At 41.8% G+C, this 72089-nt stretch overlaps 1 protein-coding gene across 1 annotated transcript; it reads right to left on the bottom strand.

The window, feature by feature from the left end:
• Positions 1-28409: 28409 nt before the first annotated feature.
• On the bottom strand, positions 28410-56297 carry CDH17 (cadherin 17). Its single transcript, XM_033512343.1, has 18 exons — positions 54701-56297; positions 52021-52090; positions 49225-49323; positions 48428-48565; positions 46647-46785; positions 45180-45338; positions 44297-44496; positions 41825-41956; positions 41078-41228; positions 40147-40362; positions 38911-38987; positions 37476-37667; positions 36042-36286; positions 34158-34288; positions 33018-33254; positions 30985-31101; positions 30762-30878; positions 28410-29986 (listed from the first exon to the last, which is right to left on the bottom strand). Exons 2-18 carry the CDS (start codon positions 52063-52065, stop codon positions 29880-29882), a joined length of 2502 nt encoding a protein of 833 aa, XP_033368234.1. The 5' UTR covers positions 52066-52090; positions 54701-56297; the 3' UTR covers positions 28410-29879.
• Between the last annotated feature and the right edge of the window lie 15792 nt (positions 56298-72089).

Here is a 72089-nt window from a genome sequence, read left to right on the forward strand (position 1 = left end):
TTCATATATAACAAGCCACCGAATCCAGGATCAGAAGCTATAAACCAGAGACAAGTTTTTCCACCCACACACAATTCCTTTGCCCTTTTGCCTGGAACTTTTCCTGATCCTGTTTTCCCTTCTGTTGAACCAGTAGAGCCAGAAAATACCTATGAACTGTCTTTGACCTTGAAAAGTCCCCTTTTACCCTGTTGACCTGGCAGCAGACACAGCACGTCAATGTGTGTTTCTGCTGTCCTGTAGATCCTGCTGCTCGTTTCAGGGGCAATCAAACTGCCTGAGTTTCAGACTCCAGCTAAGCCTCTGGAGAGGAGAGTTGTTTTAAGGAGGAGCAAAAGCCCTTGGTGATCAGTCAAAAGAGAAAGATGAAATTTGCAGAGGGTAATGTGGGATACCAAGGGCAAACTCTGGTGCTCAGTTCCTTTCCAAAGGTGACCATCTCTGTACATATTACCTGTGTGGGAAACCCAGTGTGCAACATATGTGTCAGTCATATGGGTTTTCCCAGGCTGCAAATCCTTCCTCTTCACCTGGCTGGTTCCCACTCGTGGTCTTACCTTGCTGACTCATCTCAAAAGCCTTCTTGCTCCCTAAAATGGACCCATGGATTTATTGCTTAATTTAATCTAAACTGCATTAAATTAGAAACGGGGCTTTGATGTGCAGGTAAGGGCAGAGAAAGCACCAGCTAGACCTCAGCATGCATCTGCAAGGGCTCACGTTGGTTAGTTCAAGTAGTTTGTCTTCACAAGTCATACACAGTTGCAAAATGTCATGATATTGTTGAATGGATACCACGACACCTCATCTGTGTTCATAAACAATTCAAACCCCATACTAAATGGAGGGAATGGCTTACGTCAATAAAATCATTCGGGATCATTTAGGAAGAGAACAGCACTGAAAGCTGCAGGCTATTTTGCTCTCTGCCTAGCCCACAGTAACTCTCAAATAAGAATATTGAACTGAACTAGATTGACTTGTCCTGTACTCTGCTCAGTACACTGCTTTCCTGACTGGCATTTAAATGGAAATATCACTATTCTGCAGTGTGGCATGAAGGCTGAACTCAACCATGTGCCTGCCGACTGCTTATGTTCTAGTCCCTCACCTGGATGATGTGTCAGTGAGTATCAAAATGCAGACACCCCTAGCAGTAATTCCCAAAGACATGGCTCACTGATGATTATCAAGGCCACAGGAAATGATCCATGAATCCCAAGGGATTCATAAGGGCCTCATGTTCAGGGAGGACAGTCCCTGCAGAGCCACGTGGCTGTCTCTCCATTGCATGGTCAACAATCCTCCAGAACTGTCCCCGAAAAACATAATTGAGGATAATGTGTTTCTCTAGTGCACACAGACCCAGCATGGGGGCTGGTCACAAAAAGAGGAGGTAGCTGAGGCCAACTACCACCCCAATCTGAAGCATTACTGTACCTAACTACGTGACTGAGTACCACTCTTTCTTCCAGACACAAGAGATCAGATTTGGTTTTGGATCTGATTCATCCAAAATAGCTGACAAGGGCAGTAAATCCTGGATTTGTTTCTTTCTGATTTATTTCCCATGCTGCTGAGTAATTCCCTTTTATAGAGCTGTGTTGTTGAGATACATCTCACTCTTAATTTCCACTTCCTTTTACTTCTCTGTCTAACTATTTTTCTTGCAGAAGATATAAGTAGAAAAGTGAAGTAGATGGGGACATGGTACACAGGCAGGTTCACTACAAAACCTTCCCCTACTTGTTGTAACCTGTGATAAATGAAAGAAAAGACAGATACAAAGTTGGATTTTACACAGTATTCTCAAATGCTGTTGAACTCCCACTTGTTACAGTTTTGACTGCATTCTTTCTCCTGCTCTTAGTTTAAAAAATTTTCAGTGGGAGTCCTTTACAGTGGATACTTCTGAGCAGTTGGCACTGATTTTGCATCTCTTATATTCCAGTCTCCTATTTATAGGAGTCCTCAAAAAATGTCTGGGCTGATCTAGAAATCTATAATTTTAACATAAATTAGTATCATATTTATATCTCCTCTTCTGTGTTCTTTTCAGGATTTTTTCTCTGAGGTGTGAGTCTTGTCAGCCCCCAACCTATGCAGGCCTGAAGTGAGACATATGGCTAGCTCCAGGGAACCCTCAGCCCTTGCTTTTAAAATTGAAGCTTGGATCATCAGCTTTAAGAGATCTTTCTGCATGTCAGTCTTGTAAGACATTTGCTTTGCTGATCTTGGTTATTGCTTTCAGAGCTGTAACTTGGTTTATCTGTGACTGGCATGACACAAGCCAGCCTGACAGCCTAACATTGCCAGTGGGGCAGGGATTTCAGCTCAGCCACCAGAAAGCAAAGTTCAGCTGCCTGAGGCTGTCTGCAATACGATAATTGCACTACCACATGTTGGGGACTAAAAACCAATAAAAGAATGATGGGGCAATTCAAACCCCAGCATTTGGGAGGGTCTCTGTGTTCAGCCTCTTCCCAAAACCCCAGTCCACTGGCAACCTTTTTTTTCTCACTGTAAATGCCTGAGGCCATTTTACAGTTTACATTTTACATTTTATCATTTAAATGATTCTATAGCTCCAAATAGAATAGTGATATTTTGGGAGCTGAACCCCATGAAAACAACTCATGAAAGTAGCTTTAATCCACATGTTACTTCTTTTTTGTTAGTGCCAACATCATCCTTAATTATTCTGAGCTTTTACTTTTGGTGCCTCTTTAGTTTTTCCCTGTGTTTTGAACACAAATAATCAGATATACATGGTCTATATGAGCACTGGAAGATAATTGTGATAATTTTTGTCCTTTCCTTAAAGAACAAAGTGTTGTGCTAAGCACAGTAAATGATGCCAGTAGCCAAAACTTCATAGAAAATGTGGGATTTGAGAGAAAAAAAGCACAAAAGCTACCAAGCACTGAGACTGAGCCCATGCTTGCCGAGGATGGGTGCCTCCCAGAAATATAAACCCCCATGCCTCCCCACCCAGTCTTTTCAGATGATGTTAGAAAAGGTCTCATAAAACATTCCTGTTTTAGTTAATCATTCCTTCAAGCTCTCCCAGCCAAGCTGAGTTGCACTTCATGAGGTCAGCACACTCCCTGTTCTCACAGCCAACACTCCCTTTTTTTATTAGTATATCGACAGCACAGTTTACTCCAGTAACACAGCAGCATCAGGGCCTCATTTTCCATGGCATGAAACTGTTCCCACTTCACCTGCTAGCAAACACAGCCCTGGTTGTTTTTGAAGTAGACAGACTGTTCCTATCTTGTATGCTTTGACTTTGTCTTGGAAGTTTCTCCTGACAATGTACAGGCCAATTTGTGAGTTATTACCCGGTCCCCCATGGTAGTTTCATGTCTTTCCCACGGTGAAGAAGGTAATTTAGAAAAAAATGTTCTCAAAGCCATCTCTGTTGAGACTGAGTTATTATCTACAGACCTTATTACTGGCTTCTTACATGTGGGTGCTGTAAAGCTAACAGCAAATGGGAGGCATGAGTTTAAAATATGTCAGTATTGTCAGTGTCTCTAACGAGTTCTGAAATATCAGGATGATTTTGAAGGTTTGGGGACTTTCTCAGGCTGTCAGAAACATGCTAATTAAGAAATCCAAAGGAATTGCAAATAAGAGAATCCCCCAAGGTGAGGGGGACAATCCTTCTCTTCCAAGTTGTCCGTGATGGGAAGAAACTAAAAGCAAGAAAGTATGTGAAAGATGAAAAAAACAAATAGGCAGAACAGTTCCACCTTTAACAGGGGAAGACAGGCACAAAATAAAGCTTCAGGCTCTAAGTGGCCCTGGAAATCTTAGGAAATAGGAGAGATTTGATTCTGGTCTCTGCAAGGTAAATAAAACCCTAGATCAGGTAAGGAGGAGCCCTGCTGATAAAAAGGGTCTGTAAATGCATTTCCTTGATGATGTTTTTCTTTTGCAAAGTTGCTTGCAATTGCAATGACTGAAACATCATTCTTAGTTTGTTGATGTACAATAAAAAGTGCTAATTTCTTCTGGTTTTCATCCAGCATCAAAAGCAGTTCCAGAGAAATCAGACACACAATAATATTCCTGGAGATGATGTACCCCAAATGCTATCTTTAGTATTAGTCACAAAGACAGTCACATTTGGGGCTCCCCAGCCTGCAAGATGATTTCCCATAAAGCTGTGTTTGTGAACTGAATAATCAGATGTTTACTGGAGGAGGGAAGAGAAGCCTCCCTCACTGGTTGTCACCATTCCTTCTTCTGCTACTAGGGAAAGGCAGCTGCACAGCAACCAAAAACTTTGCAAAGATGATAAAAGCAGTGTCCAATAAAGGTGATAAAGCTATTGAAAATTAAAAACTAGGATCTGTGGGGAAATATGAAATCAAAGAGATTCCTAATTAGGCAGAAGACTGCCTGAGAGAGACTCAGATATCACTTATCTCCCCCAAAGGAGAAAGATTTTCTGTTTCTATGGGACAAATCATCATGGATTTAAGAGCATGAAAAATATTCAGGTCCTGCAAAAGAGCAAGGAGATGTTACCTTGGAGCAGCCTTGCTTTTATGTCTTTCTTCAAACACAGTAATGTAATTCCAGAAGCCAATAAATATTTGAAGGACAAAGCAAGTACTCTCATGTTTCCAGAAAACATAGAATTAACAAGAACTTCACAGCAACTTTTTTCCTAAACTAAGCAAGTGGTGTTGGGTGTTTTTCACATGCTAGATAATGAATCTTGAAATAAAGGGTAATTCACAGACTGGTTTTCTGAGAAACCAGTGGGAGGATTGTTGGTTGTTTATTTTAAAATTCTTTGTATGGGTTAAATACATCTCCCTCAGTCCAGTTTCTGCCTGGAGGGAATCTGAGAGCAGAATATTCTATTGCAAATTCTTCTGGAACTGTATTTTCAGCATTAGCTGTTTAAGGGAAGAAATTGCAAAAGGGAGGCAAAATTTAGCAATACATTAAATCTGTGGTTACATAATTTTTTAGCTGTCTTTTTATTCCAATATGCAAGACAACACATCAGGAATTCTTGTAGATTGAAAGGGCTTAGGCTGAATCTTATCATTTTAGGCTGAGAGAGTCAGTATGGAAGTCCCCTGGGTATTCCCTAGGTGTGTTAAGTGCAGTTAAATTTACATTAACATTTCTTGAAGTGGAGAAAATAAGAGGTGATCAGTTTTGAGGGGGGAGAACAGCCAGACACAGGCGTGGCTGTGGGAGGAGCTGATCCTGGCATGGCTGGAAAGGAGCTGGGGCTGAAGGGCATTGGGCAGCTGGGCCCTGCCTTGCTGAGGTACTGGGTACATCATCTCCAGGACTGCTATTGTGTGTCAGATTGCTGTGGAACTGCTTTTAATGCTGGATGAAAATCAGAAGGAATTGACACTTTTTACTGTACATCCACAAGTTAAGAATGATGTTTGAGTTGAGATGCTTGCAATTGCAAGCACTGTTGCAAAAGAAAAATACCAATAAAATGCAAAGGACACATTCCTCACACTGCTTCCCTGTGCTGGTGCCTGCTGACCCAGAGTGTTTGGCCTCTGTGCTACCAGCTCCTTTTCTCCCCAGCATCCAGTTTCCTGACCCTGGGAGCAGACCCTAGCCACACCATCTCCTGTGCCTGGTGTCCCCTGGGGGGATTCCCAGGTGCAGAGCATCCACCAGCTGTACAACAGCTCAGCACAACCTTCTCCTGTCCAACCTACAAGTCTAGCCAGAGCCCACATATCAGCCAACAATGCACAGAAAATAGCATGAGCTGGACAGAGAGCTGTGCTAGAAAGTGGTGTTAAATAAATGTCCAAAGCATGCTTGCATGACTGCCCCCTTCAAGCTCCGCTCAAATTGGTTGTGTGTTGACAGTGGCAGGTCACTAGTTTCCATTGAGATTTCATTGTTGATCACTGAATGTACAGACTTGCCACAGGGTAATTTCTTCTCCTTATTTAATCAAATGGAAACTTTCAATCCATTTTTTGTTCACAGAACAGCCATTGCAGTTTATTTAAGTAGGTTAAATATAAGCCAACACCTAAAAACAGCCCAGCAGCATAACTATTCATTCCCTTTTATTTTTTGATAATAATTTTATATAATTGACAATAATTTATATTATCTTTATTTTCCTTGGTCTTGTGACTTCTCAGAAGCATTTCCTATAGTGCCCATTGGCATATGTTTGCTAGTGCACAAAGCTCTCTGATTTATAGGCTTTGACTTGGTGCTGAGGCTTCAAGGGCAGCAGCTCAGCAATTACAGCTCCAGCCCAGGGAGAAAAAAGTGGCACTATCCTCTTCATGTTAAAATCAGGAACAAAGTTCTCAATGGATTTAAAAGGAGCACAATGTGGACAGTTTTATTTTTTCACTAAATATAGACAGCACATTCTGTCCTCCAGATGCACAGAAATAGGGAAGAAGAAGATGTAGTGGGATTCACTTGAACATAGCGTGGTGGAAGAAGGGTGGGGGTGGCTCTTCCAGAGGCACTGGGGAGCTCCCCATGTGGGTCACAGCCACAGTGTGCATCTCATAGGAGCACAGGTCAGGGACACTGTAAGGGCATAATGAATTTATAAAAACTGACTGTCTGGTGCTGTGGATAACACTGGGACACAGGTCCAGCAGAGCTAGGCAGATCTGCACTAGATGTAGCTGGAAGGTTGGAAAAATTCCTCTTTGTGGGAGAAGTTTGGGTTGGGGATTTTGTTGTTTTCTCATTTTCACGTACCCTATAACAGCGATACACATGGAAAATCAAAAGGAGGAAGTGAGGGAGCAGAAGGGATGTCATTTACTAGAGGAGGTCTGGAGAAGATTTCTGTCACTACCTGACATGGCTTGGCTCCTTCAGTTCTGTAAAACAGAAGAGATGGGAGTAAACTCTTTCCAGCTAGTGAACCCTGAGCCATTGCAGAATTAAAAGAAAGTCAAACAGCTCTCAGGAAGATGTGATTGTTTGATAAACAAGAACATTTTATGGTAATCTCTGTATTTACAAACACAAGGATAGGTCAAATGTCTGGTCTTGGAAATTTTTTTTTTCTAGCAGAAATTTCCTTTAAAGCCTAGCAGTTAGAAAATGCTTGCACTAAAAATAACTTATAAAAGGGCTATATCCATCCATGATCTTTCTCCCACAAAATTTAGTACTTTGCAAATATTGCCATTTTTTAGATCAATATAGTTTTGCAAGGTAATCTAAACTCCTTCATATCAAATCATAACACCTGTAAATCTCAAAAACCACTTAACTTTAGGCACATGTGGGAAAGATTTCAAATGTAATGTCTGATGCCGAAAACTCAAAGGCACCAAAACTGATGAAGATGTCAAAGACAACTACTTGAGTAACTTTGGTGACAAGGTCCAAGTGTACATATACAAATGGATATATGTCCCCCATTTATGACATTATCCTTGTATTTAACTAGCAAAATTTAATTAGCAAATTTAAGAAAAATTTACAAAGCCATCACTGAAATATATTGACAGAATTCGATGTTACATTTATAACCTGTGATTATTTTGATATACTTTGCAGATCTAATTATAACTAAGAAGGTAGAATTTAAAAATCTATCCTGATTGCTTGGAAAAAGTATTTACATTTCAGACATCCTGGTTATGAGAGGTTGCATGCTGCTTAGCATTTTTCATTATTTTAGAAAAATGCAGATAGATGAAAAACAGGATCAAAAGGCCAAGAAATACTCCACTAACTACCATGGTCCACATCCCATAGTCTCATTTCACTCAAAATTCTCATTGTCTTCTGTTCTGCAGCAGAAATTTCATAGAACTAGAGGGACATAGGACAATGTAAAAGCCAAGCCACCTCTGTAGTGCTTGTCTGTTTTATTTGCATTATGTGTTTTGGAAAGGTAGTGTTATTGATCTAAAAGACCTTTATAAAAGTTGCCACTGTAACCAGATGTTGAGTCCAGCTCTGAATCTGTAGTCCACAGTAGTCCATGACAATTAAACTGAATATCCTCAAAGAATTAACAGTTTTGTGTAACATATTAGAAAAGTCCACTAATACAGGAAAACCCTGAACAAGACTAGACTTAATTATCTTCTCAGATTTGACACGGCACTTTTTTTGTTTAGAAAAAATCTATTTTGGATTACCCTGCCCTTTCACAATGTTTTCTGCATCCAACTGCTAAGATATTTGTTGTTAGTTCTAATGTTTTGCAATGAGGATTCTGTGTATACTTTTAACAATTTTGTTGTTAATTTGCTATTGAAATAACAAATTACATAATTAAACAACTATATCACAGCTTACAATATGTTAATTTTAATATCTAATGTATGAACAAGTTTAGGAGTTAAGTCTAAGACTTGCTATAGAGCTTCAAAATAAGATTAATGGGATGAGTAAGAAAAATAGTAATTCCAAAATTGCAAATTGCAAGCTTTGATGCAGCTGATGACTCAAGAACATTACCACTCATTTTAATGTTGATGTGTAGGCAAAAATAATTACTGTTCCAAATATAGAAACCTTGGAAAAATATCACCCATTTGAAAAGGGACCTACTATATCAGAAGATTGATATCTATGTTTCCTACCTATGTTTCCATGGTAACATTGGCATTGTCTAGAGACAAGAGTATTCCCTGTTTGAGTAATGTTGCCTGGCGTTAACAATGAGCAGGTAATGTGCCATCACATGCTCTCCTCCTCTCCACACCAGATGTTCAGTCACCATTATTAAAATCATTTAATGATGAAAATAATAAAAATTATAATCAATAAGTTCCTAATGAGCTACTTCTTATAACTGCTGTGATGTTGGTGAGATGCTGATTTTTAGGAAGATAGCAAAGGCAAGCAAGAGGTTGATAGCAACAAGATGCAGTCATCATCCTTTTTAGGCCCATCTGGGTGCTGTGGTACCTCTAGCTTTGCCTGTACTGTAAATTATTTGAAACAAGATTAATTTCTAAGGGTTATAGAATAACTGATTTCCCATCCTCATTTATCCTTTGGTGTCTCTTCCTACAGGTATGCTGGTTTTGATATGGGCAGTGATTTTTAGCTGTAGATGTCTGTATTGTAAAAATGTAGATTCAAGGCGCCACAGCTGAGTTCACTGTTTCTTCTGCACAGTGATCAGAGATCACACAGATCAACATCTTTTGTTCAACACCAGCCTCAGCTGTAAGAGAAGCAATGATATGGCAGATGTGCTATTATTGTCACATTTAGCTAACCATCACTTTCCAAAAATAATCTGAAACTTCGCCATAAACTTTGCTTGGATATGTACAACAGAGAGATACAGTGAGGAGGGCAAGAGAGAAACACACCATTCTTCATCCTACTCGTAATCCTGCACAGCTTTCTCCACTTCCTTGTTACCTAATATAGTAGGGAGAACTCAGCATCTCATGCTGCTCCTGCCTGCTCCCCACAGCCCTCCAGGCTCCTCAGCTCTTACAGCCTGAAAGCATGATGCTTAGGAGGTATAGGTGCATACCTGCTGCTGCCTGTCATTCCTCTCTAGTGAGGCCAAACACTGTAAATGAGATTGGCTGACTGATAAAGTAAGGCACTATGGATTTATGTTAGACACCACAAAAGCTAGTTAATAACATTCAACCAATATGCCATTATATATTGGTAAATGTTTCCTCTATGACCAAGAAGATGTGGCTGACAGAAAACTCCTCAGTTGAAGAAGCCATTGTTTCCTTATTGTCCTTTGTGAAAAGATGAGAATAACACACTAGTTTAATTGGCAAAAGCACAAAATCTGATGGAATGTACTTATCTGTGCCTGTCTTTCCAATAAACTTCTGGCTGTTGTTTTCTTCCACACATTAGGTAGTACGGAGATGACTTCTCCTCCTGTGAGGTTCTTGTCTTCATGGGAGTAATCTCTTTTGCTGCTCTTCACCAAAGTCACAGACAAGGTTTTGTGGGTTTTTTTTTCAAAACCACAGCTAAACATGTGTTTGATGATCTTTAGTGACTTAAGAGAAAGGGTCTCTTCACTAAACACATGGCCAAATTTGCATGGTTGAGCAATGTCAAAATCCAGAGCTTTGGATTCTGACCTGGCTTGGCTGTGCAGTGTCATTTAGAGCAGTGTCCCTGAGCTGCAGGTGAGGAAACACAGAACTGGAGTCTGTAGCTGTGTTTACCTCATCACAAGGGAAAAATAAGGCAACATTACAAACAGACCCTGAATAAGTACATGGAATAAGTACATGTAGGAAAAAACCCCACCAAATCGGAAGAAGGCTCACTATCAAATAACGATCTTATCTATGAAATGAAGCAATAGTCCCACAAGTGGTTGTATGCATCATGACACAGAGTTAACTTGGTGAAGCTCCAAGAGTTTATGTACAAACACATCAATGCATTCCCAAAATGTTAACAAGGATTTTGCTTGCACTTTTCACCTTGGCCACAGCACGTCCCCAGGAGGAAGAGAGCATGGCCATGTGCCAGAGGCACTGGGGAGGCACTGAGAGCAGGCACATGGAAGGGCAGCTGCCCAGAGAGGGGTGCTAGCCTGTGATCCCCAACAGAGAAAAAAGCAGAGTCATTGTAAGAGTGCTTTTGCCACAGGCAGAAGCTTAAGTCCTTTCCACTGGCTTCTCTCTGGGATGAGAGCTCAGCACGACCTGAGCTGGGCAGAGTAAAGGGAAAGTGGTGGGAGAAGCCCCAGGCACAAGGCACGGGGAGTTGTGTATGATTTGCTGTGAGATGAGGCATGACTTGTGCCAAGAGTGCCTGGTGACACATGGGAGTGGAGCAACCCCAGGAAAGAATCCTACAGAGCAGCAAACTTGCCACAGGGCTGTTTAGAGACTTTTTTCATATATATTCATTTTTATAGTTTTGGGCTTTACAAGACTCCATAAACTAGTTCATATTTCAGAGCCATGGTATTGGATTCTGAGATGAAAGATAAAGTCCTTCACTAGCCTGACTACCCTACTGGTCTTTCCTTGGAAGCCCACAGTGGTACAAATTCCTAAAGCGTGAAAAAGGTGATTGCACTGTTTGACTTTTCTAGCTTGCCTTGAGATTGCTCAGGACTTCAACTCAAACAGAATGAAAGGTCTGGTGTCTGGTTATAGGATTCAGAAGGATACACCACTTCCCAAAATTAATATCTTCTGCTGTCTGAGACACAGGAAAGGAGGATCTCTGCTTTCTTCAGCCATGTCATGGTACTAGAGAGCCAGGGGAGCAAACTCCCTTGTTCCTCTACCACCACAGCCTGGTGCAGGGGTAGACATGACTTTCACCAAAAATTGATAAAGCAGTGGCTGAACCATAAAATTTATCTCAACAACCTTGATTGCTCCTTCTGAAATATATCAAATTATCAATCATGTTATGATAAAACACTTAGGCACAGCAGCATCCCCAGGCACATCTCAGGCAGCATTGCAAGAGGCTCTGTGCAAACATGAACTTGGGCATTGCCTAAGGCCATTGTTCTCACTATTATTCTTCCAGCAGCTGCATGTTGAAAACGTGAGCCAAAGAAATTCACAGCTGATACAAGAAGTTCCATGAATAAAAATGCAAACAAAAAGGACAGCAGAAATTGTAGTGTGGCATCCTTAAGGACTCACAAAAGAGAATGAGATTGTTTGATTAATCCCAGCAGCAATTTCCCTTTGGAGCTCCCATGGAGAACATTTTCCACTGTATACACTACACACATGGTTGACAGACACAACTTCAGCCTCATTGCAAATTCTGGGGAAGGTCCTTGATGATTTTGGTGACCCTCAGGTTCCTTGCTCTTTTTGGGGTTGGTATGGATAACTGCATGGATAACATGGATAACTGCACTTGCTTTTCATTTTGGTGTGCTCCCTGGAGATTTTTGTATGGTGAATGCTTAAAGCACAGCAGCATTGAGAGACAGCCATCTCCTGATTTGAGGGCAGCTGCTGAGCTGATGCACATTGCAGTGCAGTGTGGGTGCAATGTTCCCAGGAGAAATCACCAAAAAAAGGCCAGGAAACTTTAAACTTGGCGTTAGACAAACAGAAATGGGCATAATAAACTTTTCAGAGCTATCTCGCTTTTTCAGAAGGATGAAACAGCAAGTCAGTGATGACAGGACAACTAAAAGAGGCCTGTTTCAGTGGAGGTCATCTATGAATTGCTGGCTGGTGCCCAGAAAGTGCTGTGCTGGACACAGCCTATGACGTGATGCTGTCCCCAAACCCAGATCAGAATTACTGCTTTTCTATGGAAATCACATTCTAAATATCAAAAAGAACATGAGGACAAGACAAAATATGAATTAATTTACTCCACTCGAGGCTGGATTTTTGTAATGACATGAGCAGGGTGTTAAAAACCAGAAATGATCTGATGGTGCTCAGCAATGACTCATCTGTTCAGCAGAGATTACAAACAAAAGAGACCTCTGGCTTTGCTGCTGTTGCTGGCCAGTGCCAGGATAAACACTGATGAACATGTCCATTGACACAAAGAAAAGAAACACGTAAAGAGAAAGATTTATAGAACAGGCTCTCTGCCTTCCTCTACTGATTATTCCTACCAGCAGTTCTGAGTGCAAAAAACCCTTATGGGCTCTACTTCTGTGCTGTGCTGCTGCTGTGTCATTGCAAGTGATGGCAACACACACATGGTTCAGATTTGAAATCAGGTGCAGATACTAGAGCCTGGTTTTGTCTACTGAGGGGTCCCTGATAGTCTGTAAAACCTCAAGATCTGCCTCCTCTGCCTCACTGGTGTTGATGTTGTTTCTTTCATGGGTGATATTTATGCTCTGCCTGGAACTAGAGGAATGCTGCCTGTGAAACAGCCCCGTTAAAGTCCTAACAACTTCCTTCCCTGTTTTGGGGATAGTTAAGGAAAACTACTGACCCCTTCCCTTTGTGCAGGTGCCCAGCTCCTCTTGGAGGAGGCTGTCAGTAGCAAAAAAAAGACATCACTCATTCTAATTGGGTTGTAGAACCCCGCAGGCACAGACCAGGGACACTTCCAGGGCATGTGACCCTGGGAGCTCTGACAAAATCGAAAGCTCTGGTAGGAATGGTATCTGTGGTGCTTGGAGAAGAGACAGTGCTGACACAAAGGAGTGCCTGTGGTGTGACAGTGATCCTTGAGTGGTGACACTGCTTGTCATGATATGGTGTTTCATGAAGCTTTGCTTTATTCAGATGTGTTTCTTGGGTTTTCTTCAATAAATGGACTCAAGGACAAATGCTACAATAAACATGCCAATTATAAGGGATAAGTATTGAGAAACTTTAAAGATTTCTTTTGGCAGAGAACACACCTGCTAATTTTAAGCTATTAGAGGGATAAGAGACCCTTCTGCTCACACTGTTAAACAGAACCATAAGTTGATTACTGAACAGCTCTTTTGGTTTTAAGCAGCTACAGACCCATAAATATTTCTGCCAAGACTTGTCATCTCCACAGCAGCTCCTGCCTCCGTTCAACCATACCAGCAGCAGTTCCACAAAGGTTTCCAAGGGCAATGTTGGTGCTGTCCAGCCAAGCTAGGGCAAGGAGCTACATGATAGCATTTGTTCTTTCTACTCTGAGATTTGCAGAGTAGCCACTGCAGAGTGACCCTCTGCCTCTGAGGCAGTCACCCACTGTCCATCCCATGCTGGAGCTCATGGGATGGCTCACTGTGCTGAGCTGTGTACTGAGCTGGTGACACATCCCACCCCAATCCTGACCCCCCTCTTAGTAGCTGAGCTCCAAGCGCTGTTTAGCTGTGTCTAGCTTTTCCATAATAAACATTATGGAAAATAGGCACTAGACAAGCTCCTGCTTTCAATGCAGAGTTAAAAGATCATTCAAGAGTCACACTCAGTGAGCATGGTCCCCCCCACAACCTCTCAGCTCCTCAGGATGAGCACAGTTCTGCACTAAGGATGATTTTTCCACTGCATTTACTGGAATTACCCTGTTCTCACCACTGCCCAAGCACTCTGTTAATAAACTCAAATAACAGTAATAAATCTTTCCAGAGCCAGCACCAGTGCTGCCAGAGCTGTGAAGCCACCTGTCTTGTGATGATGTGAAATTAATGATGCACTTAGAGCACTAGAAACCTAGACCTACTAGTGCAATACATCTTTTCCTGACCTACTAGTGTACACAGCTTACAATTAACCACCTTGGCTGTTCCTCCTCAGTGCAGAAACAATTTAAAGAATTGCTCAACCCACCTCAGGCCTGCACTGCCAGTGTTGTTTGCACACAGAATTCCTTTGTCAGTTATCAGCATTTATTCAGTATTACTCAACTCTGAGGCAGCTAAGGGAGGGAACAGGACAGTCAACATGAAACACAACAAAACATACTGTGTTTATTGAGGACCAGATCCTGCCTGCTCCAGCTGTGCTACTCCCACAGTCCACAGCAAGGGTGTCAGGATGGGGTCTCTGATTTGATCCTGCCCCATTGTACTAGTCCTGCAGAGAGAGAGGTGGCAGCTGCCCTGAAAACCTGGATGCTGCAGGGTCTTGGTGGGGAAAGAGTTAATGTAAAAAAGCAGAGGGTACGTGTAGCAATGTGCAGAACAGCAGGAGATATGTTCTTCTCCTCTTTTTTCTGGTGGACAGAACTTTTTTGGCATGGGGGTAACTGATCAGGACTGGAAAAAGATATTAAGAATAATGAAAAGGGTGTGAATGGCCACACAAGAACTAGTAAGTTTTTTACAGTGGAAGATGGTTTTTTCAGTTAAATAATGTCATTCATGTTTAAATTGAAAGGTTCCATGTAAACTTGCATATGTTGGAAGCATTATATTTTGCAAAAGGAAAACTTCCAGAAGCCTCTCAGGAAGATGAAAAATTTCAGTTGGCTTGGTTTGGTGTTTTTTTGTTTGTTTGGTTGACTTTTTTGTGGCTTTTTTTTATTTTTTTCTTGGTTAGGTTTATGGTTGGTTGGTTGGTTTTGTTTGCTTTTTTTTAAAAAAAAATAATTTAACAGTCAATTTTAAAAATGCAGTGTTTTTCTGTTATTTCAGGATAATATTTTACAAAATCTTTCAAGTTTTTCTTAGTGAATACAAAAATCAATGCAAAAGTCAAAATGCAAAATTCAAAAGTCAGTGTGAAATATTCTTATGGACAGAAAATGGTGGGTTTTCAGCATTTTCATTTACTTTGTGAAAATTTCAAGGTGCTCTGTTTCAATTAGATAAAGAAATTCCCCAAAACAAATATGCTGAATCTGTTCTTAATCTGATTCCTGCTTCAGGATGGGATCAAAAAAGAAATATGATTTGCATTTAATTTTAACCTGTGTTCCAGCAGTGAGCCCAGGTGGCCAAGAAGGGCAGTGGCATCCTGGCCTGGCTCAGCAATAGTGTGGCCAGCAGGAGCAGGGCAGGGATTGTCCCCCTGTCCTGGCACTGCTGAGGCCACAGCTCGAGTGCTGTGCCCAGTTCTGGGCCCCTCAGTACAAGAAGGACATTGAGGGGCTGGAGCGTGTCCAGAGGAGGGAAATGGAGCTGGTGAGGGGTCTGGAGCACAAACCCTGAGAGGAGCGGCTGAGGGAGCTGGGGGTGCTTAGCCTGGAGAAAAGGAGGCTCAGGGGTGACCCTTATTGCTGTCCACAACTACCTGAGAGGAGGTTGTAGCCAGGTGGGGTTGGCCTCTTCTCCCAGCTAACACATGATAGAAGAAAGATAAGAAGAAATGGCCTCAAGTTGTGTCAGGGGAGGTTTAGATTGGGTATTATGAAACATTTTTCACAGAAGGGATTTCCAAGCATCAGAACAGGCTACCCAGGGAAGTGGTGGAGTCACCATGACTGGAGGTGTTTTAAAGACGTGGATGCTGCATTTAAGAACATGGTTTAGTAGTGGACTTGGCAGTGCCAGGTTAATGGTTGGACTCAATGATCTTAAGGATCTTTTCCAACCTATATTATACCATTATTCTACAATTCCATGTTCCTAAATGCACCTAAGTGTGTTTTAACGTTAGCGCCTGCTTTGTATGGTGAGCAAACTCTGAAATCTTCTCTATTTTGTGGCTTTTGTTCCTCCTCTCATCCAACTCCTGAATGGGTGCTGGCTGTGTGAATGCTTTTGTCATTCTCACTCAGCTTTCTCATTTTTCTTGTTTTCTCTTGTCTTCTTTTTCCTTTAGTTGCTATCCAAGATTTCCAGTTGTGATTCTCCTGCTTTCTCTCATGTCCTATATTCTCTACCACAAGTATCGGTTTCTATTCTTGTTTCCCTAAATTCTGAGCCCAGTGAATCTCAAGTTATTCATACACTTGCAGTTAATGTGAAACATGAGTATCTGACTCTTTAGGTCAGAGCACTAGAGCAAACCCAAGGCTTTTGGACACATCCATCGCTGTGCAAAATGAGGAATACACAGCTGCCTGGTTCCCATCAGCCCTGAAGTATATTTATTTGCTTTAAAAGGCACAAACTCTTAGGGACCTGAAATGGAAGAACACCAGTGACATATAAAGAAAGAAAAATATTTGCTTCCTGTGCAGATTAGCTTCATCCAAGCTTAGACTTCAAAAAGATTTTGTAACTTTTAAACAAAGCAGTTCTCCTTATCACATGTCCGTGATAAAGTGATGGTAGGACCTAATCCACTGTAGGCACTAACTTTAGACTGGTTCTGGTATAATTCACTCACTGTGCTACTGAAGACATTTACTGTTACAAGGAAAATACATTGTAAAATTATGCACAGTTTACAGCTTTATTATATAATGCATGGCTTGTACAGCTACAACTTTTCTGTAACTTTTTCTGTAACAGATAATCCTCCCCTGCAAGAAGATGGTACTGTGTAGTCTATTAGGGAATACATGTTTTTATCAGCCAAGACACCTGGCAGTCCCAAAAAAAGGAGCACAGTATGTGTTCCCCCACTGTGGAATGGAGACAGTGGTGCACGTCCAGCAGTGATATAGTATAATCCCACAAAACATATAACAACAACACATAAAGCCTAACAGCCAAGTTGACATGGAGAGCTTCTCAGTCAAATGGGAGGAATGAATTGGACTGCTAAAGCAGAGCAGGAGTGAGGGACACTGCTGGCTGCAGAAGGTGAACACTTTTGGATCTCCATGCATATAGTGTTTAATTCAAGGTCTAGGGAGGGCTGCAGAGCTCCAGTTAAACCAGGCTGGCTGCTCACATGTGGGGGTTCTCATGGTGTTCCTGCCACCAGAAACAGTGGCCTGCCTTCTCCTCTTCAGGGAACACACAGGAGCACGAAGCACAGTGTCTAGCTTCTCAGACAGCCCTGTAGGATGCAGTCCTTCTTTGCAGGGATCCTGCTGCATGTGTACCAGGCAAATTTTTTATTCCAGGGCTACTACTGGGGTGACATGCAAGTCTCAGTCTTCTGAGTCACAAAAGCCGAATTCTATCATCTACATTAATGTTGTTTGTAACTAGTTTAGATTTCCATCTTGTGCCACTTTCCCTTATATAGATATTTTCTTCCCCTGGTGTTTACTCTTTCTTGATGTATTTTTAGAAACCTTTTGTATTCCTTTTCTCTTTCCTGCTAAGTAGGCGCCAGTCCCTCCTGTAGGAGAGTCTCCACTAGTCTGATCATTGTCTCATTTGCTCCTGTTTCAATTAATCCTTCTTGACAGGGGATGCCCAGGAATGTCAGCAGTGTTTCAGATTGGATCTCGCAGTGTGAAACACCAATATTCATAATTTGCTGGCTTCACATATTTGCTTTACTCATGGCTGTGTGGCAGTGGTAGTTCACATTCATCTAACTTCATATCACTAATAGTAGGCTTCCCCTCAAACCATTTCCTTCTGTTGCTTTAGAATCAGCAAAAATAATTTTTGATCCCCAAGTGAAAGTGCCCTTCATAGCATTAATGTTCAACACATTCCTACTACCTATTTCTCAAGGACACCTTTTATTCCTTTGTGGTACTCTAGCTCTGCATTATGCTGACTATCACAGGCTACTTGTGTCTCTAGAAAAGGCCATTGGAAAAATACAGCATTTGCTGAAGCCTCAGTGGAAAATATATAATTATATAGATTATATAGATGCAACTAAGCGTGATCTTTGATAAACCCTAACAAGGTCAGCCCAGTAGTTTCCTTTTCAATATGATCTGCTTTACCTTCTTGCTGTGAAAGCCTGGTATAATTTTTGATCCCATTTCGATCCTCTATCTTCCTGAGTTATATCAAGCATTTCCCATTTGACAGTGTATCAAAATACCAGCTGACACTCAGTGGAATTAGGTCAGTTGAGTTCTGGTTTTTGGTTGATTTTGGTTGTTGGTATTTTGGGTTTTTTTTCAGGGGAAATTCTTCTGTCAGCCTGGGATAATTAAACTTTGTAAACCCATGTGTCTTTCTTCCTGCTCAGCAATTATTTTTATGTCTTTAATTATTCTCTTTTCGGTTTTTTTCAGTTCTTTAAACCCATGCCTACTCCTGAAGTCAGGAGTACTGGTCCAGCCCCAGCTACTTTTTCCTTCTTGAAACATCATATTTTCTATTCTCTACCCATAATTGCAACATTTTTAACTTGATACCAAAACTGTGGTTCACTGTAACTAATCCTTCTAGAATTTAGGAGACAGAGCCCATTATTAGAGTACTTGAAACTTTTTCTTTTACTCTTTCTTCCTCACTGTTTGTTTTCTTCTCTTGATAGCACACTTCTCCTGCTCCCTTTCTCACATTATGATGTGTGTCCTGTCCATATTCAGTGTTACTACTTGCCAGCAGGTGCTCTGTTCCATCACCCCCATCAGGTGGGGCTTCATGTATAAATAGTTGCTGTCAGGTAACTCCTCTTGCAACTTACATCATCTTTGTCATCACATCCATTCCTGGAGACATCTCTACTCCTGCCCTAAACAATTAATTTAAATTGCCATCCTTGAATTTCTTCATCCCTTACATTTTTTTCCACAGTTGTTGCATGGAACTCTAAATACCCATTTTATATCCTTTATTATTAATTGTTTTCCTCTTGTTTGGCCCTGTCTACTCAGCCAAAGAAAATCCTTTCCACTCCCTGTGTACTGCAGCTAAGTGGCATGATCTTAGAGCTGCCCTCAGAGTCCTCACATGTCCTGCAGGTAGTGACAGACCCTGAAATGTGAGAAGTTTCCTCCTTACAGCCTCTCCTGGTTCCAATGCAGCTGTTGTTGTTTAATGCCATACCAATACCACAGCCGAGACACTTGACACCATGCCCGGGCTGGAATGCCCCTGGGCCTGGGTTTAGAAAGCTAGAAACACTAATTAAAACATTATTTTGGGGGATGGGGAGACATTGCAGTTATTTTGCCAAATCTTGGAGTAGCTGATGCATTACCATACATAATATCACGTGGTTCTATTGAGTTAACAACATTAAAGGCATATTCTTCCTACTCTGAACAAAAAAATACTGCTCCTTTCTGGTGCACCCAGGGATGTTCAGGAGTTTGCTAGTGAAAGGTGAAGTTCATACTAAGGGCAAATCCAGGCTTTTGTCATTGATGCAGACAATGGGATTTCTTCAGAAATTTAGTATTTCAAGGGTAGCAGGAAGCAGTGCAATTTAAGTTGGCTTTCAGGGTACACACCTGCATTTATCAGAGCAATGAATGGAAGACCACATTCTACATCTTATACACAAATTTTGGTATCTTTAAATACCCAAATGTCTTGGAATGCCTCAGTAATGTTTCAAATTTTTCCATAGTGTTTTAACATTAGCTTGCTGTATAGAGACATAATATGATAATCACCTGTTTTCTTGAAAAACTGGAGTAATCTTTGTATTTCCTTTGCCCCAGGACATCTTTTTCAACATAATCTGCCTATCTAATCCAAAATAAGTGACAGAATAGTGATATAAGTGGTATAAGAGGTATACATAGTGTCTTCCAAGAGACCATAGACATTCTTCTTCTGGATCATTGTTTTGATACTGGTAGCTTGGATACTGCTCCAATATACTAAAAAATACAGTCTGCATTTTGGTGTGTGTTACCAGTTCTTCAAAGGCTTTTCAAGTGAGTAACCCCTCTAGTTTTAGTCTCCCAAATGGAGATTTACTGTTTTGGTGAAGTCCATTTTGCCATGGAGCAGCCAAAGCAGATCATCACCTCACCCCTACATGTAAGCATTGAAACCCATCAGAACTCTTGTGGAAACAGATTCCTCTAATGCTGCAGTTAAATCTGGGCTACCAAAACAACAGGTGGGATGGTCCTTGTTCTCCTCAGTGTTTAGATTTATTTAACTTATCAAGCAAGTAATCAAAACATCAAAACAGATGCTGAGTAAAGGTAAAAAGCAAGTGGCACTATTCTGAGATCTCACAGTTCCAACACAGTGAAAAGTTGCACAGTGAATAAATGTGAAATTTACAGAAGTCATTCTGCTGGAATTATCCTGGAGATAACTGAGAGAGTTCCAGTAAAACTCCTAGCAGAGTTTTTCTGTCTTGCCAGACTAAAACAGCTACCTGGGATTTAAATTAAGCCTTGAAGGCTGCTCAAGTTATAACAGTTGTATATAGTTATAAGTTATAATATGTGTATATAATAGCTGCAACTGTTATAATAAGGTGAGTTTTAATCCTGGATGTACAAATTGCATCAGAAATCCTGGAACATGGACAATTTCTGGTGGCCAGACACATGAACCAGAGATCTGAATATCTATTGACTCATGAAATATCTGAGATCAGACCAATCCACAAAGGCCTGCAGCACTCCATTCCATCCAGACATCAGTCTCCCTGTCTTCAGATATTATCTTTGAGCTGCCTTCCTCACAAGACCACACCTGGGGATACCATCCTTGGAAATGGATGCCTGCAGGCAAGGATTCCCCACTGCCCTTTAGGGCATCTGGTTCCATGTAGTGTTGGTCAGAGTAATTTCAGGCTTCTTTCTTCTACCTGGTGGTAAATCCTTAGTCTTCTGAATGCAATTTTCAAATCTCTCTACATTGTTCTGTCAGCTAGTCCCCTGTGCTGGAAATCAGTGTTGGGTGATACCACCATCTTCTGAAGCTTTGTCAGTGTGATATGCTGTATACCTAACCCTTGGCCAGGCTTGCTCAGGACAATGCCTCCATGTCTTCATTTTTCAGGGTGCTTCTTTGTCAGCTTGGGATTTCCCCTTCTTCCACTCTTAACTTACTGGATGCATCTGAATCCCCTACAAAGCACAGCTGATCTGCCACCATGCCAAGGAAGTTTGTCAAGAATATTTGCATTGCTCCTCTTTTAAAACCCTTAATTTTTCAGCTGACATCTGAGTGTTGGAAGTCCTCAAAACACAGAACAACTGTTGTCTGAACCTGTTTTCAGCTAAAGCATGCTGTGTTTTCTTGCCTAGCAATACAAGGCTCCAGGGAAGACTGTCCCATTACACTGCTGAACCATTTTCTGCTTGCTCACAGCTCCTCGTTTTCTTCTCTCATTAGTCATGGTCATGATTCTCTTTATATGACATCTCCCATGGTCATGATGGCTTTATAGTTAGGCATCGGTGACTGCTCCAACCAGCCTGTTTACCCTGCTCCAAATGCTCCCTTCCCTACCCTCCTGCTTTCAAGGTTTCCTGACATGTTTGTTGCTCCTTCATTCCCACTGGACACACATGCTCAAAGCCCCACTGAAGCTTTGAATCATGACCTGACCCTCAAACATGAAGCTGCCTTGCCCATAATTCCACCCTGGCTTTGGTCCCACCTTGTTCTGTTGCAAGCCCTGTCTCTTTCCATCACTTCTGCTTTCCTCCAGTTTCAACTGGTCCACTGTACATTCTTGGTAGCAGATATAAATTACAACTTGTTTGCCTGTCTTTTCACACCACCAACCTCTGAAGGCATAGTGGTGCATCCTGAGAAACAGCAATGCCACTGGCAGGCTGCTGTAAACATTATGTATTGATAAAAAATAGCACAAGAAGTGGCACAGGAAACAGCATGATGCTAGAGAACTGCTTTGTCTCCCATACATGTTAGTTTTTACAGGGATGTTTCTTGTGGAAGTGTTTTATGGAAACACTTCTTTGTTAAGGCAACTTCCAGCTAGAATTCCCACATGCAAATCTGCACGCTTTAAGAGCACCTTAATCTGGGCTGCACCTCTTTCTATTCCTCCTGTCATTTGCTGTGGTGGCACCCTTGGATACCTCTGAAGGAGAGGGAAGCCCTGTTTTATACTGCAGTATCAGAAAATGGGGCTTCACAGTGGCGTTGGCAAGAAGTCAGTCGTCAGATGAATATTTCGTGTGGTTGCAGCGATGATGGTGATTAATTTCTGAAAATAAGCCATAGGTTTTACTGTGGGAATTTTTAACTCTCTGCACCATGGTAAAACACTGGTATGCAGTGCAGCAGAAAGCTAGCAGAGTTTGTTTAAGGCTCTTAGTAATATGAAAACTGGTTTAAAACACTGGTGTAATGGACACAGGCCTGTCTGAGGGGCTGAGAGATTTCCTAGCAGCAAATGAAACACTGCAAAAGGAAATGAATGTGCTTTGTGCGTATGCTGGAATGCACATCAAAGGCAGACCAAGGATGGGTGATAGGCCCCTGCAAACCAAACAGGCTCTGGAGATTGCTAGTATCAATAATATTTAATATCCAGGGTTTCTTTCACTCCCAATATTCTGGGAAAATGGCTATTATCACAGCTCTGCTGTGATAACAGCTCCCCGAGCTTCTGGGAAAACAGCTCTTTCCTCTTTCCTGGAATCTGAGCATCCTTTACATGGCACCCACTGAGTCACTTGGCATCTCAGTGTTTCTGGCCAAGCTCAGTCTCTCCCTCCCTCCCTCCCTCCCTCCCTCCCTGGCATTAGTGTTTTTCCAGGCAGGGTCTTGTCACTCTGGGGTGCTCTGCTGGGACACCTTGGGCCACCACTGCACTGCCACTGTTGCTCATTGCTGCTAATGCATCTGCTTAGTCTGTAGAGAGCTGTCTTTGTCATCAGAGCTGGGGACATCATCCACACAATCGGCCTGGAAGGAGCTGGGCGGTGGCTGCAGCCTCGTGCAGTGGGGGCTCTCCAGGGCATGTCCACAGCCCCATGCAGGTGAAGGAATTCCATGAGTTGACTTGAAAGGCATTTCTTATCGGGTCTGGCTTTTGCAGATGAGGCACCTGCTCACAGCTTCCAGGAGCTAGGCGTTAAAAAATGGCACTCTCACAGGGGCTGATGACTGCAAAGCAAAGAAATGACCAATACCAGGGGACATAACATCATGCCCTAATTTGGGGTATTCAGAGTCCTGCTGTCCATGGACCATCCTCTCCTGCACCATCACAGAGCTCTGGAAAGGCAAGAGACATTATCAAGAGACAAACTTACAAGCCTAGCATCCAGGTTGTTCCTAAAATACAAGGTATTTGTGACTAAATTTCTTGCTAGCATAGAATGGTTTATTGATGCTAAAACCCACATAGCCAGAAGAATGAGTGAAAACAGTCACTGCCTAGGGCTTCACACGTGTCCCCTTCTCTTTTCTTTCTTATTTTAACTAATTAGTTAAAATAATTCGTTTAGCTTTCTTTTGGCCTCAGGCCTCTGATGTAAGCACATAGGAATATGCCCTGTTTCTTATACATTCATCCAGTCTGCTAGCCCACATTGACAGTCTGACACAGAAATAATAAACCCCTCTCAGCTGTGCCTCACTTAAAAGAAGTGCACTGTGCATCATGGAAAAAAAAAAAAAATTTAACAGCAAAACATTTAACAACTGGGACCTAAGACAATAAACGTAAGGCTCTAAAAATTAGACTTGGCAAAAGTCTAATGCAGATAAAATCAATAAGGAAAGGATAAGAATATATTAACACAAAATATTTCCTGGGGAAATGGAAAAAGTTTCATAAGATCTTAACATCAACAGAGTTATCCAAAGGGCAAGAAAAAAATCTGTAGCCTTTCAGATGTTGGCCAAAAATGAAAGAAAAACAGGCGCCTTCTGAGTCAGGTCTGGCAGCAGCAGCCACCAGCAAAAGGAGCTCAAGAGGGGTGGCAGCTGGAAATCACTCAGCTTCTCAAGTCCCTGGCACTTTGCTGTCTCTAATCCTTCTGTGGCCACCAGGTCCAGAAGGATGTATGTGCAACCTGAAGTTCACTCATATCCTTCCAGGGTGGCAAAGACAGTGATGGTTCTGAGGAGCTGCACAGCCTTCAGGCCTGTCCACTCATTTGGGTCCTCAGCTGGGGCTCAAAGTACATTTCTGCTCTCATTTTTTGATGTGTCTTGCTTGGTGCTGCCTTCCTGTTCCTTCTATCTGCTGATGCTCCCACCTTTACCTCCACAGGTAACCCTTCGCTGGCCAGACTGAATGTGTGAAATCAACACAGCAGCAGCTAGCCCAGAACCCACCTCTTGTTAGTCTGCCCAGCTGGCTGGGACAAGTTATTTCAAAAATCTTCTTGAGTTATAACCAAGGTAAATAAAGTCAGTAAATCTTTACTGGCATCATTCTGGTACTAGTAGTCCTCCACTGCTTTTCCACAATGGCCTGTTTATGCTGAGTGAGCATAGACATGTCACTTTGCTGGGAAAGGACAAGCAGCACAGGTGAGCTCAACTGCACTGCACAGAGGGATGGGATAAACCCTCTGGAACCTCACATGAGGAAATGTCTTGTGTATTCAGCTGTTGCATCATTTCATCTTTGCCAAACAGAAGACATAATTCAAGTGTAGGCATGTAGTTCTGCAACAAAAGCCTCAGGATATGAAATCTTCAAAGAGGCTGTTTCTGGCAGGTGGAGGAACAGGAGGTGTGTGCCTATGCTGACTGCCAGCAGCTGGACTGCAGCTCTGTTCACGTGGTGATGGGATTAATGCAGCAGAGGGATCTCCTCTGATCTCCATATCCCACCTTCTTTCTTCTCACTTCTGAGATCCAGGAATCATGTGCTAGATCTACACATCCCTAGAGGATTTTCATGTTAGTGGTAGTCCTGAGGAATAGTGAACTGGAAAAGGATGTTGTGGAAACACATTTATTGACCATATTCAGCATTATGAAATGATTCAGGAATGGTGAGATGGTGCTTACTTAACCCCCACTTTTGATACTGATGTCATAACCAGACGTAAGTGGGCAATAAAAGTTGTCATCTTAGCTGCAAACACAAGACACTTTCCCTGGAGCTCATCTGTGGCAGAATATCTTTTTGCAGCTGTACCCATCACCCATCTCTGGCCCCAAAGCTGTAAACAGAACAGGCTCAAGCAGTTTGTCTCCCTGTGCTGTACAGTCTTTCACTATCAGTGGAGGAACATGCTGTCCAGCAATGAGTTCAAAGAGCTGCTGCTGGTTTGTCTAATCTTCTTTTTTTTCTTTTGGAATATGTAATAAAAAAACTGGAAGCATTTTTCCTGGCTTAGGGTCCTTAACATGATCATGCTGTCCATCTTGCTGAATGTTTCTGTAGCATTTTACTGCACTAATGGATGCTCATGTACATCATTGTAACCCTTTGGTCACAGCCTGTGGTGCTTCCTTTTCCTGAGCTCTGTCCATAGAGGATTACAGAATCACAGAATATTCTGAGGAAAGGATGGTCCCTTGATGGCAGAGACTTGTAGCTCTGGGACTTTGTCTGGCAACTGAAGCTGCAAATTTCTGAAACCTCTGTTCAAGACCTAAAATCAACCAAGAAGGAGGGAGAACTTCTGTGAGTGGGTGAATGGCATTGGAACCCTATTTAAAGAACTGAGCACAAGATATCTGGTGTCTAGAAGCAGTGGTAACTCTGTGGATTACATCTGTTCCTTGTTCTAGTTTGTATAAGCAATTAGATAATTTCAGCTTCCAGTTCTGGCAAATCTGTGGAAAATAACGCTGGGAATAAATGTGTTTGTTTATTTTAAAATAAAGTCTTCTCAAACTCCTAGAGAGGTGCATTCAGGATTAGCTGCTACACAGAGGGATTGGGAGAGGACTCATCTGCTTTCAGCCAAACTCTTTATGAGCCAATTTCCTAATCCCACCTCAGTTCCCTCTCTGCTCCTTCACATGGTGCTTGCCTATCGCAGCAGCACAGCTCATTGCAGAGCCATTTCTTGGGTGAAAACACATTTCTCTCTGCACTCCCCAGATCTGGGGGGAGTCTGTCCCCTGACATGTGCCAGTGGCTCCAGCCAGCTGCATGGCACATCCATCCCAGCCGTGCTGCTGGCACACAGCCCTCCCCACCCATGCCCCTGCCACCAGCGCCTGCCTCGGCTGTACCCCCAGCAACAGGCACAGCAGCAGCTGCACATGGTGGATACAGCCTTGTACATTGGATCACGTGAGGCCTGATGAATTCTCCTTCAAATGTGGATTCAGGACACACTTTTCACCCCCAGTAACTACTGTTCTGTGGCATTTGTTCTATAAATCCAGATAAAAATCTTGTTCTTACTTTTCAGGTTTATATTTACAAAGGGTGGAAAAAGAGGCATAATGACAGTTTAATTAATGTATGCCATTAATCCTGGAGATAATCAAAAACCTGATAAGTCTCTAATCTTGTAAAAAAGAATTAGAAAGCACTGAAACATCTTTTGCTGTCTGTAAACCTTTTAATGAGATGCTGCATGCTTGGAGGAGGAGCCATGGAAAGGAGCAGTGCCAGAGGACATATTCTCAGCAGACTTCATCACTGGACTTCTTGTGGGATATTGTTCTTGGCAAAAACTGGAGTCCAAAGCCATCAATGTTGTTTTCAAAATTTGTCCTTCTCCTATCAGTGTATAAAGCTATTCTAAGAATTTGTGGACATAAATTAGGAGAGCTTTCGCTCCTCTATCATTTTCTTGTATCATATATTTAAAGCACTACTTCATCATTAATGCTTGCAGACCTTACTAATTTCTTCCTAGTTATTCTTGCAGGTGTGAAAATCATGCCAATATACACTATCTATTACTCAGGGAAAAAAAAAAAAAAAAAGCATTCTTTCCAAGGTGTTTAAAAAAGTAATAATGTGGCCAACTTCAGAGAACTATTTTTTTGGGGAAGTCTATAGAAAATTCTTAATTCAATACTGTCTGTAGCTTTGCACTTTTATATGTAAACTTCAGTTTATGTGTTGTCAGTTATTACCAGTAAGTGTCAATGAAACAGCTTTGGAGGATGCAGTGACTAAAAGACATTGTCCAGATTTGGAGGAGCTCAAAAAGAAGTGCTCATTCTTGAACTCAGAGCAAAAGTGTAACACACAAGGGCAAAATGTCCTAATGTCTGCCACTCCTGCAGGGACCTGGGAACCAGCTGGAGATGGTGGGAAGCATGGTGGGAAGGAAAAACAATAACTATTGCTTCTCTTCCTCTCCAGAGACCCAAAGAAAACTGAATTTGTCCTCTGGAAAGGAGGCAGGAGCAGTCTGCCGCAGGGGGAGAGTTAAGGCTGGGTGAGAACTTTTGTCTGGCTCCCAAAAAAGACTGAACCAATGAAGGAGCCAGAGCAGGACTGGGTTAAATAAACCCTGGAGGGCTGGGGGAGAAGTCCTGACAGGCAGGCAGGAGGAGGGTGAAAAAAAAAGAGAATATTTGTGTCAGGGTTGAAAATGAGGTTTTTTCTTTTTCTTTTTCTTTTTCTTTTTCTTTTTCTTTTTCTTTTTCTTTTTCTTTTTCTTTTTCTTTTTTTTTCAATTTTTTTTTTTTTTTTTTAAATTTCATTGAAATTTGAACAGTACAAGAAGCACTAAGAAGCAGTGGGTGCCCAGGCACAGGTTAGCCAGCAGCTGCACCTGCTTGGCTATGCCTATGTAAGTGTGAACAACCCAAGTCCCTTGAACACAGGGGGCTTTTGGCAAGTGGGCTGGGGAAGGGGGCAGAGGGGGTCTGAGACATCAGGGTGCTGCAGGCCTGGGCTCTGATGGACACAGAGCTGTGGGCTGTCAAGGGGCCATTGCTTTGATGCCGGATGCCAGAGGAGGAACACCCCAAGGTGGTTTCCTTCAGACTCTCCTACCACATGTGAACAACATTTAGTAAATACCTGCAGGAGGGCTGATTCCCAATGCACTGAGACTGAAAGTATTCAAGACTGAAAATGTGTTTAAGACCCTGGGGAGGGGGAACTTTTTTGCTTGTCTGAGGAGCTCTGCTTTCCCCCAGTCTGTGGGCAGGTGGGAGAGGGTGCAGTGAATTAGCCCATGAGACACAAGAAACAGAGGCAATGTTAGGCTGGGGACAGGAACAAGGTCCTGCCATCAAACCAGTCCTGAATGTAGGTAAATGAAGAAAGAAAATTTTGACCCTTCTACAGAAAAAAGAATGTTGAAAATAGGACATGCACTTGAGTAAACTTAGCAAACACAAAGAGAGGTCAGGGACATAGAGCAAAGGGGAACTTCTGCACATTTTCCCCATCTTCAGATAAAGCCGTCTTGGTATACACAAACACAATGACTGCTGAACTTTGTCTCCTTTATTTATAAAACAATATACTAATCTTAATCCCTGGACACACTGATGTAACTGAATGTCATACTTTCCAAATATAAAGGATTACATTCCCATCATAAAATAAATACATTCCAGCAGTGAGCCCCCAGCAAATAACAGAGCTCCAACAGCTGGGGAAGCTGGGGTAAGAGGTACAACAATTGTGTTGTGTTGCTGAAGCCCAAAAGCAAAGTTTTTGCTGGCAGCATTCTAGGAAAACCTATTACAAATGCAATGCTACCAAAAAAATGCTCTTTTCTTTCTAGTTCTGTGCTGCAAAAGCCATTAAAAAAAATCCTGGATAAACAAATATACTCTTTTCCATACGACCTTTTCTTGAATGTTTTCAAAAGGATATTGTCTTTTCAGTTTAACACAATATTTGTCAGCTTTTATTTATAGCTTAAAAGAAAAGCCTCCCTCAAACTGTCACCAAAAATGCCCTTCTATAGGCATGCTGTCAGGAGAAAGACTTTTTTCTCTGAGTGTCACCCTGGCTTCAAATACGTTTTACTGTAACTAGGATAGAAGTGGCTCCAGCAATCGTTGCATCTGAAGCAGCTGGACACATATCACTCTGGCTGAGAGCACTTTTTAATCTGTACTATGTGAAAGTAAGGGTTAAATACAACAGAGAACCAAGCAGCAATGGTTTGCTCTTATGCACTTCCTCATTTTTTAGTTACTTTATAAAATAAGCAGGGACTAAAATCTTTAAAGAACATTTTTATTCTTATGTGTAGGGCACAAGAGCAATATTTGCAGAAGTAAGATAAAACTGCATATTACTCAGCATAGTTTTTTTTAACTTGGATATTGTAATGAAAGGCCATGGCACTTCACAAACTGGTTTTACTCTGTGTGATATCAAAAAAGAAAAACTGAAATGTCACATTGATAATACAAATTCAGCATAATGTAAGAAAGCATGACCCAGGGCATATTACAGATTGTAATAAGTTTGTGAACTCCTTTGATGAGAGTCAGAGAGATTCCCACAGCTTCACAGGGTATCTTCAAATGTAGCATAGGACTTTATTCCCCAGTCTGCTCTTCAGTGGCTTACTGAGTTGGAAAGAGACAAATATGTGCAGGTCGACAAAATATAGTCCTCTGAAAAGTCCGTATTTACTTCAGCTGGCAGATGAAGAGGACTGGTCCCATGTATAGATCCTTGAAGGAGCTCAGCATTTGGTGGTGTCATGAGTTAACACTTCAGTCAAAGCTGGTATGTTTATTAATGGCTGCTGCTGAAGGTTACATATATTTTATGTTTTGTGACTAGATAGTATTAGGTGCAAAAATGAGCCCAAACCCCTGGGAGTCTCGTTTTGCATGGTTTTATCCTATTGTGATAGTATACCTCTGGGCTTTGGAAGCTTCAAAGTTCACTCATCCACAACCCAGAAGGTGGTTTGGTCTCTTGATGCAACAGTCATTAAGCCAGTGTGCTGAGTTCAGCCTTATCTTTTGCATCTTTGGGATGGCTCTTTTCATTTTTCTCTTTGCGTTTCATGTGGTAAAATGCACCCGCTAAAATGGCACCTGAAAAACAGAGAGTTTTTGTCTGTAAAGGGAAGAGTAAACTTTCTGAAAAGATGTTCCAGCAAGGGCCATGACACTGCACTGTAATATCCACAGTGCTTTACCTCTTGAACAGAAGCAGCTTAGAGGAAGGATCGTGCAAGCATGGGACCAAGAGCATGGACCCAAGGCACTGCTGGGCAGGATCAGATGCCTTGGGGCTTAGAGGTCTTGCCCCAAAGGAAAAGTTTTCCTCTAGGATCTGAACAGATGGCAAAGTGTCATATATGTAATATATAGTTTGGTCATTTAAAATCATGATGGGCTTGTTACACTGTATATAAATTTATTTCCTCTTTATCAGTTTTAGGATGAATATGAATGATGTAAACCTGCAAAGCTGAAATAGGTGAGCAACATGATAACTGTAAGCTAGAGGTACAGATATTGTAAGTAGGAAGATTCACTATTTTCTCTGTAACCCAGATTCCCAAGACAAAGCTCAAATCCCCTCCCTGACAGGCAAAGAACAGTAAGTAGCAATGAAATGACAATATGCTACAAGTTCAGCTGTTTCTTCTGTTCTAGCAGGTTGTTGTGCCCTTGGATGTTTTTCTTACAACAGAAACTTAGAAGTTTGCAGCCATCATGATACACAATCATGGGATCTTCCCTCTTTCACTCATTCTGCAACATGCCTGACAAATCTTCACCCAGCAAGAGAATTAGGGTCAGAAATGCAGCAGCACCATCCTATCTCAAATATCTGGCTTCAAACCAAGAAGAAGTGACTTACCAATGATGAGCAGGACCCCAAGGAGAATCCCAATTGCCTGCCCAGGAGTTGGCCAGGAGTGCTCACGGTCTATTTCAATAAAACATGAATTTTCACTGGAACACTTGCAGATGTTTACTGCAAAAGGAAATGCCAGGAGGTCAATGACAAGTTCAGTAGTCACATTTGGTTATTGATAAATGTAACTTCTGTCTTTAAGCTAATAGTTCTGTGCACAGAATACCTTTAAGATTCACTTTGTTTTGCAAAGCCGGATTTCCATTGTCATTAAGTACTATTGGAACATCATACACCTTCTCTTCAAAGTTAGCATGTTTCAGGGACAGGTAAGCATGGGTAGCTGTAAGTAGGAAATGGGACATTCATATCAGCACAAGAAAGAAAGTTAGTTCAACATTCATACCTTCTGCAAATGTTCTTTTTTTTTAAGGCTGCTTTGCACATCTTAATAATTCCTGTTTTCCACTATGTCTTCCAAGATCTCTTTGGTTTGCAGACATTAAGTAAAAAGGGACTATCCAGAAACCTACTCTGGCCTTCAGCATAATATGCCTATAAAATTTCCTTCCTAATTTCTACACCAGGCCAAATCTGGGTAGCACTACACTTATAGCATCCCATCTAGACCAGGAATAATCCCCTATGCTCATAGAGACCATAATCATCTTAAATTGCTCCCGAGGAAATGTAGGTCAGACCATCCTTCCAGTGAACTTGCACTGTCACATCTAAGACTCTTTGAAAACTGGAAAAGGTAATAATGGCCACTGGGATCAGATCAAAGGTCTGTTGATGTAAGAATCTTGTCTCCAGAGCAAATGGAGATCACAATGAAAAAGCAAGCATGTATTTTATTTTCTCCTAATGCCCTCTCACCCTTTAAACATTTTCAGCTCAGGGACTTCTTGAGCAAGATATAATTTCTTGCTTTGAACTTGTAGAAAATTTCTGCATAGACAACACCTTACAACAGCAAGTTCCCAAGTCAACTACCTCCTCATTCTATCTGCACTGGAAATAAGTCCAAAAGCTTCACTTGAGGGTCCCAGGTTTGTGTGCTGGAAGAGAGAGTAAAGGATGAACCCTTGGCCACCCTGACCATAGCATTCAAAATTTTAGATCTCTCTATTGTATTTTTTCCTTACCATCTTCCAATATAAGAAGTAGCAGCTTATTTTGCTGTTTCTATATACTTCCTTATATCAGGCCACTCTAACTCTGATTATCCTTGTCACCTTATCTAAACCTGTTTCCAGTTATGGTGGATTTTTACAGAGATAGAGAGACTGGAGTTCAAAACTTGAAGAAATTACGGATTTATACAGGGACATAACAATGTCCTCAGATTTCTTTTCTGGTTGTTTCCTGGTAATCCTCAATATTTCATCTGTTTTTCTGAATACTGCTGATAAATAGATCTCACATTTCCATAGAGCTGCTTACAGGTCTCCTTCCTGACTCATAGTGGCCAGCTCAGCACCCATGATTTCAAAAGTGAGTTTGGGAGTCCTGCAGTCACTGGCACCTGTGAATTTTATTGTTCAGCCAACTCAGTCTTGGAAGAAAGTTCTGAAATTATCATGCTTGGTTCCTACTCAAATACCTTTGTATAATGAGTAAACTTTTCCTCCTCATTGCACACCCGTGTGTATTGAATTATGCAGATTCCAGGAAAAAACCTTTGGAAAACTACACATGAACTCCCTTCACTACAAGAGCTGACTCTTTACTCCAAGTCCTGAGTTTTAAATTATTGTTTATTCTTTCATAACTTTAAATTTGTGACAACCCAGCTTTCTTTAGTGGGGCAATTCATCAAACATGTTTCATTAATTCAGGCTCTATCAGCCAAGCCCTTATTCATGTGCTTACTGTCCCCTTCTAAAAGCTCCATTCACTTTGTGAGGCAGGACTTCCTTTTGCATATGAAATGTCAGAAATGTACAGTTTGAAAACTGTACATTTCTGTACTATTTCTTTTTCAGCAGTGATTTGTGTTCATTAAACACACATATATTTCATACTTACATGCCTTTTCTGTCAAAAATACTCATGAAGTCACAGCTTGCAACATACCAGGTTTTAACTCTTGCAAAAAATAATTAGGGACTTTGCTGTTCTCAACAACCCAGTTTTTTTCTACATGGAACACTGGTTATGCAATAATAAGAGTGAAAAGGAATTCTGTAATTCTTCATATTCACCAGAGTACCAAATGAGTTCCATATCACTGTAAGAATGGCTGTATTAACTTACCATTGAATTTTGAGATTTCCCAGTTATTTCTTGTATTCATCTCATCCGCAAGGGAAAAAGTAAATTTTGAATAAAAATACTGTTTATCAGCATCAGTAGCTTTAATAAGAGTTCTCTCTCCTCCACTGACTGGGTAGCAAAAGAAAGTAGGATAATCCGTAGCTATTTCTGGAGGGTTGTCATTCACATCGAGTAAGCGTAGAATCAAGGGTGCTTTGGATTTCTGAGCTGCGTTATCTGTCGAGTTCAACAGAATGCAAAGTTACATGCACATCTTGGATTTACACTCTGGGCTGTTGCATTTGCAGCTGTCACAGAGGTACACGGTCAGACAGGCAGTGAGGGGTGGTGTTCTGGCTGAAGGTTGCAGAGACAAGGTCTCAGGAGGTCCTGAAGGATTTGTGGTAGCTGCCACTACTTTTTAACGAGCATGGTTTATTTGCCACCAGCTCTTGCTGACTACAGAACACTAGCAAGGGAAAGGAGGCAGATCATATCTAGTAATCTGTCATATCCACCATGTCTGGCAAGCAGTGACATCCAAAGTGACCAGGGCTCTTTGGAGCACTCTTAAGCATGAAATGCCTTGAGTTTCCCACCCCTCTTCTATATACAGGGAATGCAAGCCAAAATTGAAAGTTTTTAATGGCTGGAACTAGAAGTCCTAATATATTTCAGATTTGTCAGAATATTAGTTTTAATTATAATAAAATTAAAAATTCTGAGAAGATTACAAACTACTCTCCAGGTATGTTTTCAGAAAGCCTAACCATACCTAAGAGAAACATTAAAATCTTCATAGCTGTAGAGAAAAAAGTGGCAGAAAATATTAATACTGAAAACAGTGGAAACAGTGAAATAATTTAAATCTTCTCTATATGTCATTCAAGCAAGTATAAGACCATACCCAAGTTCATGAAAGCTATTTTAATCCTTGTTATCTACAGCATCAAGATTTCTGCCAGAAATTTAAATTCTTAAGAAATATATACTTCTAAGAATATACCACAGGATGTATATCTGAGATTACATGTCCCAGTACTTTTCATGGGTTTAGTCATGGTAGGTATGATAATTCTTCATTAAAGAGTAAGGACAGGGTATTCCTCTGTGTGTCTATTTAGTTGTTTCATCACTTACTTTTTTCTGATGCAACAACCTCTATTGAGTATATTTCTTCTGCTTCTCGATCCAGAGGGGAATTAGTGTATACCTGCCCAGTGGCTGGATCAATTCTCAGCCATTTTCTCACATCACCTTCCAAGGAGAATCTTTGGAAAGAAATAGGGGGGGGGTGGAGAAAAATCACATATACGGTTCCAAATTGGGAAAAAATCTGACACAAATACTTATTTGACAAATACTTATTTGTTGATTTTATGTAAGAAGCTTGATTTCGGTTGAACTCAAAGAGAGGGCTCTTGGAAGAGTTGCAGTACTACAGTACTACAGCCAACCAGGAGACACAGACAGAGGAAGAGAGGCCAAAATGATCCAGAATAAGAGTGAGAGCAGAACTACGGAAATGCAATCACTACTGCAGCCTGTGTGCTTGCAATTCCACTTTCCTTCTAAATGGGGAACCTGGGATGACATTGAGCTTTTAGTCCAGAAGTGTGATTTGTCCAAACCCCACATCCATCTCACCCCATCATATCTCCCACACCTTGACTTTGACGAGGGCACAAGCCAAGGGCTGGGGGACAGAGGGGACAGTGGAGCCAGGCACCCTACTGTGGATTGAGAAGGGACCAGGACCCCAAGCTGAACTATGGTGATTATCTTCTGCTGCTCTGGAGCAGCCTCTAACTACCATTGGAGCAGCCTTGGAACAGAAAGTGCTTTAAGCATCACCACATAATTGTGTTTATATCACTGTTTAAAAAATTGCTAAGGTCCCTGGGTATTTGCTTATACAATTTTAACCATGAACATATGACCTGGTTAAAGCACAGGCACTTGCTTGAGTAGAAGTGACCCAATCTTCTCATTCAATGTTTTTGTTCTTTCAGTACCCTTTACAGTAGAAACAGCATGCTTGTACCTCTTCTACTTTTTATACTTTTTATTTTATGCCCTTTTACTTATTTTTAGCAGAAATGTGGTTTACGCATATCTGAATTCCTGTCATGTGTCTCTGTCATCATTCCCCAGAGCTTCTGGACTATATGGCTCACTTTCAAACTCGTTTGACAGAAGGCCAAACATGATAAGTTCCCAAAAATTAGGCACAAGTAGAAAGCCAGATGAGAAATCTCTGGGAATAAGAATCCACAGGAGGCCTAAGAGTCCTATTGTGCAACTCCATCAACCACTTGGTGCTTTGCTGAATTTTAGTTAAATTTCAAGAACTGTTTGTTTTGAGTTGATCTGTTCAGCATTCCAGCTGGGAATTGTTCAGCAAAAGCCACAAAGAATTTTTCTATCTGAATCTGCTGTGTAAGGTAGATTTACACCATGCAACACAACACAGGAGTTGTCTTGCACAGAGCTTTGCATCCACAATAGAAGGAGATGTGTCATCTCTGACAGCTAAGAAATAAAATTATTTTTCAATTGTGGACTTGAGGTTGTGCATTTTGGTGGAGAAAAAGTTGAAGTTGTGCATTTTGGTGGTTTCCTCCATGGCATGAAAAGCAGCTACTCTCCTACTGGTTCAGGGGTACAGAGTATATGCTTCAATTTTTTTGATAAAAGCATTATGGACATGGAACCTTGTTATTCTCAGTCCAGCTCTGTATTTTTCCTGGAGATTTAAATTAGCCTGCTTCCCTTGTAGTTTCCTGTTTCAAGGCTGATGTTTGTCACAGCACAGAGAGAAATCTGGTCAGAAAAGCACTACCCAGCAGTCTGTTGCAGGTGGGTTGCTGGCCCACACATATACCTTCTACTAGGAGATAAGACTTCTGTAAAAACAGTATACTTCCACATGCCAAGTACTGGGCATATTTTCCTTGCACCTCCTTTAGAACAATTTTTGAAACCCTAAATTCAATTAATTGATCACAGTCACTCTTTTTTTACCGTATAGAATCCTTTTCAGGATCATAGGCCTCCACCGTCATGACCAAGGTATTGACAGGAATGTCTTCAGACACTTCTGCTTTGTAAACTGGATTCAGGAAAACAGGTGGCTCATCCACATTTTTTACAAACACTTTAAACTTGGTAGTAGAGCTTGAGTTGTACTGCACGTGTGGCACCAGCGGTTCGGGGTTTGTGGCGTTGATCACCAGGTTGTACACAGGCATTGTCTCAAAATCGAGAGCCTGCATGAATTAGAAAAAAAAGGGTTCTTGAAACAATGGCCCGGTTACTGTGGGGAGCTCCAATGAGAAACTACCCCCTCTTCTCAAGGAGGAGATTGCATCCCAACTACAGGCAAAATAAGGGAGAGATGTCAGGAGAAAATGACACTGGAATTGGTCAATTTAAATGAAACCATATGCCTGTTTAGAGGCCTCCTCAGCAACTGCAGTTTATAATAATGTTGCCACCTGTTCGACTAAGTTTAATAACAATATCCTGTTTACAGAAATAGTATTTATAGCTCTTTATGAGAAGGCCTCAAATGACCCCTGGGTGCCAAAAGTCATGCAAGGGTTGTTGCACCACGGAGTTTCTCACAATCGCCTCCTTGGGAAAAAGTGAGGCTGATCCTGAAGATGGTCCACCAAACGTGCCTCTGCCTGCGCTTGGCCTGGTGGCAGTACTCGAGCTGGATGCACACAGTGTGGCACCCCTTGGAAAATGAGCAATAGGTTTTCTGGACCCATAGTCCAAGCACCTTTGGGAAGACTAAATTTCAAAGGGAAAGCAATTTTTCTATTGAAATTCACGGACACAGCAAAAAATGTTCCTTACATTCCTGTCTTCAGCATTCAGCATATGGGCTGTATCACCTCCTGCAGCACACACTGTCCTTGGCTTGGTCACAGCTAATGTTTCTCTCATCAGGAACAAACTGCGTCTCCATGCTGACATTGAGACACGCTGGCTACACTTGCACCTTGCTTTGCAAAGGGCACTAATGGCCAGAGCACCTTCAGGGAGGAGAATCTGCCCCCTCACAGCCCACCACTGCCACCACAGCCCATGGAAGCATTGGCTGGCCTTCTCTTGTCCAGAAACGCTGCTGCAAAATCACTCAAATAATGAAATGTTTTTTGTCTTTAGGGTGCATAAGACCTACTTCACTGGCCAGAACCTGCTCCTCTGGAGAAGCAGCCAGCAGCCAGTGGAGGGAGCTGCTGGTGGTGGGGGGGGGTGAAGGCAATGGAAGGACGATAGGTGTGTGTGAGCACTGCACAGGCCCAAAAGTGGAGCCTCCTGCAGTCTGCACCATGCTTAGGGTGTCCCCACCCACCACCAGTCAACACTCTCCCCACAAATCATTACCAGGGCAGTGTATGACAAATAAGTAACACTAAAGGAGAAGAATAAAATCCATCTACTCACCTTGTTAATCTTGACAAACCCTCGGTTTGTTTGAGAGTCTGTCTCTATGATGAACGTGTTGTTTGGATCACCTTCCTTCACTTGGTAAATGATGAGAGAGCTCCCTGTGCCAGGCTCATCTCCATCAGTAGCTTGAATTTCTAATACCACAATTCCTATTGGCATATTTTCTGCCATGGTCACGCTGTCATACTGAGGAGAGACAGGTGTCATTGAAATGTGACATACCAAGCACCATTTGTGGATAAAAACTTCAGCACAACCACAAGCTTGCAACCCACATGCATGTATGTATTTTAACCCACAGCAGCCACATGAAGAAGGGAATATCTTAGCCACAGATTTATTGTAGGTGATGGGAGGTATGTAAGTGCCACTAGTACAGCACCAGTCCCAAACTTTTGGCTCCTCTGTCAAAACCAGTCCATGATCACACAGCAGGGATAGCACAGCTTCTCTGTACCCTGTGAGCACCCTGGCCACTCATTGTTAAATATTTGATTGTTTCATGCACCCTAGCCTGTTGGCACATTGGCATCCCAGCTCTTCTGGCTCTTTAATGTGTGCCCTTGCCCAGAAGCATCACCCTGAGGTCAGGTCCTGGACTTAAACCTTGAGGTGAGATGGTGTAAAACCTGCCCTGCAGGCACCTGGTCTGCATGTGACTGTGCTGCCATCACCATCAACAGAGAGCTGGGCAATGAGGTCTGCAAGACCCAAAACCAACACAGCTTCCCTGAAAGGACAACTATGCCTGCTAGGTCAGACAGCTCTCCTGAGCCCACCACCTGCATGGCCTGCAGGATGGTGGGAGCTGGGACACCTCTCCAGCCACTCCAGTGTCTGCCAGGAGGCTTGGGCCATCAGGTAGAAGTCACAAAATGTCTGCAGGTCTCTGCCAGACGCCAGGACCACCACCAGAGAAAAGGCAAGACACCCATCCTGGAACCAGGTATGTGTTTGGGCTTGGATCATTGGACCACTGTTTCTGGCCAAACCACACAGGGCCCTTGATTCCCATTCACCTTCTGGCTGTTTTGGGTATACTAGTTCTGTATTTTGGGAGATGCCAGCTTATTTCCATTTAGCTGTTTGATTAAGTTTAAAGCCTTTTTTTCCTCTTTTCCCTTCAGAACTTACATTTCTGGAATAAACTGCTTTAATATAACAATATCTTTCTGTACATACAGTTTTCCACTGAGAAAATTACCTTTAATTTCATAGTTAGCTGTTAGTCTATCCCATTTTCACTGTCTAGATACAGCTTATATGCAGACTTTCAGCAATACTTTGCCTTTATTTTCACTAGTGGGTTACACTGTTACTTGTTTTGTAAATGGCTAGTTTCCCACAGATATTCTATAGACATTGAAGGTATGCTCAAATACTTGTCAAAAGTTATTGGAAGATCCAAAATGGTGTTAAAAATACTCACTTCTGATTTTTCAAAGATGGGAATTTGATCGTTGATGTCGATGACATGTACTTCCACATCACAGATTGTTTCATATTCTGCATGGGAAGATAAAAACAAAGTGTCACACCAGCCTTTCTGCCGAAAATAACTGTCCTCCAGAAGAGTTCACTGTGAGCAAAAGTGAACACTGCCAGATTGCCCAATCTAAGCACTAAGTGGAGAGAAGCACTTATCTCAGATACCTCTTGGTCAATGATGGTTGCTATGAATTGTGTTAGCCATTTCGGTATCACTTTTCCATATCAAAAAGTAAGCCCTGGGTTGTTAATGCTCCCTTGTCCTCTTGGTCAGCAGGCAGCACCCTCAGTTTTGTTACAGCCAGATTTAAACTTCAGATCCATGTAAATCTAATCACTATCTGTGCAGGGGCACCCATAGCAATGGTAAGTTGTGATTGTAAGAGCATAATATATCCATATATAGATGGATTTTAGTGATTTATGAGCTTAATGAGCTGGAAGTTAAGGAAAATTGTAAACAACATTATTTGGATGGAATTCAAATAAGCATCCAAAACAAATCACCAGCTTCTTCCTCTGGAAAGTTTTCCATCATCTGCCAAAATGATGGCATTTCATTTACAGACATGACAATTTTCCTTACTTTCTTTACATTCCAGTTCCTTCATGCACAAGTTTAGCCTGACTGTAGGGACTGCAGCAAAAATATTTAAGCTTTGATATGGAGTTTGATTTCCTTCCCCTTCATTAAATCACAAAGGATTCCTGGAAATTTACATAAGGGACAAGATTATTTTTGAAGTTTAATTTCAGCCTAATTTTCTCTTAATGTTTTAAAATATTATCTGAACTGTCTGAGCAGCTGTGTTTAATTTCTTGATTTTTTTTTTCAGTTAAATCCCTTTGAAAGATCTGGGGGAAAACCACAATCACGATCTTTTCATTTTTTCCCCCTATGGAAGGAAATCTCTTACTGAAGTACTTGTTAACAAGCTTCCCAATTTAGCCAGACTCTGTCCTAGAGCTGGTTCCCTTCCATGCTTTCATTATGAATCATGATTAATCTCCCTGCATCTCAAGAACAGGGCAAGTACCATGCCACAGCAAGACAGCTCCCAGTGCTACTGCCTGTTCAGCAAACTCTCCTTGTCTCCCCACATCCCTTAGACACTGAACACAAGTCATGCCAGTGAGAACAGAGTTATTCCAATGTATAACAGCAGGCATTACATACTTAAATCTGTCACCAGGACCTTCAAGGAATACTTGGCTGATTCACGCTTGCGTAAGGAACGGCCAGTTAATTGCAAAACCCCAGTGTCTTTCTGGATATAGAAGAGATTCTTTTCGGGAAATTCAGGTTCCTGACTTTGAATTTGGAACCGCAGACGAGAGTTAAGGGTGTCCTCCTTATCCATGTCCATAGCAAGCACGGTGCCAATATTACTTCCTGTAGCAGAGTAGAGATTGGAGTCAGACAGATAATGCAGTGGTCACTGTTAAAACAGTGGTCCTGTTTCTCCACAGAAGTACACAGTGACAACAGTGATACCAGTTCAAAGAGTAGAGGGTCAGTAAAAATAAAGCTGTATGGAAAACACTTCAATGGACATAATCATTTCACTTCAGGGAGTTGGTCCTTTAGCATCCTAACATACTGGTTTGGGTCAGGGCAGTCCAGAAGACTCTAAGAGCAGACTCTTCAGTCCTGAAACCAAATAACTGGTGTCAAGACATTGGACAGATTTTGCTAATGGTCCATTGGAGTTAAAGGCATTATGCTGGAGGAGCAGCTGGATGAGGGAAAATAGGCTCATACTGCTTTAAGAACAGTATTTCTTGTATTGGTAATAAAAGAGGTGCTTTTCTTTACACAGCCTAAGCAGTCATCCAAATCTGTGGTTGTGGGAAAATGCAGTTTTATGTATTTAAATAAAACAGCATCTTTAAAGTAGGTGTTTTGAGTCTGTCCTTCTCAGGTTCCTGAAATCCTTTCCACAAGAATTATTGACGGGAAAACAGGAGGGCTACTTGCACAGGGAAATATTTCCCTGGGAAAACCATGTTTCAATCTTTGGGATCAGAACTTCTAGCTTCATTCACACACAGCTAGAAACAACAGGGCTACAATGAGGTGCATAAATTAACAGAAGTTATTTTCTTACCTCCCATTTCATTTTCTTGAACTTCAATTATGGTGAGGGTCTTCTGGCACACAGGGGGGTTGTCATTGATGTCATCCACAATAACATGAATTTGCAAAGGCTTGTCCACCAGCTCTCCCGTGTTATCTTTTGTCACCACAAAGAATGTATACTGCAACAAAAATATAACAATTAGATGGTTTAAATATCCATTGTGACAATATTTTGAATTTTAGTATGTAACTATGGGAATATGAAATATCCTTTCATGAGTTTGTTCTGTATTTTCTCTCTGTTTAAATCAGAACTATTCAATCATCCCTTAGTTTCTGAGGTCTGAGTTCTCAAAAGATTTAAAAATCTGTGGTCCCCAAGGTCTAAAGTAGATCTGAAACCTCCAGATCTCCTGCACTCCACACTTCCTACCACCTACCTCTTACTCGTGCACCTACAGCCCTGCCGTAGCTGGTCCATGTTGTACATTGTACCTGTGCTGTGGGCAGTGATTGCTACTGCCAGACCCACTCTAGGTTAAGAACCTGAAGGATATGTACAGTGTGGTAGGTGGATGAACTTTCATATATATCATATAATTTCCAAACAAAAGTGACAAGAAACAAAGTTTTTATCTATTCTCCCTCTTTTTTATCTATTCTCATCTTCCCCGTTCCCCTTCCTTTCTACTGAGCTTTTTCATATTTATTCCCACACCAATAATTATCTTCCTGCTGTAATCTCTGCCATCAGTGAAATTTTATGTTTACTTACAGTATCCTTTTCTTCCCTGTCCAATGGTTCTGTCACATAAATATCCCCATTCATACTGATGGAAAATGGGAGCCTTGGGAGCTTTTCTTTTTCAAAAATGTCATAAATTACATCTGGTTCATTTGACCACACCTAAAAAAAAAAACAAAAACAAAAATAAGTCCGGATAGGGAGTCAGAAGTGTAGACTGAGATTTAACAGGGATCATTTCTGGATCACAGAAACAGAAGCAATCACATTCCTGTTAGCTTAATAAACCAGAAAATTAACAGTTTGGCAGGCTCTCAGGGTGAACTGCAGAAAATCAGGCTGATAATCCACCTCTGCTCTCTGAATTGTGTGGTGAAGCCACTTTACCTCTGTTTCTTCACCAGTTGTGTCCAGATGGCCTACAACACTTATCTTTCTATAAAAGCGCCTTGTGATATGGAGACAGTGATTATGAGGAAAAAAAAAATCATTATTTTCATTTGAATACCTTGATACTAATTATTTCTGTCTCCTTAGACTCTGTATTCCTGCCTGTTGTTTTGTTTTATGTAAATCAGAGAAATGGAGCAACAAAACAACACTAAATTAGGAGGAGGTGTTAACTCCATCCAGGACAGAGAGGCCCTGCAGAAAGACCTTTTCTAAATTATAGAGATGGGCAATCACCAACTTTATGAAGTTAAACAAAAGCAAGTGACAGATTCTGCATCTGGGATGGAGCAACCCTGGTTGTATGTATAGGCTGGGGAATGAGAAGCTGGAGAGCAGCTCCAGAGAAAGGACCTGGGGTCCTGGTCAATGGCAAGTTGAACATGAGTCAGCAGTGTCCTGGCAGCCAGGAGGGTCAGTCCTATCCAGGGAGTCACAGCATGGCCAGCTGGACAAGGGAGGGGATTGTCCCACTCTGCTCTGCACTGGGGCAGCCTCACCTCGAGTGCTGGGGGCAGTTTTGGGCACCACAACATAAAAAACACATTAAGCTATTTGAGCGTGTCTGAAGGAGGGCCACAAGGATGGTGAAGGATTCGGAGGGGAAGCCTTAGTAGGAGCAGTTGAGGACACTTTATTTGCTCAGCCTGGAGGAGACTGAGGGGAAACCTCAACATCCTCATGAGGGGAGGCAGAGGGACAGGCACTGATCCCTTCACTTTCATGACCAGGGGCACAACTTGAGGAAGCTCAGCTGGGGGAGGTCCAAGATATCAAGAAAAGGGCTGCTGGGCACTGGAACAGGCTTCCCATGGAAGTGGTCACAGTACCAATCCTTCACAAGTTCAAGAAAGATTTGGACAACGGTCTCAAGGCACATGGTATGACTCTTGGATTGTCCTGCACAGGGCCAGGAGTTGTACTCAATGATCCTGATGGGTCTCTTCCAACACAGCATATCCTGTGATTCTGCGAAAACAAATACCTGGTACCTGTCTGTAAATAGGTGTGTGTACATTCTTCACATTCTTCAAAGTTTATGAGGAAGGCTCTTTTCTGGGGTGCCACACATTTAAAATGAAATTAAGTACACAGACTGGTAAATTAATGGAGTCAGTGTCAACTTCATGTACAGACTTCATGTTCTGTACAGCAGCAACTGCATTTCATTTTCCCCTAGGCAGAATCAACATGCCATTGGCTACCACATGAAATTTATATACAAGTGACCCCAAAATGTGTATGCCCTTACATGTTAGCCTTCTTTCCATCTGTTTTCATTCTGGACTTCCTTGGGCTATCACTGAGGCCAGTGGTAAAAGCACCAAGCCAGTTACTCTTGTGAGCAGCATCCATGGAATCCTGCCATGTTTAAGGGATGACAGCATTGGGGATGTCATTGCCAAGGCATTTTTCAAAGACAAATATTTCTGAAAGGCTGTTGTCCTGTTAGTTAATATGTAATGATGTATACACTGCTATTGGTCTGCAGTTATCAGCAAAATATTTCGTGCTTGAACTGTGAAAAGAGGAATACTGTGAGAATGCAGGATGTGAAGGAGGGTATTTCAGTCCTTTCTAGGTATTTTTTATGTATCGGTTGTGCTGGGTGATACAAAGCTGGTCACAGTAGGGGTCCCTGAGGGTGGGGTACTGCCCACAGCAGGGCTGTTGTAGAGCTGGTCCCCTGTCCTGCTCTTCTGCAGATGGGAGAAGCTAACCTCAAAACAAGCTCCAAAAAACTCTTGGTCTGCTCAGAGCCTGGAGGACCCATGACTGGCTTTTGCTCCCAAACTGAAAGGCAAAGTCCAGTCACTCTAGTGTTTGCATTGACTGTATCTCATCACCTTCAAACTATTAACTTTCATGCTAACAAAAAGTCAATGAGAACAATTATTTCCAAAGGATGCCATATTAAAAAAATAGCTGGGGGGGTGTCAAAGTCCTTCTGAAAAACCTGGTGTTGGATGCAGTGGGAACATCTTCACAGTTAGCTGTGAGGAAACAATTGTGTGGTACAAGAAGTTCAGCGAGCATGGTCAAGGACCCTACCTTGCTGATGTTGACAGGGTGGACCTGAGTTGAGTTTTCTCTGATGTGGATGATGGGAGGAGCTTTCCACAGGCTCTCCATCACAGTGATGATCACATCAACAGTGCTGGTGAAAGCATTTATTGTTGTCCCTGCCATGTCCTTCACTGAGACAACAAGTGTGAAGAAGTCCTGCTTTTGAGGATCCAAGTAATAAGAGCCTAGAGACAGAGCAAAGAGTCAGGAGAAGTGACACAGAGGCCGTGGGGGTTGCTCGTCTGCCTGTTGCCTTCTACATACACTATGTTTCTTTAGCTGCTTCAGACTTACTCCTTAGATGGTCCTTTGCGACAAACCTTAGCAAGCCACTTCCTCTGAGTTCTCTGAACGATGCAGCATAGCATCATGTGGATAGAATCATATGAGGCCTCTCTGCTGTGGTCTCATTTTGTGCAGATGCATCACTGAACAGCCCTCACCCCTGCTAGGCCCTTGTTCAGCCCAGCAGAATAGATGGGTGTTTCTAAATCATTGCAATTTAGTTGGGATCGCATGCCCCACTGAGCTTTCTCTGCATTTTCAGAAATATTTTTCATGTTACTGCTTTTGGGTTTCTAAATTTCAAGGCAGAGAATTAATCACAAGATATGACCCAGTGCAGTCCCGAAGGCTGGAGGATCTATCTCTCTTCTCAGTATACTTTTAGATCTCAATCTCCATTTCTGCTAGCTTCCCTTGAATTTGGTGGGACAGAAAACAAGTTCCCCAAGCCCAGGGCTTTAGTGAAGTGTGTCCCACTGACTGCATTTATTCAGAGTGTGGCATCAGACCTGTGTTGTTGTTTTGTTCCTATGCACACCTCAGAACTTGTGCTTGCTCTTTGCAAACGAGTATTTTTACATACCTGTCCTGCTTAGTGAGATTGCTCCAGTTGCATTATCAATCTGGAAAAGCATTTCTTTATATGGGTTGGGAAAATGGTGGAGAATGCTGTATGACAGCTGAGCATGGGGAGTTGTGGGATCATCACGGTCAGTGGCATGGACATACATGAAGGGCTTGCCTGTTTGGATTGGAGAAGAAACAGTGGTAAGAGAGGAGACTGAACTCAACACATGATCTACTGGAGCAGAGCTCCCAAATCAGGACAGCAACTTATGGGGAGCTACCATCAGCTCCATATGGTTGCTCCATAATGCATCTCTCACTGGAAGCCAAGTGTAGAGGTTACACTGCTGTATGCCATCCCACAGGTCAACCCTCCACCAGCTGTGCTCAGTAGCATCACTATAGCTGTGGTGACCAGCCGATGAAGAAGGTGACAGAGTTGTATCAGCAGAGAGCTATCTATCACACAAGAGTGCCTGAACCTAGAATTCAGCTCACTGGAATCTTTCCTTAAGGCCACTTTGCAGTTCTTACACAAATCAGTTAACCCCAAAGCACCTTGATAAAAGTGGTGTATGGCCTAAGACACAGATAAAATAAAAAACAATCATAAAAAACAATCATACAGTGAAAAAGAAAAGTACACAGTAATGTAACTCAGCTTTTATCTTTTGTGCACCTGTGCAACATTCAAAATCTTTTTGACCTGGATGAAGTTAAGAATACAGTAATATGTTTCAGAAGGCTTTTCTGACCCCATGGAGGTTTATATGCATATTCTTTAGCCAAAGTTTCTTCTTGAGTCCATAGTCACAGCAATAACAGCTGCATGAGTCCTTTGTTTCGTTTCCAAAGATGTAAGCCTCAAACTGCCCTTTGATACCTTCATGACTCTTGGACTGGATTACTGCAATCAATAATCTAAGGCTCTCTTCTAAATCCTAGGTTCAAACCATGTTCTGAGAAGCACCAGTCATGGTAAGCACATACTCTATATCTACCCTGGCAATTTCTTTCACTGATATGTAAAGATTTCACTTAGTCATACCATTCTCTTTCTGTTGAGTCTTTGGTAGCCTTTAAATTTTAAATTTAAATTTAAAATTAAATTAAGTTTAGAATTAAGCTAAATTTAAAATTTAAATTTAATTTAAAATTTAAATTACATTTCAAACTCATTCTAGCATAAGGGTTTTTTTTGGGTTTTTTTCAGAGCAATGGCTAGAGCAGCAATATTTGCATGCTAAGTGATACTTGCAAAGAATAAGTACTAAAAAATACTTCCAATTCATCCCTTAACACCGCATAGCAGTCACCTCTTTTTGCCCTTTCATTTTATTATAGCAGCTTTCATCCTTATTTTGTACAGTCCTGTGGGAAGAAAAACTGTTCTTTTTCCAGCTTGTATAGCAACCATTTTACCTTCCTGCTTAATTTACCTACCTTCCTATTAATGTTAATATTTAATTATGGTGGCAATTACCTGGACGAGAGTTCTGCCTCACTATTCCAAAGTACCTTTTCTGGTCAAACTCTGGTGGGTTGTCATTGATATCCTCCACATATATTGTAACAGAATATGGACCTTTAACTTTGCTTCCACTTTCATCCAGACTTTCCACCTGATTTGAAAAAAGAACAAACAGCAAAAAAATATTTCTGAAAAAAATATTTTCAGGTTAAAAGCCATAAATTAATATCAGGATGTCAGATGCCAGGTCACTCCTATTGTCATGCAAATCTGGTGGGAGCCATCACTGGGTAGGTCCACATACAAGGACAAATTTATCACTGTACCTCCCTGACAAAAATTTGCAACAGTATATAATGCAAACTAAACCAAATAACCCACTTCTGCTTCCCATGATATCTTTCAGAGGACAATTTCCCACTTCCAGTTTCAGCAGACTATGTGTAGCTTTGCACAGCTTAGAATTCATGTTTTTCCTTAAACAGCAATATATATTTTCTAGCACACAAGGAGGAAAATCCAGCCTGATATAGCATTTATAACTAATTGGTATTATAAATATAAATTAGAAAAATAGTCTGATAGAAGGGTTAGTAAAGAAAAATTAATTCTTAATTCTAATGACTTTTTTTCAAACAATTTGACTTATTTTCTAGCCTTTTCAATTTTAAAGCATGAAGTATATATTATATCTGTCACACTTCATTTTGTTTGCACATAATAGATAAAATCACGATTATTTATGTCTAAACAGGCATAATTTTTTCATTCTGTCATCACTTTTTGCCTATAAATGATTCACAGGTTTAGGGTTATTAACTTCTGGGGCTAGAAAATTGCCCTAATTCCAATCCAAGGGTGCTTTAGAGCTGAGAATGTGAAATCATGAAACCTGAAGTGCTAGACTTTAGACAGACTGCTAAGGCTGGCTAAAAAATCATCAAGTACTTTGTCTATTCTAATACTGATCCTCTCATGATCATCTCTTTCTCAGCTGCTAGTGCCTCAGAAAAAGACAACACCATTTTGGACATAGTTTAAGAGGACAGGGCTATACTGAAACCCAAAGACTGCCTATCCACTGCTCCATTCTCAGTGGTGTTTACACTCATGAGATCCTCGTGAAAAGGGAATAATGGCAAGACAAGCACACAAAGCTGCTTCTTCTCTTAGAGTCCAACATCTGCCAAATAGCTTTCTGCTGTTATCTGACAGAGGTTAGATCTGTGCCTCTCTGCCTAAATGTTCCACTGTTCCTAAATGTTGACACTGTTCCACAGAGTCACAGAATATTCTGAGTTGGAAGTGACCCACAAGGATCATCAAGTCCAACCTTGAAGTGAATGACTTATACAGGGATCAAACCTTGGCATTATTAGCACCATACTCTAACCAACTGAGCTCATCTCAGTTTGTCACCATGTATATCATAAGCTTTCTAAATTATTAAAATAGTTTATTTTTCCACTCCAGACATAGAATTTACCCTATCAGCCTTCAGGGATAGCAAGCTCATCTGTGAGGCTACATTTTAATTCCAGTCAAGTATCCCCCTCATATTAGGAGAGTTAAAGGGTTGGTGTTGGCATCACAATTTTTTGTTTTCTCAACATAGCTTTCCACTGCTGTGGTATGTCTTCCAGCAAATCTTGATATCAAAAATGAAAAACCTGCCTGTAAACATAGGCAAAGTAAAGGATTCAAAATTTCAACAGGTTTCTCTCAATATCAGGTCTACCAAAAGAGGGTGAATGTGAAGACTTCTCCCTTCCTGTTTTTCATTTAATTTTTACCTGCAGCTTGTGCACTTGTTTGGTCTCCCAGTCCAGAGACCCATTGATGTACAGGATGCCTGTCCTTGGCTCAATGCCAATAATTCCAGCTTTTTCACCAGAAATTCTGAAACTCACAGCAGGTGGCTCAAGTGTGAACTACAATGGCAAAAAAAACAGGGACAAATCGTCATTATTTCATCATTTTCACCATAATAAAATAATTTCATGCTTTTGTGACTTTTTAAATCTATTGCCAACAGTGCGTTTGGCTGGGAGAAGGATATTCCAAGATATTCCAAGGGTCTGTTCAAGTCTGCTCTTTTCTGATCCTCAGCAGAGGGGTTTTCACATTATTTCCTGAATACTGCAAGAAATCCCAACTGCAGTTTGTTTCCAAAGCAAACGTCTGCTTAGGGCAGGCTTTGTCTGAGCACAGGAATGGAAAAAAATGACACACATCCTCCGTTTGCCTGGGAGCTGGATCTGTCCTTCTGTGGTTATGACTTTGGGAGGAAAACCTCAGAGTCAAAGGAAAATGATGACACAAGTTACATGGAAAGAAATTCTCCAGGAATGCTGTTTTTATTATTCCCCATCTTAGTATATCTTCTTAAAAATGTGTTTGAGAGGGGGTTGTCTCACTGCTCTTTGCATGTAGACCCTTGAATTCCCAGAGAGAGGAATTAAAAATTAATTTTGAATCCTCTTGAGGGACTGTTCTTCCCACCAGCGCAGAGACAACACTTCATATGTGGTCTCTGCATGCAGGCTATGGGGTTTTTGACCAGAGTGGATAAGAAAAGACCCTTGATTACCTGGTGAAGGATGCGTGAACCCCCTCCTTCTTGGACAAAGAAGTCCATGTCCTTCAGAGGCCCACTTACACTCAGGCCCTCCAGATTAAGCCACATAGCCTGTGGGGGGGAGAGAAAGACAGAGAGAGGGATGGAGAAAAGCAGCTGTGGGGTGTCTGCTGCTACCACACAGAGACAGCAGCTCCCCTCCACAGAGCCTCCTGCAAGATATTTTGCTATACTATAATGGCAGAGACTCTTCCAGGCTTACACTGAACTACACCAGGTTCTTTAGTGCACATAATTTTTTAAAGAAGTACGATTTATTCATTAATTTGAGAACAAAGGCATATGCCCTGCCCTTTTCTGCGTTACATAATTAAATGAGGTTGGATCTATCTTCAAGAGCAAACAGAAGAAGAAAATAGGTGAATGTAGACTGAGAGCAAAAGGGAATTGATGAAATCATGGCTGGATCTCCTCTGTGTCCCCAGCGGGACCATCCACAACCCATCCAGAGGCACAAAGCCCTGTGAAGACGAGTCTGGAAACCCAGCATCACACCTGGGGATGGGGAGGAGCAGTGGCTGAACGCTTTGTAATTTCCCCAGTGAATCAAATATTTTCTGTATGGGAATGATGGCCCACCCAGGTCCCTCAGTGCCACAGCTATCTGAGCAAGCCACTTAAGCCCTGTGCCTTCACGTTAATTCTGTGTGAATGCAAACCACAGAGAGAACAAGCATGTCCCTCAGATCTTTGGCTTTTACCTGATGGCAAAAATGTCATACAAATTTGTCTCAGGCTCTGTTTTCTTCCTAATGGCTAGCAATGTCTTAATATCATGGTTTTTCTGCCAAATTTTCATGAGTTTTATAACCACACACTCCCCAGTGCCCAAAGCCCTCCATTCTCCTGCCCTAACATTTCAGGGCTGTTTTTGCTTCCAAGCAAAAAAACCAAAAAACAAAGCAAACATGAGCTTCTCAGGGCAGGCCTTGCACAAAAAACAATTCACACTGTGGTTCAGATAATCAACCTGTTTCTTCAAAGGCAAGACCAAGCTTCCCCAAATTCCCTCTCTTCATCGCCTATCTTGACAACACTGAGGATCTGCCTGTCAGAATTAGGGCTCTATTATTTGGCTGCACAGGTAAAGTTTCTTTTCTTCCACAGTAAAAATTAATTTATTTTGTCCTTACAGATTTAGAGTACCATTGCCACCCTGTCCATCACACCAGAGCTGAGTGTGTGTTCTCTGCTGCATGTCTTTTCCTCTGGATTTGATCCTATTGCTGCTGGGACAGCTATTCAATTTCTCACAGAAAAGCACAGTCTGCATATTACCAAGGGAAAGCTTAATTCTGCCTATGACAAAAACATAGCTAAGTTCAGTACAATTCACCCTAAAGCACTGCTCTGTGTGTGTGTGTCACAACTAGTGTTTCAATAATTCCATATTGTTCTTAATAATAGCCAGAGATGCTGTCCTACTTGCCTACAAGGCTTTGTGACTCCTTTTGAAAACAGGAAAAGCAGAGAGCTGTGGAAGGAGAATGAGGGATGCTAATGGAAAATAGTGTCAACAGAAGAATATCAACAAATGCAATCAGATAGTTATGCATCCAGGAAATTTCACTTTGCAGCTACCTTTTAATATTTTTTGCAAAATGCTGACTGCTGGCCTCTGCCTGGGACCAGACGTGAGGACCCTGAATCTGACCTGCTATAGCTGTTCCCATGTCACACAGGCTGGCACAGCCTGGCTCCTGGAGCCTTTTCCGGGGGCCATTTGGTGGACAGATTTTGCTTTATCATGTTCCCTACCATGGAGGAACAAAGGCTGCTGCTATAAAACCCAACAAGTTCAAAGTGCAGCCTATGAAGCAAGTAGGCGATATCACTTCAGTTGATTAAAATCATTTTATGTGGACCATAAATATTTCCAAACATATTTCTGCAGCATGAATCACTATTCAGGAGCCTGAAGGGGAAAGAGGATATACCTCTTGGTCCATATCCATTGGCATCTCTTCTGAAGATGGCTATAATGCCTGCAGAGTGGCTTCACTGGGGTTCAGCACTGCCACAAGCACCAGCTTGTGAAATGGGAAGGGAAAAGGAGGTGCTCACTGTGCTACCCCTCAAGGTCTCCATATTCTGAGGTATTTTTTACTGAACTTGAATTTGATGCATTTTTTCAATCTTTTCTGTTAATTTCAATTGTGAAGTAGAAGTCACCATTGCTGCAGCCTTTACAAACATCAGTAAACCTATTGAATTTAATACATGAGGTCCATAAAGAGCATAGTTAATGCACTTCAGCTCCAGAAAATCCTCTGAGAAGGGATTCACAGGAACCAAATAATGAGGATACATAATTAATATGCAGTTTAAACAATGAGCCATTATGTGTCTTAGAATACATTTAATATGTCAGCACATGTATGGATTATAATGCAGAATACATGATACTGATGTTTTCACTCTTTGGTGATTTGTTGTAGTATGTTTAAATCTTTTCTAGCATGAAATTCACGTACTGGAAACAGTGATATCTAAAGAGGAAGTAGAAGAGCCAAAACAAGTAAATTGGTGTCTTCTAGGTTTTTTGAAGGTTTTTTTTCCTAATGACTGAGATGTCTTAACTTGCTGTGGGGTAACATGTGTGTGCTGGGGACACACTCCCACCCCCAGAGTTACAGGCAGTCTGCTGGCATCAGTGCAGGCTGGCACACCCCATGGAGCCGAGCTCTGAGGCTCGCAGGCAACCTTTGCTGTTTGCTCACAGATAAACAAAGAAAACCTGTAACTCACCGACTGAAGGAGAAGCAGAAATTGGAGTCCACACAGCTTAAGCATACTGGAATATGCTTTGCTTCAGCTCCTGCAAAGAGATGACAGTCACTTCGGCCCCACAGAGTTGGCCCAGTCTATTTGCAAACTAAGGCAACAATTGAGTTTTCCTGAAGTTGCAGGGAGAGAGGTGGAGGAGTGAGGCCCAAGGGAGCAGGTGCAGCTCTGCCCACGAGAGGTGAGACCACTGGTGCCCCTGGGCTGCCAAGGAAGGCTGTGCCCAGCAGGTTGGTCCTAATGGTGCAAGAGATGCAACTTGTGAGAGCCCCAAGGAGCTGTCAAAGATTGAGCCCGGCACAAAAATTCAAGCCGTACAATCACATTGTTACAACAATTCAGTACCGCAAACCCATTTTCATTTCTGCTTTACTGAAAGCAATGAGACATTCACAGGAAATGCTATCACCACAGGACAAAAGTTTCACACAGACCATCCTGAATTGTCTGTCTTCTGGTTCTAAAAACCTAACTGCTTCCTGCACAGAGCAGAGGCAAAGGAAGCCGAAGGCGTCTGCACCCCCTAAAACAACATGACTACTGGAAACAGAATTCCCAAGTCCAAGGAGCACTCTCTGCCTCAAATTTCAAAGAAATGTTGACCACACACTTCCACAATTTATGTTACATTCTCCTGAGAACGAGATGGCTTTCTCAAAATTCAATCCTACTTCCTCTCTGCTCCTAGATTTTAACACAGGGGATGAGGCTGGTTCTGGAAAGAGGTGAAGCTGGAGTATTGTGCTGCCATTTTCAGTGGTGCTTCATGTTATATGGCTCACACCTACAGGAATCCTTCCACAGCTCTGCCCCATGGAGACCCCCAGTGGGTAGAACACAGTGTGGAGGCACAGCTCCCTCCAGATGCCTTCCCCCTTGTGCTTCCCACCATACCATTCCACCCCCCTCCCCCTTTTCTTTCCTCAATGGATGAACAAAAAGGGGACTTGTAAGTATAGAAACTGCTACCCACACTGCTGTTCTCTCCAGCACTCATTCTAGGACGTGCCACAGGACTTTATTGTCCAAATCCCATTCTGAGCTGGATTATACTGTGTGTGCAATTACACCCTTTGAAAGTACTGGGCTCTTTCCTCGGGCTGGAGATAACTGTGTGGGTACTGGAAGAAAATAATATGACATGCTTTTGAAATCAGAAGTGAGCAGGAAAATTATTAAATTTGTCAGGACTCTGAAGGGCTGAAATTGAGCCCCCTGTAGATGCTTGGCTTGTGGGTCCTTCACAAACCTCCTGAAGCCAGGAGAGGTGGCACAGGCAGGGCAGAGAGAAGAAGAAGACAGTTTAAACCTCCTAGAAGGACACTTTGAACCAAAACTGTTGCTGATATTCTGGTTATACAGTGAATGAAAATTCTTTCAGTTCCTCTGCTTGTACAACTTCTCCCTTCCCCTCCTGCTTCTCTCTTCTGAGTATGTTGGCCAGTTCCAGCTGTATTTAGGAGCCATGTGGGAACTTCAAAAAACTCATTCCTTATTAATTTGGGGTGGAATGTGGGGCAGAGTACCCAAGGTGTTCCCTCTCCACCCTGTAAGGCTGCAGTCTGTGCCCAGGGGCTCCCTGCAGGGTATTGCCTGTCCCTCTGGAGGAGGCATGGCTGGAGGCGCCCCTTTGCCAGCCAGTGGTGGAGGAACACCAGGGAGCTAAAAGTACTGGAGGAGGCCATCAAAAGGAAAGAAAAACCATATGGGGAGGTCTGGATTCTGGGAAAAGAGAAGGAGCAAGACCTACCATGGAAGAGGAGAAAGTTTCAGGGACACATCCAGCCTTACTTCTGGGGACAGAAAATTCTGGAAAATTAATAGCTAAATGTGGCTGTGTCATGGCCAGGTTCTCCTGTCCAGATCCAGCTACCAAATGCAGCAGTGGAAATGCAGCCATTTCACAGTTTGCATGACAAGCACATTTGATACTCCCTTCTCTTTGAAGATAAACATCATTTCCTTATGTCATGCCATTTATGGTGCCCATTGCAAGTCTTGATCAGTCCTTGAACATTTGGGGTGGAAATTGTTACCAAGTCTCATGAGCCATCTCACTGCCAAGGACCGAAGCCCCAAAATCCATACTCCTCTGTCACTCAGAAGACTCAGTATATATAGAGTCATATAAAAGTTTTCAGTAACAGGCAATTTCAGGATTAGAATAGCATCATCTTAAGTAAAAGCAGCTTGAGATCTGGCTGAGGACAGGAGCCATATTTTCTCTTTCATTTCTTAGCTTCACCTCAGTGCTATATCCCTAATAATCCCCCACGCTTCCCATGACTGAAGGGAAATCTCTAGGATAACCATCATACAAATATTCCAGTGACTTTCAATAATAAACATTCAGAGAACAAAGAATATTCCTGGAGATTAAAGATCAGTAACAATCACAAGTATTTGGTTCCATGGAAAAAATATTATTTTCTTTAGTTGATTGATTTCAGATGTTCAAATTCAGCAAAGAGAAAACAGAGGAAATTGATCCAAATAAAATATAAACCAGACTAAGCTGTAGCACAGCAGTCATCCGTTTTAGAGGGACAGCTGAGTTCGTAACACTGCCTGAAAATCCCTTAGCAAAACCACCGCTTCAGCTTTTAAAATCTTTCTGTGAAATGTCAGTTAGATTATCCCTTACCTGCAACATGAAAAGCTTATTTTGCTCTAAAAATGCTTCTTTCTTTCAGCTGTGGGAATCACCTTTGCACAGGTTGGTGATGTCTGTCTGTGCTTATCCAGTTTATAGTTCCTCAGACTTGCCCTCAGAGGTTCAGTAGATCAAACATTAACTGCATGGAAAATTATTGATTCTAATGACTAGGTGTGGTATGAAACAGCAGCCCTGTAAGGAGGCAAGGTAGCTCCAAGGTAATTTACAGCCTTCAGTATTTTTACATCCTTTATGATTTTCCTAAAGATTTAATTTGTTTTCAGGCTGTGAGAAAAGAGGATGCAGGACATGGGTTTGAGCCACAGGTGAAAGACAGCCTTTCTGTAACAGGGCATGTAGAGAGGAGAGGACACGGGCCTTGGGTGGAGAGCGTGTTTGCTACTTGCCTAGTTGCAGGAATAATTCACATTCAGAAGACAAGAATTTGGACATAAAGGTGACTTGTTTTCACAGCAGATCCTTTTGTGGGAAGCACCCAGCCGAGTTATGAAAATAATATATCAGTCCTCATAGTGGAAAGCTCAAATTCTGTCTGAGCTCTGCTAAAAACTTACTTTGGGCATCTTTGGGCAAATCACTCTGTCTGCCCTTTTCCAGATACTTATCTCATAAAGGATTCAATCATTCCCTTCCCTTGTGTGCCATCTTTCATGTCTGTTTATGTTTGCAGCCTTTCAAGGGAACTCGTCTCTGCAGTACGACACCTGCAGTAAAGGGAACTGAAATCAGTTGGGCTGTAAAGGACAGTGGTAAAACAAATAATAAATAAAATGTATTTGGACAGAACCATAGTTATTTTTTTTTTTTTAGTTGCAGTTCTTAAAATATTACGCTTTTTGTATCTCACTTTTTAATATTGTTCTTATTTCAGAAATTTTGGACAGGCTTATTTTATTGTCTTCAGAAATGTTACTTCTCATCCAGGTTCTAACTTCTGCTTTCAATTTCTTCAGTCTTTCAGATTGTTTTTGAACATTGTCAAATTATTTGTGCAGCACATAATTTTCTGAATGATGCATCTAAATAAAAAACTGTTTAGAATTGACTGCAGCTCTAGGTGTAGAGTTCTGGGAAAAGTTGGGCCTTCTGTTTGTGTTTCAGATCACACTTTTCCCTCAAAATCAGTGTTTGTTTCTCCAGGAAAAAACCTCTAGGCTATGCTTTCAGCACGCTTTAAGACACAAGTGCTCTCCATTCACTCATGCACTCAGAATGATTCAGACTTTCTCAAAGTTGTCTGCTACCAGTGAGTTATCTTTAGAGTCCATCTCAAAACCAGTTCTGAATAAAGCATTAAGTTGCTGATGGTTTCTAAATAAATATAATGAGAGGGAAATTAACTTTCTCTGAAATACACTGATTTTAATTGACCTACATGCAGATTAACTGTGTACTAGTTGGATAAAAATGAGCAGTACTTTCAACATGAAGTAGTAATTTTAAAACAGTGAGACTTCCTGTGGCAGAACCAAACTCACATACACAAATTCCTAATGACATTTTTAGTCCTCCTTCACGTGACAAGTGCAGAGTAACTCCAGTCATGATGTCAGAAGTGTGATCTCTATAAACAAGTCAAGCATTTGTCTTTCAAGAGCTAGTGTCTCTGCTTGGAAGTTCAGTTACTGGGAAGTGCAGTGTATTACTTGGAGAACAAATACACAAATGTACCTAGCATGCTTAATTGAATGTCCCCATTACTTAAAGTCAGAGGTGAGCCTGTCACACCCAGTATCTTTCTCTGCCTGAAAGAGTTTCCCAGGCACAGAGCAATTGCTTACAGGTTGCAGCCACACAGGAGAAAAAAAAACCTCCCTTGTCAAATGCATGACAAAGTCCAGAAGCACTTAAGGCTTTACAACAGTCATAACATGGTGCCACAGATAAAATCACAAGAAGAAACTCAGCAGTGAGACTGGGTCCTTGCGCCAGCTGTTTCTCTGAGTAAATCCAACAAAAAAAGGCAAATGTCCAGGTGTTTATTGTGTGAATCATTGTTCAACGAGTCAGTTTTTCCAGAAACAACTCTTCTCATATCATTAGTAACGTCCTTTTCACCCTTCCCACTTATCAACTTTTGTCATTTCTCCCTCCGTCCTTTTCAATTTTTTCTTTTTGTCTTTTCACTGTTACTCCTGGTTTCATGTCAGCTGATATCTGTCCATGTACCTCTTCCACCTCCCTGCTGGACCTGCCTGACCTCAGATTCTTTCCCTTTCTGTTTAAATAAAATATTTATTTTATGGGTCTATTAGGGTATGATAATTTCACAACAGAATTAATGTGTGTCAGAATGAGATAGTACCGCTGAAGGAAAAAGAAGCATAGAAAAGTAACCCTTTAGTTTCTATTGACCTTGTTCTTTTACTTCTCATGAGGCAGAATCACCTACACCTGCAACCTCCCTGATTGTAAAAAATGCAAATAATGACCAGTCTTAGTTTCCATAGCTAATCCAATGTGGCACTTTCAGCATCTGCACGCTCACATGCATGTCCTCTGCACACTGCTCAGTCACTCCACCTTTGCTGATCACCTGTCCCCCATATTCTCCCAGATGAGACTTTACAATGCTGCTGAGGAAAGGCTCCTACAAAAAGTATCTCTGAAGCAATGTACCTCTTACCAATACACTTATAATGAATTTTCATTTTATCTTCATTGCACTGATAGTTGCACTGACATAATTATGATTTTGTCTGTATTTGTCTACTCTATATACTCAGTTTAGTGGTGTAACCTACTCATAATTGAGCTTCTTTGTGAGACTGAGAACACTGATGAGTTCTGATTTAGCAAAGATTAGCTCTGATTTAGTTTATTCTTACTAAACTTCCTAATACTTCTTTTGCTTTATGACATACATCATCCACTCCATTTATAGAGAGACCTGGTCATTCCTGCTAATGCTTTTCTTTGGTTTATGTCTTATGAAATTCTTCTTATCAATAATCTTATTTTATAGAAGTCTGCTTTTTCCAAGTTCACTGTATTTTATTTTTCTTTACTTTTCCCTCTTTTCCTTTGTGAGGACTGTGGATTCTCATCACGGAATAATTTCACTTTTTTTCCTGACAATTCTATTTTCCTGACAATTCTTTCTGAAACATTTTACCCTTCTACACAAACAATTCAGTCTTAAATTATTCAGTCAAATCCCTGTAGTTCTCATAATCTTGATATATATATATTAAGTGTTAAATATATTTAATACTTATTTAAGTGTTAAAGAACCATATATTCCTTGCATTTAAGGAATTTTTCAAACCTCCCTTTGACATCTCTCACTCCCTTTTGGTAGCTTTGCCCTTTCTATTGTTTATACCCCAGTTCACATTGAGATAATTTGTCTTTATACAATGGTGTAAGAACTGTTCTGGGGAGAGGGTACCTAGACAAAAAAGCACAATAAAGAAGAGCAGATGAACAACTTTTTGTGAGCAGCCATCCAAAGCAAGAGACATCCTGGTAAAGGGCATAAGGGGGAGAGGCAAGCCATGTAGGCATGTGTTGGGATAGGACCAAAGCATGGCACAGATGTTTAGCAAGATCTGTACAAAAGAGGGAAGGCAGAGGTACCCAGTAGTTCACAGTACTAATGCTGGATGGCCAGATAAAAGCTACACCAATTGTATGGCCCTGCTCTCCTGTCCAGGAAATATGGCTTTTTGACTGGCCTATGTGTGCTGTGCCTTGCATGATGAAAATCTTGCCTGTATCATCCCTGTTCCCAGAACATGCTCTTCAGTTCTGACCTGCTAATCTTAATTCTCAATTGGACCAGTTTTCCTGTCTGAGGTAGCAGAAAACAGATGGCCAGGAACTCAGGAGGGGTACCTAAAAAGATTCCCCCACACTGTCTTAGAAGCAGAGACACTTCCTGCTTGCTTCCTTCCTTGCAGCAGTCATTATGAATTGCCCATCTGCTGGAAGACATGGGCTCTGCTCTTTCTCAGGGAAGCTCACACACAATTTTCACCCCAAGGAGAGGCACAGTCCTTCCCTGTGGTGCTGCTGTGGTCCAGCTTCTGTGTTTGGCTGTCCTCAGAGTATTCCGAGTCTATTATATTGATGTAATTCTCCTAGCCAGTGTTGCATCCCAGCCTAGCCACCACCTCCAGCAGCTCTTTACTCACATGGTACCTCATTCTTGGCTTGCAATGACAGTGATACCACCTTGCAGCTCACCAGAGCTTGGACAGATGTCTCCTAAACTGGTTTCATTTGTTGGTAGGTGTGGCTCCTCTCAAAGCAGGAGGAAGCTGAATCAGCAGCACATCTGACTAATGAACAGCACATGCCCACCTTTATTCCCAGAGGATCTCCTTGAGAGGCTTGCTCAGCCTCATCCCTGCAGAAGCTGCCTCACACGTGTGGCACTCTCGGGCTCTGTGCCCTGGTGTGGCACTGGGACCTCTCCTGCTGCACACAGGCAGACCACGCTGTCCTGCCTCCTTCCCTGCTGCCACAAGAGACCTGCTGAGAAGTTCCCCCACTTGCTTCTGCAGGCCCTGGCCCCTGTTAGCTGCTAGGCTAATGCTGATGAACTCCTCAGCTATTAAACTTGCACAGGTCAAGATGATAGATTTTAATTTTCCTTTTTCTTCTTGCAAGCAATGACATAATGGAACCAAGTGGCTCTTCTGGAATAAACAATGCATATTCTAGAGATTACTTGTATTTACTCCACATGCAAGACCTCCAAAGAAGATTAAAACTTGAGTTCCATACTGTAGCATGGAGATATTCCCTTTCCTTCAGGATGCTGGTGTCCTGTAACGTGATGTCTTAAGGTGGCATATGCATTATAAACAACGTATTTCAAAATTACTTTTTTCCTCATAAATGCAGAAGAAACAATTCTTTTACCTCTTGCATTCATAACTCAATACCTATATAGACATGTCCAAAATTGCACATCTCAAAAGATGTAATATTGTGTTAAATCTAAAAAGAAAATGCTAGTCTTTCCTCATCTATAGTCTTGATAGTATTATGACATGAAATAACCATCAAGCTGGCAGACTGATGTTTTTTTTATTCACACAGGTATGTAAATGCAGATGGTCTTAGAGGAGTCTATCATCTTGTTATAAATTTTTATTATGATATTGGCTCTCGCAGATGAATATTACATATTAAATACTTTTTAGTTATGTATGTACCTTTTTCTTGCTAACAAGTTTTAAGTTTAAAAAGAACTTCCTAGGTACAAGGCGAGGAAACCCCAGAGGGCGAGGACACTGGGGCCCAGGCTGTTATCAGGAGAACATATGAAGCCCAGCTACCCTCAGGACAAGGATGAGGGGCCCGGATGGATATCTGCCCTGACCATCTGCAGAAGGAAAGAAACCAAATGATGACCAGCAAAATAAATGCTGACCAGCCTTCTTAGTGATCTAAGAAGGCGGAACCAGAGGAGGGGACGCTTTGAATATTCATTGGACCTTCATAGCAGGGGGGGATAAAAGGGAGAATTCCTGGGATACCAAGTGTGTTCCTGGCAACCCCCCAGGGCACCCGGCCGTTTTAACCCTTTGCTTTATTTCTTTTGTCTCCTAATTGTCTTTTTATTTGTATTAAATTCTTATTATAATTTATTAAGTGAATCTCGTTTTTAAGAATCTGGATGTATGTGCCCACCTGTAGGACACTGAAATAGGCACGATAAAATAAAGTAGTCTCTAGGGCTTTGTTTATCACTTTATCACAGATTCTGCTGTCTGAGCTGTTACATAAAGCAATCACTGCATGAAAATAAGAAATAGGCTCAGGAGCCCAGATACCAGGACTCCTCCTTCAAACTGAAGCAGGACTTAGGTTCTCTTCATTCTCTTTCCCTTATCAGAAATCAGAACCAGACAATCCCCATAGATCTTGATCAGGATCTGCAGCTCTGGCTCCCAGGTGGAGGGACAAACACTTTTACTGCAGACATCTGAGCCCCAGAGCTGGGGCAGGTGCTCACAGTCAGCCCTTCCTTGAAGGGAAGTCCCCACTCCTGCAGCTCACTGCTTCACCTCCTCACCTTCTGGGTTTGCTGGCCCTGATAGCCAAGTCAGGAAATAGGGCTTAGAGCTTTGGGAATGGATTTTGCTCTGTGCTTGAGGAAAAAAAGCCCAGCAGTGTTTCAACTTTTTATTATATCTTGTCCTTAATTTCTTAATTAAAAATTGGTATTGTAATACACATTTTGTGTATATGATATATGAAATATGTTTACAGTGACTGACTTACAAAGTAAACTGAAATTCAGTGAACCATATAGACAAATCTTCAGTGCCTGGGCAGTCCATGTCCCTCAGCTCAGAACCTGGAAAACTGGCCTTAGAATGAAAACATGTTTCAAAAAACCAGCACAAATGACTGGCAAGTGATGCTCTTTGTGTCCCTCCCTCCCAACCTCCCAGCTGTGAATACAGAATGAGTTTCTGCTGCTCAGGCTTTCCTGACTCTCCCTTTGCCATGACTGTGTAAAATGGGCAACATGAAGGAATCTCACTCCAACACCCTCATCTCGAGTCTGATGGCTCCTCTAAAGGGCAGGATTTATTGTTCCCATGTTAGTGCAAACCTCAGAACTGCAGAGCTCGACCAGTGAAGATAAAACTGGTCAAGTTTTATAGTTTATAACCAGCCAGCTTGTTGTCCTGGGATAGGTTAAAAAAAAGATGCTCTTTGCCTGAACAGGGATAAGTCAGACTCATTTTCCCCTTGGTTTTAGCTCTTCTCTTCCCCATGCAGACAATATTCATACTGACATTGCTTTACATCACAGGGTGAAAGCCTGATAAGATACCAAGTGTTTCCTTGAGCGCAGGACTTACAAATATTTGTACTAGCAACTGTAATGGCAAGAAGAGCAGCAAACTTCAGCTCATCAGGAATTCTTACTGGTAATTGAGTTCCCAGAGTATGTTTCCCTAAATGATATCTGTATTTTTAACACTGAATTAGCTTCCTCAAAGCCTTTGACAAGGGTAGGAGTAGATAGCCAGGGGCTGAATATTTGCATTGATTTTGGCATGCAATGAAAGTACTTTATGCCTAAATATCAAACTCGGGTTCATTTTAGAACAAATTCTTTTCAGAGGAGCTTCCAGCTGGCCTTAAATGTGATTTCTGCTGGACAAATGGCTACAAATCAGTTGTGTTACCTCTCATCTCAGCAGGGCCATGAGGTCTGATTGCAGCTGTGCCCTCCACTGAAAGTATTACAAACTTCCAAAGAAGTGACAAAACTGGAGTCAAACCTTCTAGGGTTTTGGCAATTTCACTCCAGAGTCAAATTACATGGCTGACCTGATAAACCTGAATAGATGCTGAGACTGACCTTTAGCTGTTGGAAGGAATTCTATATTCATTAGAGTACAAGCCAAGCATAAATAATCGCACTTATTTCAATTACCTACTTTGGTAATCAAGACCTAGTCACATGGATGAGACATTAGAGGATGAGGCCTATGGTCTGTAAGAGAGGAGGGTGCACATTTTGTGCTGCCACCACCTACAATGAACACTATTTAAAGAACTAATTCCTGTGCTTAGAATAGAAAATGTCAAAAATACCACATAATTTTAACTTCTGCCAGCGATGGATGACCAGCTTTTGTTGGCACACCATACACAGGCCAGGACCTCAAGGGACTTTCTGTGGGACTTTCATTTCTGTGACTAAATGACTGTGGTATTGGGCTATCAGTGCACGTACTTTGTGTTCACTTCTGTACTTCCAAAGATTACAGTGCAACCATTTTAGCTCTTTTTCTGTCTCCCTTGTGACTTACATGGAAATGCTTCCCTGGACATACACCTCTGCTTGGCATTTATGGAAACTCCATGACTTAAGGCTCTCCATCATCTCCTGCCTTAAAGCCTCAGGTGTGCATCTGTCTCATTACTTTTCAAGTTAAAAGGACAGTCAGCAGGGTAAATTCATTAGTTCAGAAATCTCTCTGCCTTTTTGCATCTCAGGGTAAGTGCAGCCAGAGGATGAACCACTGCCTTTAACAGTGCCCATGAGAAGAGGTGCTGTGGTGCTGGCCTCGGCTGCTGGTACCAATATCCATCCTAGACCCAAATCATCCCAGCTCAGCAAAGCTGAAACTAAATGGCAAAGCTGAAACTAAATGCTGTGCATTCAGGGGTTAGTTTCATGCTCAAATGCAACAGACAGGCTTCCTCTTGATAAGCCCAAACACGAGGTCAAAGGTTTCACTCAGGAGCACAAAGCCACCTCCTTTTCCCCTCAACTCCAGCAAGGTCTTGCGATCGGCTGGGCAGAGCAGCACCTCGTGTCTGCTCTCAGGCTTGCATTTCCTTCCTGTAGGTACTGCCCAGGCCATATCACCAGCACAGTACAGCAGGGCAGGGCTGAGCAAACAGGAGTCCTGGCTCCCATCAGCCTCAGTGCCACAGGTCCGAGTCTCCTCCCAGTCCAAAGGGAGACCAGCACACTTTGTAGCACATCTATAAAACCAAAACCAGCCTGGTGGAGAATACTTTGCCTGAGCTTCTTGGTCTTAATGTGTCTTGTCTAAGTGCTGAGTGGACATGGCAGTTCATGAAATATTGAATAAGTTGCATCAATTACTGGTTAATAATACAGTTACATTTATATAATGCATTATAGGAGTTCCAAGTATTTTGTAGACTTGAATTAATCAAATTTTTCAAGACCTATAAGAAAAGCCATCTGCTTTCCACAAAAGTGATGCTGCCACTAATTCCAGGAATTCAAAAACAATAATTCAGACTCCAAAAAACCATGGTGGTCTTTAAAAGGTCTCAAAAAGATAAACAATGTGAATGAATGAATGAATGAATGAATGATCTTTTTATTCACCTTTTACTCTGTGACCCTAAATGTTTCATTACAGTTGTGGAGATTAGAGGGAGTTTTTGAACAACAGAAACCTTCTCACATACTCATAAATTTGTAGAAGCTATCAAACAAAAACAAGACAGTTTCAACACAGTGTGCTTAGAAAATAAAAATACAACTTTGTCTGAACTTCCTATGTACTTTTCAAATGAATTACTGAGCTATTTGGAAATACAGAGAAATACAGAGATATTTATCTCCTAGCTCTTACTAATCTGAAGCATAAAGAGGTTGTTATCAGTCTCAGGACTTTGAGTTATGTTCATGAAACAGGAGTTCTGGTAGTGAGTTTTTATTAATGACTTGCTGGTAAGTTAAACAGGACAATGAGCAGCTAATGCAGAAAGACAAGAAATATATATTCAATGTCTTTGATATTCATGCAACCTACTGCAACTAGATCACAGAGAGAAGAGATGGGATGAGGACAGGTATTGCTCTTTGTGGTACCTGTCCACATTCTTTCAGTAAAACCAGAGGAGTTTTTTTATGTTTTGCTACATTCCTATATATTCCTATATATTTTTAAACCATTTTACTTTTACTTCAGTCCTTAGATTTCTGTGTTTTATAGTTACTTGCTAATTTTCTCTTAGAATCACAGAATCACAGAATTGGTAAGGCTGGAAGAGACCAGACCACAGTGGGTTATCTGGTCCAACCTCCCTGCTCACCTACTGTGAGGGAGACTCCATGTCTCTGGGCAATCTGTTCCAGTGCACGGTCACTCCCACGGTAAAGAAGTTCTTTGTGTTCAGGTGGGACTCCCTGTGCATCAGTTTGTGCCCATTGCCTCTTGTCCTATCACTTCTCCTTCACTGAGAAGAGCCTGGCTCCATCCACTTTATGTCCATTGGTAAGATCCCCTCTCAGTTGTCTCTTCTTTCAGTCCTCAGGTGGACCCGGAGTCTCAATCTATATGCATCTTTTGGTTGTGCTGCTTCACTACTTATTAAAAAGTGTCTAATTTTTTTAAAGTATATTCTGTATTTAAGAGGTGTGTCCATCACTTTTGCCCTTGTGGTGGTGGTGTAGGGGGACAGGAATTCCCCAGCCCCACCCACTGCACGGGCACTCCCAGGTGGATTTTGGGGTGCATCCTTGTCACCCCAGACAGCTTTGCTGGAGGGAGGGTGTTCCCATTAAGATTCAGATGCAATGACATCAACTAAGTGCAAGATCACCTTGGCCAAACATTGACTCTTTTATTCATTCTCTCTTTAACTGAAGTTTTGTTTTTAAAGTATCTTTCTACTAAAAATTGAATTTCCTTTACATAAAAAAATGCTAATTGTTTTAACTCAGAAAGACAGAGAGATACACAAGCCTAACAATGCATCTGATATTTTTGAAAGCAACCTTGAGACAAGTAGCAGGTTTTGACAATGGTACAGCATTTCAAGTAAAAACAAAAGCTGAAATTGTGTGTATATAGTTTTGCTACAACTGGATTTTTACAGTTAATTCCTACAAAGTACTAACTACTCTTAGAATTGGAAACTTCATGTCTCTGCAAGCTTTTGCTGAATTTAGCTTGGTGAGAATGACAGAAACAAATTTATTTTATTAATTTGTTTTTTGTTCTTTATTTTTTGTTGTTTATGGAGTCCTGTTTTAAATATGCCACATTTGCAGACTTCCTGCTACTCTTTAAGAGTGAATGTCAATTTTAATGGATTTAGGTTTGTTTTTCTTTGCTTTTTGCTACTACAGAAGTTATGTGTCCATATTTTTATGTAGATATGTTCTAGGTTGCCAACAGAAAGAAAAGCAATTTGTTGAGTAAGCACAAGTATAAGGGGATGTTATATAAACATTAAATAAATCCTGTTTAAATAGCATATCTTTATTGTCTATTATAAATAATAAAGATTTTATTAATATAATATATCAATTCATATGTCCTTAGTTTATTTTTACATGTTTGCTCTTTATTTCAAACGCACAAAACAAACACTGCATATCTTTAGCACAATTCCATTATACCTGTATAACTTTATCTGTAGTACTGCTCTAAATTTTTGTTACTAATTTTTACAAAATCTGAAAAAAAATATCTAATATTTTATCAGAGTTGTTCCAGAAATATATTTTGATGCCATTGGGGATCTCTGTGAGTGACTTTTCCTTCAGGGGTCAGCTTCTAACTGAGCCTGTTGAGGAATATTCTCAATGCAAGAAGCTCAGCCAGAGGACCTGTGGCACCAGCCAGGTGATGAGGCACTCACAGAGACTCAGAGACAGCAGGAGTTGAGGGCTCAGCAAGGAAAAACCCAGAGTAACACCCACATAGACCAAGAGGTATAAAAGCCCAGGGTTTCCTTCGTTCAGGGCCCCTCTGACCCTGAACAACTCTGTTATTCTGTCGTTGTACCGCTATTAAATCACTTTAAGGAGTCAGAGCTCTGAGATGCTGCTATGGGAGATCAGGAATCACGCTGTGAAGGAAATCTGGTCTGGCTGCATGAGTGTGGGATGTGCAGGGAGTCAGGGGTGCACCCCTGGGGTCCCTGGAGCTGCCTCCTGCGCAGGGCTCGGTCCCAGCACGGAACGCCTGTGGTGGAGGGTGTGAGATGGCCAGAGTGGCATCTGAGTGCTCTGACAGGAAGGTTTCCTTAGCAAGCTCCTGGAGCCAGGGGGCTGTTGTCAGACCAGCTGACAGCAGCTGGGCAGCACCACTGGCTTCATGGGTTTGCTGACAACTTTGGATGCAAAGGCCTGCTGCAAAATGTGGTGGAGAGAGCTGCATTAGAGCTACCGACACAGCCTGGGAGAGCCTCAGCAGGCAGAGCAGGGCCACAGTGCCAGGAGATCTTCCAGGGGATGTTCAGAGGCACTGTGCTATGCCAGAATCCACACAGGTCTGGGGACCTGCACAGTAGAACCACTGCAGCATTTTCTTATTTAAAGTAGTTTGATTGTCTTTAGCTAGACTGGTATTCACCATAGATTTTGGCGTACGTGTAAACATTTGACCAAGGTTATTTCATTTCTGTAAATGTGGCTAATATTTCTGAAACTGCTTTAAATACATATTGCATATGGTATTTTATTTCTGTAAATGTGGTTAATATTTCTGGAACTGCTTCAAATATATATTGCATTCAGGCAACAACATGGCTTCTGAAGAAAAATGTAATTTTCAATCTCATGTTTCAAGATCAAAATCTCAACACTCTATAACTCTATATCTTACATGCATTCACTTGTCATCGTGCTAAATTGTTTTTTTAATTAGAGAGGGAAGAGTTTGTTGATTTATTTATATCACAGTAAATGCTGGCAAAGATTTTGCCAAGGATAGACAGAATCACTGCTGTAATTGCACAGTGGCAGAGCCTGCACATGGTCTGAGGCTACAGTTCTGCAGAAGGGTTTCCTCTACCACGTAGTGTACATCACTCTAGAGTGTTGTAACCACCCACAGGTGGACTAGGAACAAGGATTTTCCCTCTGGAAACCAGAGTTGTCACTGATAGCTTGTACTTCACCATTGCAGCAGGTGCCATCCACCAGGGACGCAGATGTTCTGCACAGTCCCTGGGGCACTCAGAGCAAATCCTGCTCTCCAGGGAAGAGTATTTAAATCTTTTTTGTGGATCTGAAGCACTCTGGTAATCTGCCTCTCCTATTTAAAGAGAAATTCTCAATCACTACACTGGTGAGATACTGCAAGTAGAAATTATAAAAGTAAAGGCCTTCGGACATGGAGGTGGATCATCAACAAGATTTGTCTGGACCTGTCCCAGCAGCAGGTCTGCAAGGCCTCAGTCTTTTCATGGCAGAGCCCATGTTTCTTATCATCCTCATGTCCCTGCAGAGCAAATGCAGCATGCTCCACATGCAGCTGGCAGAGCTGGAGGTCACCTACTTCTTCCTGAGGAACATGCGTCCCAAAACACAGCAGGCAGCATTGAGTCCAGCACTGGCACTCAAAATGACATCTTTCAGCCACATACAGCAGAAAACAAGGCAGCACTGCTCTCAGCATGAAGAGAGCATGAAGAGATACATGTTTTTTTAAGCAGACTGTCTATAATTGGACCTGAAGTCAAGGAACAGATTACATCTAAAATTAAGACATCATCCTTAACACTGAAGTTGCTATAAACTCAGAAGGATCTCTTTCCAACCAAATTCTACTAATGAAATTACTTTTTCAGGGAAAACAGGAGTCAACTAGTGGGTCTACATGCTGTCACATTGATTGTAACTATTTTTAATGGGTTTTGGTAATCTGGACCACAAATTATTCAAGAAGTTGCCTTCACGAGCTAAATAGAAAGTTATGCTAAATGGAAAATTATACTTTCCTTCATCCAACATCCTTCCAGTTCTGAGTAGTTTAAAGTCTGTGCTTATTGTCAATACAATCCTTTTTCTATGTGTGCCAAAGTACAGAGCATTTCCAGGCCCCCACCCATGGGAGATAAGAGCACACCTTAAAGGAAGTGGCAGATGGACCAGGTGAAACCATGACGTATTTCCTCCTCATGCAGGAGAATGACATAACTTCTTACTCACAAGCAGAACAACAGATCCTTTTTTGGCACTTAGTGCTTTCTTGGTTCGATAAAAAGGATGCTGTCTGGTCCTCAGAATGCCAATAGTGTGAGTAACATCAGCCAGACTACTTGCTTGAGCAAAAGCCTGCAAGCAAATTTGCTTCATGCAGCTGTCTTCCTCCTCATTGCATGATGCAATCACAAACCCTCTCAGGGGTGACAGAGCTGCCCTTTACCAATTTGTCACCTCTTCTCAGGTTTCCATATAAGATACTTATCTACAAGTTCTTGATCTGATAATACATATGAAGAAAATCTTGTTGCACTCAGCCTGTAGAAGTTGCAGCCTATAACCAAACATATGTATTTAAATCCCTAATTAGGGCAAAAGATGTGCATTACAAGTTGGTAATTTTCAAAATATTGCATGAAAGGGATGCATTTGCGTAGAGCATAGTTAACATAAAAGCTATTTTTGATGATGAAGGGTCTCATAAAACCAAGTGGGTAGAAAGATGGCAGGTGAGCAGTCACGGCTCACTGCAGTCTGAACATGTTGTGTAATGGCAGCCAAACTTGTCAACAAACATGGGATGTACTCAAAAAGTGGACTGAAAGCAGGAAAGAAAATTATGTTTTATCACTTTCTATCACAGGAATAAGAACTATATTTTATCATTCTCTACAATTTAGCATCTAGACCAGAATGAACTGCAGCCCCTCTCTCTTTCTCTCTCTCTATTGCAGAGCATTAAAGAAGGAACAGTGAAGGACAACAAACACAGCTAATTGGTTGGAGCAGCTGCCTTAAGAGAAGTACAAACAGGTTTTGGACTTTTCAGTGTGGAGAGGAGAAGGCTGAGGGGGAAATAGCAGATAATTTCAGTTTCACAAAGCTAGTGGGGAAAGTGAGTGAAAAATTGCTGCTCACAAGGTCCCGTAGCTGATATTCTAAACACCATCTCCTATTGCTGCTCTCAGAGACAGCACAGAGCTGGAAGAACCACAAGTCCAAAGTGGTAGAGCATTTATTCTCTCTGGGTCCATAGATTGTTTTTTGATAATTATCCAGAGGCAGTCTGAAGTCCATAAACCAAGGAATATTAATTTGCTTTGCCAAGGTGCACTGGCAACCTCTGTTCCTAGGGCTTCATTGTCTGGGCACACCATCCCAGCCCCAGCAGAGATGCCAGTGGAGCTGCTTCTGTCAAAATCCATGTGCCACACATTCTAGTGGGACTGGGCAACTTCCAAATACTGCTGCTGGCAAAAATTCATACCATTGGTGCTAAGGGAGCATTCCAGCTCCAGTGGCTTACTTCTGAATGGAGCAAGGTGAGGAGGAGCAAATGCAGCCATTCATGACACAAGATTGCACCAAGAGGAGGAGGAAAACCTTAAAGCACAGAAGACTGAGAATAAAGTTAAAAAGCAGCTAAAATGGCATTGTGGCAGCAAAGCTTGAGAGCATCCCACTGGGCACCACTCAGGGATTCAATGTGTGTAGAGAGGGAATGCATCCTGAACAATGTGAGAGCAAAGCTGTGGATTGTAGAACACCTTACTGAAAGCCACAGGTAGACACAAAAACTGTAGCCTGGCCATGTCAAAATGATTGTGGGCCATTCAGTGGAAGTCAGACCAATAAGCAATGAGTGAAACACACACAGCATCAGAGAATGGGTGCAAAGCTCAGCGGAGCTGGAGGTCCTTTCTGCAGAGGAACAGCCACCAGGCTCCCCCTCATCCCTGCAGGGGAGGGCAACCAGCCCAGCGCCTTCCCATTGCTGCCGCTGCTCTCCACTGCCCACCACGCCTCAGGTGGGGGACACACTGTCCCAGGCTTGCCACAGCCACTAAGAGCAAGGCAGAAGAGAGGCTAGTCCCTGCATGCAGCTAGTACAGATGCAGGAGCTGAAGTCAGGCATCCTTCGGTGTATCCAGGTAACAGACTGAATTTCCTCATTGAAAGTTCCCACCTGCTCCTTTCTCCTGTTGGCCCAAGGAGCAGTCAATGGTCTGCTCTGGGCAACCTGTGTCTAACAGGAAGCTTTTGATTGCACACATGCAGAGTAGCAGAAACAACTCCTATTCAGAGAGCAATTTCATTTTTAAATGACTCATGCATAAATTTCAAGACTTGGAGGAAGTGTGTAACACTAATCATTCCCTCAGCAAATTATTAACCATGTTCGAGGTAGCACTGCAAAACGAGGCACACGGGATCTGTGTGCTCTCTCGTGGGTGTGCTGTCCCCACTGTCTGACAGCAGGGAACCTGTTGCAGCAAAACTGCTAAAATTACAAGCAATTTTCACAGTGAATTTCAGTGGCTCCAGGCAAAAAGATAAAGAACAAAACATTGCCTTGATGATCTCACATTTATTATTACAGAGGAAAAATGCAAAAGTATTGCAGGCCCCTGTGTGAGGTGGTCACTGAGGGAGGAGTGGGGCTTGCTGCAACCTCTGTGGGAGATTTCTGGAGTGACAGTACCAGGAGGGGCAGGTGGGGAAGTTGTCAGGTTGCACAGTAACATCATGGATTCTCTGGCAATGCCATATACTGGGATTCACCCCTTTTCCTGCAGCCATCCCTACCCTGCATTGCATCCCTACATATGGCCCATGGTCTCTCCTGGAAGCAAGGGCAGAAACAAGGCTTTTCCACAGCTTTCTGAGGTTGGTGAAGAGAGTAACATGGTGTTCCATTTTTTTTGACTGCATTTAGAGAAGTAGAAGTCACTCTGTAAACCTCCTACAGAGTCTGCCATGTTTAAAAATGCTGGCAGTGTGTGACCAGCAATAGGACATTTTAGCAAGACTTTAACACAAGATGCCACGTGTCTCTTGGGTGCTACTGCAAACCTACTGTTGCATGGGTCTCACAAGTGAAAAAACACAACAGAAAGTGTTTCATCCTGCCCTCTCCATCCTGTGCTACCACAATGAACCAGAGCTGTTGGGGACTGAAGGGCACGACAAACAGATCTCTTTAAATATTATTTAACACACTGGGAAGCCACATCTGACAAAACCTAGTGTGCTGAACACTACCTCAGCCCACAGCATTTGCTCTCCTAACTGAGCAGTGAGGTATTCCAGGAAAGAGAGCCAGAGGAGGACCAGCCCCAGACCTCACACCGGCATTTATCTCCCGTGCTTGTGAGTCAGACTCAGGAATGATTTACATGATGCATTCAGCTCTACAGTCTTCAGAGGTGTTGCAAGAAATAAATTGCAGGGTTCACTTTTGCAGGGTCAATAGTTTATTAGTCCAGGGATTTCATTAGTACTTTGTCTCTTCTCTGTGTGCCATAGTTTTCTCTAAAAAGCCTTTCCAGAGAGAAAGAAGAGCTGTGGCAGATTGTAAAGACACAGAACTCAAGTACTTCCTTTCTCTGCAGCAGCCCTCTGTAGATCCTGCTATCTTCACCAATACTGCTGCTGTAAGGAGCCCTTTCTCCCATTTGTATCTGAACCCCAAAAGGTCCAAAAGAGAGAACTCAGGTCTTCATAGACTTCCATGGGGTTAATGTTGAAAGGTTTAAGGGAAATACTTACATGTGATGGTCAAATCCACAGTATATCCATTGATTTTATTGAAAATATCTTTCTTTTTACTTGACTAAATTTTATCAATAGTTCTCCCAAATCCAAAATCCTGTAGCACCATGCAAATCCACATCGTGCCATAATAACAAATAAGTGTGTTTTCTCCCAAAGCATAAGTAAACTTTTCTTCTTGTAGTTCATCTGTCACCATTACAGATTACAGAACTGGACTCTGTAATTCCTCTTACAAATCTGACCTATCTTTTTGAAGAGAGCTTTTTATAACAGCTATTTCACTATAATTGGCATTTTGTGTGTTCTTAGACTTCTTTTTTCTGTACTTATTTTATTTTATTTGGACTCTGTGAGTTTTGCCATTTTGGCCTTGGTGCGCTCAGTGCTGTGACTCACGTA

The sequence above is a fragment of the Parus major genome, chromosome 2 (assembly GCF_001522545.3).
Source record: "Parus major isolate Abel chromosome 2, Parus_major1.1, whole genome shotgun sequence".
Classification (NCBI taxonomy): domain Eukaryota; kingdom Metazoa; phylum Chordata; class Aves; order Passeriformes; family Paridae; genus Parus; species Parus major.

Bases quoted from the DNA above. Each gene is read 5' to 3' on its own strand.
- CDH17 (XM_033512343.1), bottom strand. From the start codon at position 52,065: ATGCTTAAGCTGTGTGGACTCCAATTTCTGCTTCTCCTTCAGTCG. The intron at 40,363-41,077 runs GTAAGAAAATAA...ACTCTGCTACAG, and splicing joins TCAAGAAAATGAAATGGGAG to GAAGTAATATTGGCACCGTG. The intron at 38,988-40,146 runs GTATGTAATGCC...CTTCCCATGCAG, and splicing joins GGTCCTGGTGACAGATTTAA to AATATGAAACAATCTGTGAT.